This window comes from Patiria miniata, unplaced genomic scaffold (assembly GCF_015706575.1).
Source record: "Patiria miniata isolate m_02_andy unplaced genomic scaffold, ASM1570657v1 HiC_scaffold_3, whole genome shotgun sequence".
NCBI lineage: Eukaryota > Metazoa > Echinodermata > Asteroidea > Valvatida > Asterinidae > Patiria > Patiria miniata.
Window position 1 is genome coordinate 40661223 of NW_024037069.1, and position 71821 is coordinate 40733043.

General features: G+C 40.9%; 5 protein-coding genes across 6 annotated transcripts in view; 3 read left to right on the forward strand and 2 right to left on the reverse strand.

Annotated features, from left to right (window-relative positions):
* Positions 1-10987: 10987 nt before the first annotated feature.
* On the reverse strand, positions 10988-24280 carry LOC119738048 (E3 ubiquitin-protein ligase TRIM23-like). The gene is made up of 10 exons (XM_038212768.1): positions 24135-24280; positions 22364-22657; positions 21697-21975; positions 20852-21034; positions 20156-20371; positions 19362-19496; positions 18365-18494; positions 14071-14181; positions 13314-13438; positions 10988-12469 (listed from the first exon to the last, which is right to left on the reverse strand). Exons 1-10 carry the CDS (start codon positions 24180-24182, stop codon positions 12290-12292), a joined length of 1701 nt encoding a protein of 566 aa, XP_038068696.1. The 5' UTR covers positions 24183-24280; the 3' UTR covers positions 10988-12289.
* Positions 24281-27686: 3406 nt separating this feature from the next.
* LOC119738001 (uncharacterized protein C19orf44-like) lies at positions 27687-34035 on the forward strand. Of its 2 annotated transcripts, none has more exons than XM_038212704.1 (8): positions 27687-27841; positions 28497-28651; positions 29389-30375; positions 31242-31428; positions 31701-32447; positions 32564-32650; positions 32887-33050; positions 33490-34035. In XM_038212704.1, exons 2-8 carry the CDS (start codon positions 28508-28510, stop codon positions 33574-33576), a joined length of 2403 nt encoding a protein of 800 aa, XP_038068632.1. In that variant the 5' UTR covers positions 27687-27841; positions 28497-28507; the 3' UTR covers positions 33577-34035. The 2 variants fall into 2 exon arrangements, with proteins under 2 accessions (XP_038068632.1, XP_038068630.1); XM_038212702.1 differs by having other exon boundaries at positions 28500-28651.
* Positions 34036-36821: 2786 nt separating this feature from the next.
* LOC119737086 (CMP-N-acetylneuraminate-poly-alpha-2,8-sialyltransferase-like) lies at positions 36822-53304 on the forward strand. Its single transcript, XM_038211178.1, has 7 exons — positions 36822-37667; positions 45993-46115; positions 46355-46532; positions 47191-47303; positions 47659-47748; positions 48871-49115; positions 49969-53304. Exons 1-7 carry the CDS (start codon positions 37414-37416, stop codon positions 50232-50234), a joined length of 1269 nt encoding a protein of 422 aa, XP_038067106.1. The 5' UTR covers positions 36822-37413; the 3' UTR covers positions 50235-53304.
* A 5360-nt stretch (positions 53305-58664) lies between these two features.
* Positions 58665-59730, forward strand: LOC119736821 (adhesion G protein-coupled receptor E2-like). The gene is made up of 2 exons (XM_038210831.1): positions 58665-59198; positions 59449-59730. Exons 1-2 carry the CDS (start codon positions 58665-58667, stop codon positions 59728-59730), a joined length of 816 nt encoding a protein of 271 aa, XP_038066759.1.
* Positions 59731-61436: 1706 nt separating this feature from the next.
* Positions 61437-71821, reverse strand: part of LOC119736822 — a 13295-nt gene continuing 2910 nt past the window's right edge. Inside the window, exons 4-5 of the mRNA XM_038210832.1 lie at positions 63774-64228; positions 61437-63621 (exon numbers count right to left, since the gene is read on the reverse strand). Coding sequence (XP_038066760.1) covers positions 61437-63621; positions 63774-64228 — 2640 coding nt within the window. The remainder of the gene's footprint in view (positions 63622-63773; positions 64229-71821) is intronic.

A 71821-nucleotide genomic window follows, 5' to 3' on the forward strand; every position in this document is an offset into this window, starting at 1 on the left:
TTGCTATTGATCTTTTGTCTGGTTGTTTGGTTGTTTGGTTGTTTGGATGATCATGATTGTGGTGTATATGAGAAGTCAACGGGGTGATTACGTATCTTCATAGGGCAGTATATAGTCTGGTTGACTTGAGACGTTTGAGATTTGAAGGCTTTACCTGCATTTCACACCGAATTACGAGAGAATTACGATTTGGGCAAGTAAACAATTTTTCTGCATCTGATTTGTTTGAAATTTCCTGAACGTCTTCAAAAAAGATACGACGACTATTTCTCACTTCAATCAAAAGGTATCGGACTACGAAATGTGTCTTTTGAGGTCCCAATTTCTTTTTCTTTTATTTATTAAAATCAAAGTCACCGTCGGTAGATTGAAAAATCCCAAGATTAATGAGAGATATATGATGATATGAAAGTAACATCCATCGATCACAAGGTTCACCTTTTTGAGCGATTCCTCCAGGAGAACTTTTTTCTGTGGTAAATTTCTTTTCGTCAAGACGTGATTTGGACTTGGAGGCCTCGCGGCCGGCAGACAATCAAATCGTCAGCCTCTTCAGTTGGCGGAAATTTCACTTTGCCGTTTTCACTTTGCTGTTATACTCATTGGCTGCAGTCGTTTACCATTATTGCATTTGGAGAAAAGACAAAAAAGGTGAGCGAAGGAAATTAGTTTTTGTCAAAAGCAAGGAAGGCTCTAAAAAGCATTCTGATGTAATTGTCGCGGCCCGTAACTTAGTTTTTCAGTGTCGCAAAAACTCAAAGCCTACTTTCGTCAAAGTGCTCGTTAGCGCCGCCTCAGCTCACGCGTGCTCCCAATTCTCGCGGGAATTAAAGAGACTTGGTCACTCACGTAGGTTGCAGATACGAGTAGACGAGCATACTGTGCTACATGGTATATCAAGGGAAGTATGTACGGATTGGAAAACATGCAGCTGAAGCATTCACATCCTCAAACTTACATCATATAATAATTCAATTAAATATTAATACATTATTAATAATGTGGGGCAATATTTCCGAAATTAAGCGAGTATGGTGAGTCAATCAAATTTATATCGCGCTATAAAGCTTTTTTTTAAGTTTCCTTTCAAACTGAATAACCGCATGTAAACTATTCTACTCGTTACCTTATATTTTCCTTAGTGTCTTATTTAGTGCTATGAAATAATTAAGTTGATTATTTTTCAGACATTTTAATGTTATTTCTACCATCCCCTAAAACTAATGGAGGACCTGTTTAGAACCGCGACACCAGCAAATTCTTGACAACCATAGCTCCTTTCCTTACAGCCACCTGCTGAAGGAAGGAGACTTACGGTATCCTGTTAGCGTCCATTAAATAAGTATAAAGAGGCAAAGAATGTAACTCATAGTGTGACTGTCACAAAAGTTTACAAAATGGACCACCCTGAACCACCCCGTGATGAAGTCAGTCATGGGGGTACCAATGCATTGCATTAATTACAGTCGGAGGTGGGACGAAAACACTCAACGCAAGCCTGTATCATCCGCCGTCTCCGCTGGACAATGAGCAGGTACTTGAGATGGAGAATACGGTGGAGTCAACAGTCGTCTTTGCTGGTGGACGGGGGGCCAGGGGGGACCTTCCACTGGCGGCATTTTGCCCTTTCACAAGTTTCACAACCAGTAGGCACACTATATAGCGTATTTGCCAACAACCTTTTTTTATAACTATTTTCAAGGACGTAAAAGGAACATTTTGCCATTAAACCCCAAATTTTCCCTCCTATCCCACGGTCCAAGCCAGGCATAAACCGGGTTACAGCGCCGTTGGTTATCGGTGGGTATATATCTCAAATGACAAGATAGAGCACATAGGCCTACTAACGGATGCGTAACCCGGGTACTATGGTCACATTTAAGTGTGACCTTAAGACTCGTGGAGGGCGGGGACGTCTTACTACTCCCGTACAGGTCTATCAGATCAAAGAGACCTGTCCACTGCCCAAATGGTGTAGGCCTATGTAGATTACTGTGATTTGTACTGCATTATTTAAATCCTCACCTGATATAGATGACAAAGACAAATTTAACTTGTAGCTCAAGCTATAACTATATTCTTCATTTTCCCCACACGGGACAAACGATACCCATTTTGCCCAGTCCTTCATGCATGATTCGCAAGGAATGGGCCCGTGCATTCCCCATCAAAGAACCGTAAAGGACGGTCAGAAGTGGGGAGAAAGCTTTTTATTTGCCCGGGAATGCCTTTGCATACAAATGTCCCCCTGCCGTCCATAAAAGTCCGGAGGGATCATCTCGACCGCGTTTCACGGTCCCCTCCCTCTCCGGCACAACCCATCTGTCCCCACTGTCAGCTTGCCATGTCTGCGCTTATTCACCCCACTGTTTTCCATTTCAATCCCCATTTCTTTCATCTGAAGGATATTACATTCATTCAATAAAGTCAATGTGGTTTGTTTCCTTGTAAAAAATAAAGGAAAATAAAAGCGAAAGCAGGAGTCGCAGTTCACTCATGACAGCAGAGGGCGCCATTTCCAATATCACGGGCTGGGAGAAGGATCTCTGAGCAAACACTTAATTGTTATAATAATAATTATTACACGTTTTCTCACTGCTAAGCGCTGACGCATAGTCAATTGATCCCAAGAGATTCGAACTCACGGCTTCCCGCCGATATTTGAAGGCACTGGATCTTCCTAAGATAAGCTACTGGTGTAAGGAATCCCCCCTGCACTTTACACATGCCCAATGTGCACGAGTCGCAATAACATACATGCACATCCCAACCCATACTGTAAATAAATCAACATTACCGTCAACTGTATCCTCCCAAGGAAGTACAACATAAAATTTGAAGCCAACTTTCAACTGTTACCTTCAGTAGGCAACCCCCTCAAAAACCCATCCCGTTAGAGGCCAACTGTTCCCATTGTCCTCTCCGCGAAAACAGTATAAATTTGAAATGAGGGCCGAGGGCGATAGCTCAAAGAGGCCGGTGGAGCGTAGGATGCGATTAGCGTGAAGCTCGGTACAAGAGAAAAATAAAGTTTCCGTAGGTTTATACCCAGCCAGGCTGAATTGCTTGGTATCCCTGGGGCTAAAGCTAGGCAGCTTGTTCCCGGGCTATTTCGTTTGCTTCGTCTGTCACGTTTCTTCACTTGCATCCTGTCTGTGCCTGACAAAATGTCTACTTTTTGTCAAGACATTAACATGCAGTTTTTTGAAGTTCATAATTAAGTGAGTAATACCAGGCTGCCGGTATTTCGTAAAACCTGAAACCTAAATAGTTGGACATCCCCTGTGCTCTATGAGAGGTGTACCCTTAACTCATCAGCTCAACCAAAGAATAACCTTGACTAAGGGCAGGACTCGAGGGACAACTAAACATTTTGTGCCGATTCTCATAATAAAAAAGTCACTCAAGACAGAAAAGTATCCAAATAAGATCGGGTGGCCTCGGGTTGTGTGTATCACTGTATCCAAGGATCCCGCTCGTTTAATTTGGGTTAAAACAGGATCTCACAATGTGCGAATGAGCATATCGTGAAATATACAAACAATATCAAACATGAATAGCAGGCAGCAAATATTTTTTACGAACAAGCTCCTTTGAGGAATAAGGCCCTTTAAAAGAAAAACAACTCGACGTGTGTTAGTGTGACGAGGAAGGGTCGAGGAAGGGTCAATGCCGAGTTAATTTCGAATGCTTACATAATTATCACCTCCCCAGTTGTATGAAGAAAAAACATTGAAAGTGATTTAAAGAAGTTTAGATTTTTACAAAAACAGACTCAGCCTCAGCTCTAGTCCGTGGATCTGACATTCACGAGTGCAGAGCCACGGTCGAACGTCTGATATATCCTGTCATGCAAATTTTATGCGACCCCGCGCGCCAGCCAATCGGAGTCGAATTAAAAATCTGTGACGTCATTTCGATCAGAAATGTGGACTAAGCTGCATGTTCATTGGTCACTTTGAATGCCTTGTTTTTGTATACAACAACGGGTTACCGGAGACCCGATAGAAGGCGCCTGCTGAATGGTCAGAATCTCGAGGTCAAGACGCAGTCTTAATTGTTTTGCATAGGCCTAATTAATCGCTGAATCTGCTCGAATTGTCATAGACCATTGCTGTGCAAGGCGATATTCCACAGACTACCCAAGCCCCTAATCCAACAAAAATTATTTGGCAAAAAGACATTCAAAGTTCCGTAGATAATTTAAACCAACGTTTTTCAGCCCATCGGCTGACCTATAGGAGTCTCGGAGAGGAGCAACTTCCCGGCCGCCGTATATCGCCCCAAAGCTGTCGCCGGCACCTGGGCTTCACGTATCCCCGCGGCCCTCTAATCCTTGTATTTGCGTGTGATTTCAGGACCTACCAAATCCACGCCTATTGTGTTAGGTACGAGTACGAAAATGAAAAAAAAAGAGATAAAAAATATCAAAATACAGGCAAACGCAAGGAAACACAACAGTCAGCACAAAGGCCTAATCCGGTTAATAACGAACTTGAAAAGTGGATTTCATAACCGGATTAAAACCAACCACCAGACGTCAATGTACTTTCTGCACAAAAGATTCCCTTTCATTACAAAAATATTTTGAGCATATTGCACGATGTATGTTTACGTCAGTTCTTTTTTATAAATTGTAGTCAAAGGACCGCCAATAGAACCTCTAATAATTAACGATTACACATTTTTCATATATCTGAGGTTTCAGTCGACTTTTTTACATCCTTGATTGAATACCTTACAAGTGAGACGAGCTTTTCCTACATTTCCACATGGTTCACAGTTTTTATTTTGCTACGTTAGCAACATAATATAGGCATCATGATAGGACCCCTTCCCTGATCAAATTATAACAGAAAAAAATATAAAAATCGTTTTTGTTTGCCACCAAAGAAGATCGTAATCTCTGGCCTAGTCGTTCTTTTTATTTAAAAATTTCCCTTTTTACCTTTTGGTTTCATATTCTCGGGGTTTTCATTTGGGAATTTCCGTAAAATCGGTCTGCACGGGAGGATGGTTCTTTTGGAGTGTAACGCGGCGTGTTTAACACAGATACAAAAGGCCGAGTTTACATTGCAGTCACCCCCATGCACTTTATTCGGGAATATAGTCCCGTACCCGTCTGGTCACGTGACACAGGGCCTGACAAATCAGATCCATAACACTATGTTTGGAAATCAGTTGAATGTGCATTTGTTGGATTGATTTGCTTTTGCAAGAGTAACCGCATGCAAATACGAATAGGGTAAAAGAAAAGTATTGATATATTTTTCTGTATCTGCGAAATCATTCTCAGAGAAGTTCCCCTAATTCATTTTGGCAGTTGCCGTTTCTGTTTACCCTATAAGTCTAGTGTTTTCTACGGGTGCCCAGCAAAAGGGACGTCACGTTATGCTTTGTGGTTGTTCTAACATTAATTAAAAAAAAGAACCATTATGATCATGGTATCCGCGGTCGACTTCTAGGGAGAAGTATACGCGTTTTATCCTCTGTCGTAATAGGATACCACCCATTTTAATAGTGAGGCGATACCAACCGTAAGTAGCCGTATTTGCGATGAACAAAAAATTACATGTAGCTTAGTATGTTCGCAAAAAAACACAAATGTGCTAACTGTAACATTTTTTCAAAACCTAATCATGTTCAGAATAAATTATAGCTGGAATATATAGGCCTAGATACTTATTTAATTAAATTCTGTCCCTGGAGTCGGCATGGTTGCGTTGCGGTGCTAACTCTTTATACCGTCCCTGTCAGAAACTACAATGTGCTTAGCAGAGTTGTGAAATTACCGACTCCTCAACATGTTTACTGACTCCTGGGGCTTTGCAACTACGACACAGTTGCCCAGTGGCTATCAGCGACTGGGCAGCCTGGCCGGGGCTGGCCGGGCAGAGCAGATGAACCGCCGGTGGGTTCGTGACGGTCCATGGTGCGATGCCGGACCCAGGATATACACACACAACTTGTACACCCACCGTGTTAGTCTATCACGCACGGTTATAATGCTGTAGCTCAGACAAACACGTCTGACCTCAGGCTGCTGGCCGTACCTCGCCCACAAACTAAACTCGTGTTTTCGCCTCCGTTTTAATCCCCACTTCATTTTGTAGAAGAATAATTATGATTCGACTCGACCGCTAAAAGCCACAATAAAACCCCTGAAGCCTTCTTTCTTTTACAAAAAATGGTTTTTATTGTACGATCCGAATTAACGACCAAGTAGACAGATTTTCCCTCTTTTCTATCATGGGGGTTGCGATTAACATGATTAGTGGTCTGAAGTCGCTTGTGAACAACGCAAAAAACCGGAAACCAGGGGAAGTTGTGGTTGAATGGATTAACAAATCTTTGGGTCATTTTCGGATGTTATTGTCGATCGGGAAAGTCATATTTTGCTAACCTTAAAAGTGCAGCCGCTCTGTCCGAGTCACGTGTCGGTATTGTTCAGACGACGCTGCGGCACTTTGATGCGGGTCAACTTATAAGGCTTGACACTATGTAACAAACTAACAAACAACTCTGAATGGTGTTGAAAGAAAAATAACAGCAGTCGAGCAAGTTAGTCAACAATCTGCCGAAACAGTGCGTTTACACTTGGTAGTTTCAGTAATTATTTACAAACTGGAAATTTATTACTCCGTCTGGTAGGAACATAGAAGGTCGTCGTAAATCTGTACAGCAGTCTTCAAAGGTCTGAATAAGAAACTGAAAAAAACCCCCAGACATTTAGTAACACAATTTTCTAAATTGGATGACATAATTGCTCTTCCGTGCCAATCAGATATCGATATAAAAAAAATCCAAACGGCACGTACGGCATATTATTATCAGTCAAACGCATTTCAATGATTTTCAATCTCAAACCTGCAAAATTAAACATACATGATTCGTTAAACTGTCTGGGCAACGTTGATTTCGATGACTGATCATGCTATTTTGCTGTAAAATAAGGAAAAAACGAAGAGAGAACACTTTGTATCAGTCATTCTTTACTTTGTTCGTCTATAGAACCGCTCTTCGTGTATGATTAGTAACCATCTCGAAAATAAATCAGAATTTATGCGAAACAATGACATGCTTAAGCCAGATCTAGGCACATATAGTGGTTGTGAAGTAATTAAACACAATTAAGTCGTGCCAGGCGTTTTCTTTGCCAGTGTATGTATATTATGAAAACTAGGATATCCCCTACGTCAATAATTATTGAGGCAACACGGATACTCCTGTCAAAATATACGAACACTACATGAAAAATACACAAACGGACGAGCCAGCGAGTGCCGGATTACTGGCCGCGAGACACCCGTCGCTCCATCGAGTGTTTACCCGCTCGCTACTCCGCTCTTCCTCGGAACCTTGCGCGGTGTAACATCAGAACCTGCGGGAGTCGTGGCGTTGTTAGCCGGTACTCGCTCCGTTTTCACCCCTTGGCCATCCCAGCAGCGGATAAACACGCTACAAAACTAACATCTTTTGGAGGTTTCTTTACGGATTGGAGTAGGGGTACTTGGGTTTTGAAGGAGGGGTGGGTAGAAAATGTCTCAATGTTGGTGGTGAAAATGAGAAAGGTGATGGCGGCGACCTACACGGGCTGTACTTATGGCGATTGTGGTGATGGTAGCCTTGGTGGTGATGGATGTGGTGTTGATGGTGAGATTAAGGAAACTCGACAAAGATTTCAGCGATGGGGAGGCGATGATAATTATTGGTGACGTCTTAATGTTGTGGAAAACAATTTAACGGTGGACCGGATGTAGATATGTATACAAAATCATGTACACACAAAGTGTATATTTGCGTGCAACCGAGGATCCCCTATTGTCCCTCTTTTGTTGGTACAAACTTTTTAGGAAGACCTCCCATAAGTTTTGTACACGATCGCCAAATTGGGTATCTTCGGGAACTGGGGACCCTATTTTCCTCTATCGTTCAACGTCCCCTAATGAACGCAGAAAAAAACCTCATGTACATACACCAGTGGTTTAGTTTTTCTCCGATTGTTGACAGATCTCGTGACATCAATACCTTGACCCCCTTCCCCCAACCTACCGACGAGCTGGACAATACTCGACTGGGTGTCCAAACAAACTCAAACTGCAGAAGCCCTTCGGAAGGGACTGTTTGGTCTCGGGCATTGAGTAACGCCATGGAGATAAGAAGTGTAGTGTAGCTGAAGGTGTGTAAACCCAACGCATGCAGGATACTGTATCCGAGTAGGATGACAGTGGATTGTCGTATAAAGATGGAATCACAATGTGCAGGGTTGAACACCTCTCAAATGATTGAAGCCAAAGATAACTGGCAATTTTTTTGTAACGTTAATGAATTCCTCGGTCATTTTCGAAAGACCAAAAATATAAAAAGACCGTATTGTGATATTTATTTCCCTTTCAAATCTCAGCTAGTGACAGCCAAAGTTTTCAGACATTCCCCTTTAAGGCCTATAGTTCGACCGTTCTCTATACAGGTACAAGTGAACGTGAGACTTGTGCCAAACTTCCAATTTTCATGTTAATTTTTGCCCGAACGGTAATTTGCAACGGCGTTTGCCAAATGTAGACATTTTTTGGTTGGTACGACTTCCAACTGAGGTTTACCAAGGCACCTCCTCGGCCAAGAACCAGAAAGTTAAGAAACCTACGACTGTGACGTGGCAAAAGAAAAAGTCAAATGATTTAAAATGTCTAATTACATTGGAGGTGACACTGAGTCCACAACAGTGCAGGAATAATTATGGCTCCTTGAGTATCAGATCAACGACCAACTCCATTATTTTTCTATTACACTTTCCAACATTCCTTTAGACGACAAGCCGTTTTTCCAATCACGGGAAACTGTCAGCGATCGGCGGCCGAGACAGACCGTGAAAAGAACCAGTTACCCCCGCCCGTCGGAAGGGGGTGGGTATAGTGTAAATCGTTTAGCACCATGCGATAATATGTCTGGCGTTTATGAGGGTGTAGTATTTCACTAAAGGCCCCGTGGAGATAGGATGACGATCGTGGTCCCCCGTGCGGGGACGGTTTCATATCCGTTTTTGTTGTCAACAATTTTGTTTTTCTTCTGGTTACATGTGCAAAAGAACGAGTAGCCGTAGTTAAACGCGGTGGTCGTAAATGATCGAAAACACACAATAAACGAAAAAAATTCAAAATTCCTTTGAATGTAAAGATACGTTAGTTGTTGACAGGGATGTGACGTCAAAAATCGCAATACGTACATCGTACGAAGTAACCCAGTGTCGATGTCCAGCATAGTTACGTTCATCTGGCGCCACCAAGTGAAGAGGGTAAATTTCTTATATAGCCTCCATTAATATGTCGGGTATAGGCACGAAGCAGTACTTCTGAATCGTTATGGAAGAATGGTAATATGCAATAACGGATTCGTTATCTGTCGCATCATCATTTCGCAATTTCGTTTTAAGATTCTGTAATGAGGACCGTAGCTTTACGGGGTGTGGGGGTGAACCCCCCCCGTAATACTTTCTCTTAGTCGGCTTAGAGTCTCTCGGAAAATGAACCACCAAATCAAAATAACCGGATGTCAAGTGATTTAATGCCCGGCCACGCCGAACTTCCAACCCCTTGCCAGCCGCTTCCCTAGTCGTAAAAAATAAAATAAATTGACATGTAAAAGATATACGGCCGCAACACCTAGCATAGGTGAAACAGAGAAAATGTACACCAACGGATGACTTTTTCTCGCTCGGGTCAAGCCCCGAGTTTATCCCTCCCAACACCTTATCCTGTCCGTTTGCTTGACACGTCCTGCGGCCGGAGCCAACCGTGCAGTCTTCCCTAGCGGGTCGTAAAGCGGGCGAGGTGGCAAACATGTCGCACTGTTGCCGTTGCGTGTTTGCCGATATAACCCCTTTTCTTTTTGGGCGAGTTTATCGGACCTGACTGGTTGATGAGTTTTCCGGATAAAGTTGCCAAGGACAGTGTGTCGTTGAAGACATAAATCATAGGATGGTTAAGGAGGTAGACTTGCCGTTGACCTTTTGGTGGAACGGTGTTTGTAGTTTGGATGATCTTTACTCTCCCCGTTTCAACGTAACCTCGTTTTTATTTTATTTGTTCTGTAGCACTCACAGATCCACTTCTGTATGTAGTATCCGTGTTTCGACGGTATGTTTTTAGTTTTACTTAAGTCACTATGAGTGTTGTCTGTGTTGCACATTTTTGCTCTCTTTTTTGGGGGGGGGTCTATGATTACATTCCAATGATTACACATATACATTTTAAGGTAAATATCAAAATCAATTAAGGTCAATGCAAAATATATTTAAAATCAATTTTTAATGTGTATCATTTCAATGCCGATTGTCAATATTCGTCCGTGGGATAGTTCACCCCTTGGGCGATGGACAAGCGATGCATTTAGCGATGTTTTATGAGCTAACCTTACGAAGCACCTGGCAGTCGCCTCGATTTGGATTGCTCCCAGGGGCTGCTTCAACCCGCCCAACAGATCAGGAGACAGTTTCACACCTCATGAGCCGTGACAATTTAGAGCTCAGCGAACGCAGATGTCTTCCAAGTTCCTTGCTTTCGTCGGCAACAGTTTAACTTTCAAAGAAGGCCGTGAATTTATGAGGCGCGGACGGGATGGCCGGGAATTCTAAAGGAAGCCGTGCCGCGGTACTGGAGTGCCAGGCAGGTTAGCGTCTGGGGTGATCTTGCCGGATTTACATTATCCAGAAGTTTCTTATGTTTTCTCTATTTCACCGACAAATGTCGGTACTGCTACCAATTAGAAGCTATGACACATGTAGCCTCCATATACCTAAACCACTGTCGCTGAAACATGGAACCAACGTTTATCGGTTATTTTAACAGCTTGTTTGCGTTGGTACATCACTACTCAAATATATTAAAAGGAACATCGGCGTGCATTACATTTACACAAAATAGTAGCTCGCCACAAAAGTGCACAAAAAAGTCACGGGGCTGATGACAAGGAACACATTTGATGTCCGATATTTAGATTGGCTCAAACTTGTAAAAACAATATATTAAAACGATGACAACTTTGTACTCCTAACAGAGCAGATTATATTTTACGGCATTTGATAATAATAGCAGTAATGGGTATTTATAAAACGCACTTATCCACCATTATTGGTGCTCAAGGCGCTACATCATTTACATCCTTTTAAGCAGAAACAAATCTATTTTTGTCTTAACCTTCGTCGTATAAGAAATTGAACATTTTGTTGTTGTTGTTAAATCAAGTAGTTCGACGCTGCTGTGCCATTGCAATTTAATTACTTAGAGAAGCTTCGTTGTTTTCCGGAGAATATAATTATGATATACTTCAAATACCTATTCACAAATATGAATACTTTGCATATATATTACATAAACATGTATGCAATGATTACACGTAATACATATTAACCACACGATATAATACATAATTTATTTCATACTGCATGACTGTACTTCGTTGTCGAATGGCGTTTGCACATGTACGATGTTTTAGAATACTTTGCCAAATGCATAACAACATATTACGCATTTGAAAAACTGTACATAGCCAGATCCATATCAAGAGAACGGGCTGATTCAAGGTTAATGTAACAGGCTTTATTTATTAAACCTTGCTGAGCACATTGCTCAATATAATATGAGCAGAGAATTGAGCAAATACATTTCTTTCTGCTCAATATGACCAGAGAATTGAGCGCTCAGCCAAACTTACCTGCGTCTGCAAATCTGTCAATTATAGTGCTACAATGTAGTGTGTTCTCTATGTACTTTTATATTTACATAATGAAGTTTTATTTGTAATGCAACCTTTACAACGCACATACAGCTGATAGTCTAACACCGACGGTTATTGGACACTACTATAATTTAATGCAGATCAACAAAATATACAGAAAAGAAAAATCTGCTGTGAAAACAATCAATAAATAGTTACTTTCAGCAATTAAAAAGCATAATAAAATATCTAAAATAAAAAAAGAAATCATTGAAAAGATTTTTTTAAGAGATGACATAGGTGTCAGAGAAAGAGAGATATTTGGCTTTGCCGCATCACACTCTAGAATGCAGGAGGCTCCTGTACTCTGTATCCTTTGCAGTGGTACAAGTTTTTGTAAAGAGCTGATTTGAGTTTGAGATAGGTTGGCATTAAAGGGGAAGCTAAGTTATTACTCACCTTAACGTTTGGTTTTAACAGACCTCTGTGAAGAAACAAAATCATAAAAAAAGACTTATTGATGCTCACACAGCATCATGCATAGAGACATAAAATCTTACTGAGCAAAAAAACAAATTCAGGCAAGATCAACCACCCCTGCAGCAATCAGTTGCCGTGACAACCAGTCCAGCCCTTCCAGTAGTCCGGCTCCGGTCTGTGCATCGCTGGGTTGAATGCACCAGTTACGGCCACAGCAAAGCTTGTGTAGTCCGAGTCGTTCTGCAAGGGTGTCAACACTGAGGGCTTGTGGGCTATCCTGTAATGATTTGCAGATAATCATCCAATCAAGACCAATGTTTGATAAAAAACAACAATTTGCTTAGTAACATCAGCTTAACGGCCAAAAATGTCATGTGATGTACAATACTCAAGCTACCCATGAGTGGGACCTAGCTGACAGTTGCTTGACAAGGCAATGTGCTGAGTAATATTTTTAGCTAGGCAGCTTAATGAAATTGGACCCACATCGTGAACTGCGGGAGGCAAACACTACTCACTACTCTCAAGTCAACTCAAAAGCCCAAAATAAAATTATCCTCATCATTGCTCACCCCTTGATATAATATACCATACTTTCATTAAGTTTACTACTCTAGTTCAGTGTATTTCTATGTTAACTTGTAATTACAGGGTCCCAGGTCTTGTACAAGCCTTTGCTTTTTACCTGGATCCTATTTTTTTTTTTTGGGGGGGGGGGCCCTAATTATCCTTACTCTCAGCTGAGAAGCTCAAATGCGAAGGATGCTGCTGGATCATAGTCAAGCAGAAGGCATGTAAAGGCACCTTAGGCTGCCGACATACGACCAGAGAGGGGAAAACTGGAGAGCCTGGGAAAAAACCTTGTGGCACATAGGAGAGAATCAACGAACAACTCTGCTCACATGGTCTGAGCCGGGAATCAAACCCAGGCCACAGGAGAGGTGAGCACTTCACGCACTAGCCACCTATGCCACCCTTTTATCCTGTATTCTTGTAAATTACGTTTGATGATATGAAACTGCAATAAAACAACAAACCAATAATTGTGAAGTGACTTGTAACTGATTCAATCTCTGCCGGAAAGGGTTTAAGGAGAGGACCCAATCCTAAAACTATCTCACTTGTTTATTTGCGAAGATGAGTAGTAATGAGTCTTTCAGCTGTTTTTCTGACATGAGCACCGCCAATTCATCATAGACCTCATCCAGCCTGTCTGCATCAGTAGAGTCAATCACAAACAAGAGAGCTGAAATGAAGAGACATACATGTATACCCAATTAAATTAAAAACAAATGTTATGTAATATCTCCAACCTCAATTGAACCGGACTTATCAAACAAGGTTCACTTTGAATCACCCAACCTGAAACCTCTGGTATAGCATTCCAGTTCTGGAATATAATTGGGACATATCCAAAGCAGTTTAACAGACACCACCATAGTGGAATTGAGATATTTTTGTGTCCAGCTTTATTTTTCTTTTTCTATAAGGCCTGTGCTTAGACACCACCCATAAACACAACCAAAGAAAAACGTTTTTGAGTCTCCCTTTTTTTTTTTTTTATAAAAAAGAATATATATATCAAGAAGACTAGATGTAAAAAGCAAGATGCAATGATCACACTACTTGCAGCTCAACATTACCCTACATAAAACAATGTCATGCATTGTTTATCTGTATTGTCACTGTTAATTTCTTTGCTTTTCCTCTCAAATACCAATTTGTAAACAGAACATGATTTCTATATTGACAATACACATAGACTTAAAAAAATGTACAAGGGCTTGTGATGACAACACTGTTTCTTCTTTTGGTTTGGGTTGTAGTCCATAATTTTTCTTTTTTGAGGCTCAATAAAAAGGAATACAAATACTGTACCTTGGGTATTGAAGTAGTAATGTTTCCACAATGGTCTGAGCTTCGTGTCCCCTCCTACATCCCAAATAGTGAACTTTACATTCTTGTACTCTACGGTTTCCACATTGAAACCTGTCATTTAGATAAAAAGCTATCATCAGTAAGGTATCATTGCAAAAATTAACTGACAAATTTTGTTCAAGCCCAATATGACACAAGAAAGCCAGATGCTTCTACACAGCTATCATTATCTTTCTGCCTATTTGTGACAAAAATGATGGACAGAAAACCTTGTTAGCAATGACAAAAATATATAAAAAAGATATGTATACAACAACAATTATGAATCAGTATACATACACTTCACCCTGTAACTCAGTTAGAGGCCAATCCAAATTCTTTCCGAAAACACGAGCAGAATCTTTCCAGAAAGTCAACTTCCTCTGGGATTTGATTTGACACAATACTCTCAGTAGCAAACTTGATCAGTCTCGAGTAGAGATAATAAAAAAACTCTTTTCTTCCCTTTAGGTTCTTGATTTTTTCCTTCTTTTTCTTTTGATCTCCCAGCGGCAAAGGGAAAATGCAAAGTTATTTCAATTGTAATATAATTTTTTTTCTCCTTTCAGTAATTTGATTTGACATGCATGGCAATCACAGGCCGCAGGGAAACCTGACTGAGACTCTGCTTTTTCCCTCTTTTGCAATAATTTGTTTGGCCTTTTTTTATGAAACATTCCTAGGGGCTTTAGCAGTCTACAGATGAAGCAAAAATGACATGGTTGAACCATGACAGATTGAGTCTAAGAGGAAGATCAAAAGGCATGATAAAATGGCCCCCCCCCCCCAAAAAAAAAATGGGGGGGGGGGGGAACAGTAACACCAGGAGAGTTTTACCCAAAGTGCACTACTGTTATTTGCAAAATATGTGCACATTGTATTTATGGGGATATTGGTATTACACAGCCTCTGACGATAGTGCTTGATAAAAAAAACATGGACAGTATGTACTTATAGGAATTATGCTTAAATACAAACATAATGTGTAATTAGGCATTATTTTAGCTCATTATGACATTAAATGTGTTTGTGGTGTGATAACAAAAGGTCAGAATAGAGAAACTAATGGATATAACACAATGCACTTGCTGTGGCATACCTAGGAACACTGGATGGGGTAATCTTCATTTCTGGAGGGGGTACTCAGTGGATTTGGTCATATTTTGAAGAAATATTTAACACTTTTTTCTTATCCAAGTACCGGTACTGATGGGGGAGGGAGGGGAGAGGGACAGGGTCCAAGGGAAGGGGGACACAGGCCTCTGAGGGGGACCATGTCCCATCTATGCGTCATACAGATATATTCTTGTACATTTTGTAAAACAAAGCAAGCATGAGTTAAAAATATGAAAGTTTCTTTAACAAAGTGTGCAGCATGTCATGGATTCAGAAATGTGCAGTTTTGAAATGTACAAGTTTGTATTCAATACAGCGTTAAATTTTGACAAATTCAGAATACAAAATAAAAAACCCAAACAAAACAAACAAACAAACACCCCAACAAACCCCATCCCCCCAAAACAAGGAAGTTTAGGTTAAAGTGATTTTAAATCACTTTTCAAATCTACAATAAAATGTATGAAACAAACACACCAGAGCAACTTTTTTCCCCTGATATTAAGGAAACAAGTAACTTAGTTATTTACAAATCATTTCAGCAGAGTAACACTATTATTTGTACAGCAAAGTGCACACGTTGATGAAGTTACAATAAATAGAAATGCGTATCACTGCTCTTAGTCAAATAACAAAGTAAACCAAAGTACATGTGGACCTCCAACACTAAGGTGAATGTACAATTTACCATTCTGCCTCTTCCCCCCCCCCCCACATATTCCTGGCCGCACTGAACAAAGAATCCCCTTACAACCTATCAACAATAGGCACCATGCCAGTCCTGCTGGTACTCATTGTCTGAACTCATTAACAACTGTTTGCATTGGTTGCCATTATTATCTCTTAATGATTTGACTCACTATTACAAGGGGGGGGGGGGGTTGTAGCAAGACGATGTGTAGGACCGCTTAAAGCCATGAGGGAGAAACATAGAAGACATAACTGGACAGGCTCAAACTGTTTCCAAGTAAAATTTTTTGTTCACCTTAGCACTTTGTACAGCGTTTTTTTTTTGCATTGTGTTTACAATGATCACACAGTGTCCACCATTAACACCAGCACCCTTCATTAATGTGCACTCTCTCTTCCATTCAATCGCCCATGCAATGACAGTTCCCTCATTTAATTACACCCCCCCCCCCCCCCAGCCACACTCAAAGGAAACTACCGCTTGTTGTGCGAGCAAGTGATCCGACGCTGCTAATCAAATTGGACGTCTCCTTTCGTGAAATTGTAACTTAATTTCATTAGGGCCCCCATCATTTTACTCAAATTGATGATCAAGTGCATATAATAACAAGTTAATCATATGCAATCATTCTTTTTTTTTTTTTCCCCTGTGCGAGGGATGCTGGTTAACGATGCACTTTAGAGCGTCAAGTGAGCTAAAGTGTTGTGATAACACGTGCCTGGGATGACATCTAATTTGGCATGGGTCGGGCCAGCATAGACAAGCTCTATTCTCAGTCTCAGACACCAGGCCCCTGTGCATTTCTCTCTCCCCCCCCCCCCCCCCCCCCCATCAACAACAAAAATTGCCTTCCGGCATCCCAAGGGAAAGTGCACAAGCAAAACAAAGAAGTGCGGTCACCCGCCAAAATTTGCACGGTGTATTGTTGTTCACAAGAGTATTTCACACTTCAGCAAATTGAAAAGGCTTGTAATTGCAATTTAATTACAATGAGCCTTTACATTAGAGTCACAAGCACTCAAGACAGCTTGGCTTTCCTTCAATGCTGAATTATTCTCTTTTGTGTTCCTCTTTCTCCCTTTCAGTGAAGTTGTTTTCTTATTTATTTTTCTATTTTACTTTTTAATTTGTGGGGACTTGAAACTTAAAATATATATGTTCTGTTATTTCTATCATTAAAACTTAGCAATTGTCATCATTCACTTAACAAATTATATGAAAATAACACAAATATTTTCCGTAAAGTTGTTAATAGTAGAAGGCTGGGATTACAAATTTCAGGTGACTGTACCAATCCCAAACCAAAGACCTGTGACCACAAAAACAGAAATAAACAGAAGATACACTTCATCAACTCACTAAAAAAAGAAGCCACTTTCTGAAAATGTACAATGTACAAAAGTAAAACATTAATGAACAAAACTAAACTGTGACTCAGTGACTAAATGATTATAGAATTATCATGTTGTGTATCATCCATAATTACGGCATTTTAACGGAGGCTGATGAGCTGAGCCCCCTTGTTTGAGGGCTTTCTGGGTACATGTAACGACCGTGTTGGTGGCTCAACTGTGGATAGTGCGATGGGTCAAACGTGAACAATCAATGCTGCCCTCCTTTCCTAAATGTTTTAATACTTTAATAAGTTCTGTATCACTACACTATACAGAACACTTACTAACTATCCTTTATTTCAGCGGTGGGGGGGGGGGGGGGGGGGGGGGGTCCATCGGCAAACAAAATCTAAAATTTAGACACTTTTTTATCTTCGGACACTTGGCCTCCGTAAAATCCAAAAGGGAAGGGGGGGGGGGGGAAAGGCTCTTTCCATACTTTCAATGGGGGTGCTGTTCAAATACGACGATTATTAAAACTGTATCACAGATACCCCCTAAACAACCTGGCTCTGTACGTATTTTGTGCAAGGCGGACATTAATACTAGCACAACATTTTGGGGTGTCGGAGCTGGGGGGGGGGGGTCCACATTTTGTTTTCACAAAAAAATTTTTTTGGACAGAGCTGGGGGGGGGGGGTGGACACCAAAACCCCCCCTCTGGATCTGCGCCTGTACGCATAACCTTGAATGCAACTTTAAAACATGACACATTTGTGTATATGGAAAAAAAAACAGAGTTGTTCTTTTTCTCCTTTAAACCAAGCAATGGTCTACTTATAAGTAAAGGAAATGGTATTTTGCCAGCTAATGTTTACTGACAGTATATTTATATCCGTTTAGTCTATCTGGCACATTAAATCAATCTCGGACATCCCCATTGCACAAGAGCATACTGATAACATACCGTCAAGATAACACCACAAACCACAGCACTCTGATGGTGAGCATACTGTTAACATTGAAATCCAATACCGGCTAAGGTAAGTCATGGGTAAATGTTTGGGAAAGCAGTGTTTGCTGCATACTTAAATCGTTAGATTGGTGGACTTACCGATTGTTGGTATGGTCTGGATAAACTCATTCTGCTTGAGTTTGAAGAGAATGGTTGTTTTTCCCGCATTGTCAAGTCCTAGGACCACTACTCTCATTTCCATCTTGGGACCAATGTGTACTCGGTTGTCCTGTGGTGATAGGACACACAAATCAAGGTGAGACACTGGCAAAATACATGACGAGAAACTGCCTATAACAGCCTGTTGTTTTTATTACTGGGTTTTACCCTTCACTGATAAAACTGTTGCCCCAAATTTCTTCACTAAACACAATTCCATCAAAAGACAATAATAGCACAACAGTGACCTCAAATTGGCAGTTAGGTTTGGGCAGTTCTGTAAAATCCAATGTACGTCTGACCACATGTAGTACATGCGCAAAGGCGTTAATTGTGGTGTTACCTTTTATTTGGTCCCAATGTTTTTTAGATGTCACATGTCAGTGATGTATCACATTCACTTTTCCAACAGTAGCTCATGTAAGTGTCTGACATGTACATCCAAATTGACAGAGCTGCTCGTTAGTAATATATGTATTTGTCTTATTCCTTGCAATTGATATAAAGAGTGGACAGGCACCGTGTCCCACCCTTGGTTCCAGTGAGTTGTCATACAGTAGTATCTCCTCTCCTACATTGAGTCCATAGTATATTGGATACAGGTACATGTCAAGAATTATGGTTCACAATTTCTACTGCGCAAGATTTCTTGAGATGGACAAACAATATTTTCTGACTTGGCATTCCAGAGTCACATAAAACTAAACCATTCCTAAGATTAGAATGAATTCCAACGTTTGAAGAGCAACAACATGCGAGAGAATGACTATTGGAGTCATTGGAAATGACCCCCGAGTCCAGTCAATGGAAATTTGTACATAAAGTTTACATAAAGTCATAAAGTCTGAAACCAAATTCTATTTTCATTGACTTGACTCGGTCTAAATACATTTTGCTTTGGTGTGTTTCTGGGATGCCAGTCTGCAAATCACTTTACCTTAGTGAACGTGACTGGGATGCTTGCGTCTAGCTGTAGGTGTTCCTGCATGTCAGTAAACTGCAGCTGTTGGCTCTGTAGTGTCTCCTGTAAGGCAGTCACCTGCTGTTTGGCACCAATCACTCTGGCGTCATCCTGGGGTAACATAACACAATAAGCGAGGTTAGTAAGTGGAATCTTGCTTTGAAGACCTTACGATTTTCCAACCCAAAAATTGTCAAAAGAACCATTTTCCTTTTTATTAAATTCTTAACATACTGTCAATTTTTTTTTTAAAGTGAAAAGTAAAGTTCTGTTCATACTTCCTTTGAATACAAAGTGAAATGGACACCACAAACGGTAAAATTTGCCAGACTTTCAGTGTTTTTTTTAACTATTGCTCATTAGCAGGGCAAAATTGCTGTGATGATTATCACCAGATTTGAGCAAGTGTGGTTGGCAAAATAAATAAAATTATAAGTGACCAAATAGACATCAAACCAACACAGACATAAAAAACTGCTGCACACAACGCTCACACTCCATACACATGTTGGCTGCTTTATAATTAATTAAGGGATGGTATTAATTCTCACTCGCATTTGCAACGATGGCTTTCATTATGAGAGACCACACAGACATGGAGACCGACAGACATGCCTATCTGCTGCAGTAAGCACTCACACTCCAAGCACATGCTGTTGATAGTAGTCAGCTCCTGTTATGATTGGTATGTGTACTTCTCCCTAACATGGGAGATGACTATGTTCATTTTGAGTGACCACACAGACATACAGACCAACAGACAGATTTACCTGCTGCACACAGCGCTCACACTCCACACACATGCTGTTGATTGTGGTCAGCATGACAGCCAAATTCTCCTGCTGCTGTCGTAGTAGGTATAACTTCTCCCTCACATGGGCATCGACTACGTTCATCGCCACCTCCTCTTGATGCTGAAGGGTTTCATGGAGTTCCTGGAAATAATGGTGAACCTTGGCTCGCGACATCTGGGCTGTGCCAGGAATCTGAAAGATTTAGGTTATGTTCCTGTAAACTTTCTTGCTTGTGTTTTCTTTTGCTACAAAGATGAAGAAAAGGAAATCAGTATAAAATTAGTATTTTGTCAGTAAATGCAAAATCCAATATTAAATTTCATTGTGAATTTTCAGAGATACTGCTCACACAAGGAGGTGGTACTTTGTGCCCTATGCACGCATGTATACACTCCCCGTGCACTTTTTCAAGAGTATATGGCGGAAATTAAATGGTCCTCTTACTGTGTTCAAATCCCTGGCATCTTCCCAGAGGAATGCATGTGAGTATGGGTAGACAGAGGTAAAGGTGCTCATGGTTCACTGTTCGGTGGTAATCGTGTATACAGTCCATAGTAGTGAAGGTAAATTTGTCAGTATATTACAACCAATCAGTTTCAGAGGTTTTGAGGGTGTTGCTGGTCCGCATAATAGTATCAAGTCTTCAGTCAACTTATGCTTACAACTTCTTACATGTCTTGGTTCAGCAATGCCATCCAAATCTTCAACCACTTGTACGCCTCCTTCTATTTGCTGGATGACCTCTGATAGTCGTCCAGCCACCTCTGATACCTCTTCTGTGAAGGGACGTACCCGCTGGGCTACGTCAATGATGGAGCTACGTCGCCCCTCTGCCTCTTGTTGCAGTAATGTGTGCTGCACATAATGGCACAGGTAGATGATATCACAAAATGAACAAGTCATAAAGATGAGAGTAAGGCTGAAGGATCTGCTGTTTGGATGTGACACTTGCATGCTTAAACGGTAAAATCAGAATCCATTTATTTTATTAATGGGACCTTGCATTCATACAATTTGCCAAGTAGTTGCTAGTCTGCACAGCAAAGGTCTATGATATGCGAGAAGATTCGACGATTAATTATGCAATCCTCGACCTCGAGATTCTGATCATTCAGCGGGTACCTTCTTTATCCCTTCATCGGTAACCTGTTCTGCATCCAAATTGACCAATCAACAGCTTAGTCCACATTATTTTCTGATCAAATTGACGTCACAGTTCTGAAGATGACTCCGATTGACTGGCGCGCGGTCGTATAAAATTTGCATGTGAAGAAATATAAGACATTCAACTATGGCTCTGCACACGTGAATGTCTAGGTAGTTGCTAGGATGTTTGTAAACTTAGTTTATATATAAACAAAACTTAGAACTTAGTTTATATATAAACCAATACCAATGGATCTACCACAAATCAACCCATTAGTCAACTATAGTCCTATATGTAGATTGTGCACTTGTTGCCAAATCATGCATTTTCCCTGAACCAAAGGAAACGAGAAACATAAATTCATGATTACCTTATGGCCCCTGTGGGTACCATACTCCTTGCACACAAAACACATTAAGGGGTTGGCCTGGCACCCCGTCTCCATACACACAAACTCTACCAGGTGGGGCTGGTGGTGTGGACAGCTGGGTCGCTCTCGTGGTTTCTCTGATAGTGGGATGCGTTTGTGTTTGATCAGGGTGCGAGTGGAGTGTGTGGCGTGGGAACACTCAGCACATAGGTGGGTGCTGCACACAGTACAGTAGATTGAAGCGATGTGGTCCTCATTCTCATCGCAGGGGATACAGCTCTGTGGAATTCAATAGGATGAATTAGTTCAAGTGGACTTCTATGACTTGATTGACTGGGCATACTGCGGTGATATGAAGAGTTAGGTGCCTCCATGCATTTCAGCACTGTTGCTGAGTTTGCTTCTGTTTGCATTCTGTCACACCTGTTTAGAAAATTGGTTTAGTAGTCATGTGATATAAACCTCTGTAAATCTTTTTATTATGTAGTGCACGTGTAACACTTGAAATAATGGTGGTCCATAGGTGTACGTGTTGAAATTTATTGTCTAGGAAAATAACATGCATAAGATGCTTTGGGATTTGTATGGCCTGTTGGCATGGCTTCATAGGTGACAAGGTCTTTACTAAAAATGAAAACATAAAACTTAAATGCTCCGTTGGGGATACCTTCAATCCTGTGGACTGCCTGTTATCTGGCCACGCACCAGCACTGTTAACACCCTCCCTAGCCAGCTGAAGCCTCTCAAGTAGCTCCAAAAGGGCAAAGTTCTTCTTCAGTCCCCACACTCCAGAGTCCCCCAACTCAGTAGGCTGTCTGTCAAATGGACAGAGCAGGGTTCGACCATGTGGGGACAGGCGTGTCAGACACTCATGGCAGAGGGTGTGGCCACACAGGAGAAGGCGTGGCACCTTCTCACCTTGGAAACTAAAGACATCCTCACACACGCTGCATTCCAAAACCTACCAGGCAAGAATTGAACTTTGAATTAATAGTGTATCACAGTTTGTACGCATGTCCAGCAAGGAAGTCGGTTTTAAGGTGCAAATTATCCAATATCAAGTTTGGTGTACACATAGTAAACAGCAATGTATTGTGGCAATACAGGTAGCTTAGTTAAACAAGGCCCAACGTTAGACACCTGCTTTATCACGGTTTGGACCAGTTTACAATCACCTTACTTAATGTTGGAGCTAACCCACAGAACCCCCTCCCCTCTTTTTTAGATTGCAGTGCCATATAACAAGTTACAACACATTCTTCAATGGCTGCATTTATCAGATTGCAACACATTACAAATCTATATGATGTTTGAAATTCCTACAGCGAAAAACACATGACTGCAGATTTATGTGGTACACAAAAATTGATTTTGTAATGCTATGGTCATGATGGTAGTTTACTACATGCATACAAATGGCAGTGCTCATTTAAAAAATTGTTTGCAGAAACTCCCTAATACATGGTTGATCTTGTAAAGCCTTTAACTCCACCTTTGAAACAGGTATGAGGCCATCTCATACGCAGTATAGAGAGTCCCAAATGTTCAGACTAGTATGAGGCTAATAAAAAGAACTGTATCTGTACAATGTACCGTAGTTCCTGCTTTGTCTGTTGATACAATATATCTTTAGTACTGGTAAATTTCTTTCATAATGCAGAATAAATAAATGCTTTGTAAACAATTGGGAGTCAAAGTGAAAAAAGATGAAAGAAATCTACCCCCCACCTAAAAATTGGCATTAAATTTATTTGCCATGACCCCTCACCAGAAGAAGCTACGAACTAATAGCACTGTTGTACTCCTTTGGTTATAGTGTTCCCATGATGCCAAACTTGTCTGTGCAATGTACAAAAATGCAAAAAAAGACCCGACCCCCAAGTGAACGTAACTCCCTTGACGCGAAATGTACGAGTTTGTTGATTAGTGACTAATCGAAAACTCGTCGTACATTTCGCGTTCAAAAAACCAACTTTGTAAATAATGTTAACTTTATTTCAGATGTTGAATCACTGTGAATGTGTTCTTTGTCACTAAGCCCCTACATGTATTTCTACCATAAAAAAACGTCTTTTGATGTTCCAAAACTTGTAGGCCTAGTTTGTACAAAATTTGTTGATGCTGGGTAGACGACCGTTAACCCTTGTTGATGCCAGTTGATGCTTGTTGACGCATTTTAGTCATGTTAGTAGGACCCCCATTGGGCTGTTTCAGTACGATGTGTCCCTTTAAGTTTAAAAGGTCAGTCTGTCAGTGTCATGTCTGTCAACAGTGTCATGTCAGTGTCACTCAGTCATCAGTCATTCCAAAAAAGTCGATAAAAGATGTGAATCTGGAACAGAAACATGTTCAATTTGTTATTAATTATGTTACACAACAGCTGAAGTGGCATCAGGATGCAACATAATTTCCAATATTTGCAATAAATCAAGTCATACATTCGTGTTCCCAGGTCGTCTTTTCTTCACTACTTTTGCGCTCGCCATGTTATTGTTGTACCGCTATCACGAATAATAATAATACCATTTCGCCCCATAATAAGCAATGAGATTGTGGGTCGAAGTGACAAACAGCAAAAAGATAGCAAGGGGAAGATAGGACAGTCTGCTTAAAAAGTGAAACGCGAACTGTATACTAGAGCACTTTTATAAAGAGGTTCTGCTTAGAGAGCAAATTCGGAGTTCCCAAATGTCAGGTTCTCTATGTGTTTCTTTGTTTCGCTGTCCTTTTATAACAACATTCCTGTTATAAAGAGGTAATTTGGCTAGTGCCATCGACCTTGTTATAACGAGAGTCGACTGTATTTGCTCAAAAGTCACGATGGGGAAGTGCGCCTCGCACGTCAGGTAGGTAAAAACCAGTATCGCCAGTTATCCACGGAGCCAAATCCTATGTGTAACTAAATAAAATGAAAGGTTTGCGGAAACACCGTGTGAATAATTTCTCAACTAAGAGAATGGTTCTAAAAAGAACCAGAGGTATAAACTCGACGTTCCGGTCAGTATGCTCTGACCGTCTAAAACATTAAAAAATAATATACAGTCAAACAATTTAATGATTAAATTGTTAATGATTTTTATTTTTTATTTTTTAAAGAATATATGCATTTTATTTTAGTGAACAGTGCTTGTAATATTATGGAAGCATTATTAAATAATGAATTATTATTATGACGTCAAAACTTGAGAACTTGAAAGTTATGGGCAACGGGTATAGGAAATGATTTATTTAATACTGCAAATAAATGCTAATTTGTTCAAGGCAAAAAAAAAAAAACCCAGAGCTGGCCTCCATATTTGAACAACTTCAGGAAAGTTGAATACTTTTTAAGTAATCGCCGCCAGAGTCGTTAGTGATTTTTTGCTTACCCGGTCTGGTCCCCCCAATTACTATAAACATTATTCATTCTCAACGTTACTATTGTCATTGACTTTAATTCCCTTTGTATTCATTTATTCGTTCATTCATTTATTCCTTTTATTTTTAAATTCGTTTCTCCGTGTATTTGTCTTTTTTAAAGGTTTTTCTTCTTCAATGTAAATCCCGCTCGCATTACACCCGATGTCCTATAATTCAATTCGCTCGCACCTATAGCCCCGCCCTGCAAACAGGACGCTGGGGAGGGCTAGGCTCAGGGGAAGGGATGATCACGCTCCGATTGGATAGATTTTGCGTGACCTGTGACCTGCAAGTCATCACGGCCACGACCCTGTAAGGTTTTAAACGGCTGTTAAGACGAGTCATCACTCTTTCATGCCCATTCATATATGCATTTTTTGATGAAAAGCGTAATGATGTATGGGTAAAGCTGTAAAATTATCGGGGGGGGGGTACGAGCGAACAACATTTGCTTTTGGTCCAATTTTCAGAAATAAATTAATATGGAGGATTAGTATGTTAAAGCAAATATTGTTAAAATGATTTATTTCACGTTTTGGGCTCGTAGATGCTGGTAAAACCAAGAAAACCATTTATGTTCTTGTAGTCTGTTTCACTGACCACACAATAACTATTTGAGGGGTTAGTATTATAGATCAATATATATATATATATTATAGATGCCGGAAAATTGTAAGATAAGGGAACCAGTTGTAGCTGGCCAGCACCCGTTCAAGAACATGTAACCAATAGCAAACAAAATTTGGACTGAAAACATTGTAAATTTGGAGCAGTAGTTGAAAAATAGTTAGGTTTTTCCAACGGTGGTCGGCCGACCATTGTTGGAAATGTATACAAAAATACAATTTTCTTGAAAATGACTTCACACCAGGTGCCATAATTTTACAGGATGCTTTAGACTGTCATTTACCAACATCCAAAGGTATTTCGTAAAAACTTGGTAGTTTTATTTTTCGATGTTTGCAAATGTTGTATATTCCCTTTAAGATGAAACGGAGAATTTATAGACTATGGGGAATTGTAAGGTCAGAGAATCAGTCTAGCAGGCTTGTACCCCTTCACAGTTGTGTAACCAATTGCAAAGAGTTTTGCAGTTTTTTGCAGCAAAGATTTTGCAAGCAGTTTCTTAAAAAAGCCTGTTTTCTCCAACGCTGGGCGGCCGACCAGCGTTGGAAAAATACCATTCTTCTTGAAAATGTCAGCACACCAGGAGCCACGATTTACAGGATGCTTTAGATTGTCATTCAATAACAATCCAATAAGATATTCCGTGATAATTTGATCATTTCGTTTTGTGATGGTTGCAAATGTTGTATCTTCCCTTTAAAGGGAATATACATCATTTGCTTTTGCTGTAGTTTTCAGAAATGGATGGAATTGGGGGGTTGGAAATATAATAGTAAATATAGTTACACTGACTTTTTTGAGGTTTTGGGTTCGAAAATGCTATAAAAACCAAGAAAAACAATCATTTTCTTGTAGTCTGGTTCCCTGACTCCATATAAGAAGAAACAGAGCAGTTTATATACATTGGGGAATTGTAAGGTCGGGGAACCAGTCTAGCTGGCTCGTACTTTTTCATAGGTTTGTAATCGATTGCAAACAAGTGCGATGGTCAATTGGGGCCAGTATTTGAAAAAAAGCCAGTTTTTTTCCAACGCTGATCGGCCGATCAGCGTTGGAAATTGATACAAAAATACCACTTTTCTTGAAAATGACGGTATACCAGGTGCCATGATTTTACAGGATGCTTTACACTGTCATTTACTAACAGTCCAGCAAGGTATTTCAAAATGATTTGGTAGTTTTATTTTTTGATGTTTGCAAATGTTGTATTTTCCCTTCATGAGTGCATTGGCTTAAATCCATCCGCCGAGCTCATGTTTAAAAGTTATACCCTCAAAATATTCTATATTGAGAGAGTTCTGAGAGCCATACAATTGGGGAATCGAAGAGATATGGCAATGAACGTCTGGCCCGGTCTTGGGGCTTCCAAATCTGAGCATTTTGGATGCAATTAGACTCGAAAGTGGCACTAACAATTTTGCCATGCTGTGGAGGGATCGTTTTCCAAGATGGCTACTTTTCCGCTTTGGGAAAAATAGGGGTCATCTGCTTTGAGTGAGAATTCCTCGAAAAGTCAATGGTCAACCCTCTAAATAACGAAAAGAAAATGAAAGATGTCATGTTGATCATAATTTTTTTGTGCAGCTTAAATACCTGTGAGAGTTCTGGGTATTTTAAAAAGAATTTTGAAGCATAGGCATTTAGCACTAGTGTCTATGGGAATTTTATTGCAGGGTTACACCGTCATGCACATTTACCTACCTGCCGTAAGCGGAGCCCTTCCCCATGCTACGGCTGGGTCAATGTGATGACGTCTCGTGTTTCACAGGTCACCATACAAATTGATACCCAGTGTCCTGTCTAGATATCTTTCCCCGGGGCAACCTCGTCCCAGTGCTTACTTTATTTCCAACCTGGTTTTCTATAGTAAGAGAGCTGGTAGTAGTGGACGCGTACTGCTCAATACCCTGGGGACGAGGTTGCTTCGGGGGCGAATCGCCGATCGTAACATTAAAACACGACCAAGAGAGGGCGCACTTATCTTCTTACGTACGTACGTGAAAATCAAAGGTTCAGTTGTTAGTAGGCTGGGCCTAAAGTTTAATGCTCCAAATAATTTAAACTAGATTTCTCGTGAACCCGAAAGCCTGCAGACATGAATGATGAAAATGTAATTAAGGTGAGTTTTATGCAGACCTTATTCAGGTTTTCCTGATGGCTGGAAATAAAGTAAGCACTGGGGACGAATCCAGCAATGGCATGGACAAGGATAGCCCGACTGCGTCTGGCCGTACAGTACTATCGCAAGCTCTGTAGTAGTACTACAGAGCTTGCGATAGTACTGTACGGCCAGACGCAGTCGGGCTAGGACAAGGACAACGCTAAATGAACAAAACGAAATGAGATATTTGTTGAGCAAGCAAAATGTATAACGTGTAGCGGCGCAATTCCATCGTAGTAGAATACTGCTGGCTGGAACATATTTTTGCGCCCAGCAGAAGTAGGGGGTGCTGAAGTATATTCCAGCACCACCATCCAAAAAGTTGGGGGTGCTGCAGTCATGGCAGTACCAACAGCACCCCCGTTTCCGCAGGCTTGTTGAGTTTTCAAACTTTGTTAGTGAAATACTGATTCTGAGGACCTTTTCTTTGCCCATCCAGGCCAATGCAACTTTTGGAGAATTTTACTGACAGTGGCATTCAGTTTGAAAAATATAATTACAGTATATAGTAAGGTAATGTTATTGTTAAAACATATGTAGTTGCCATACCATCTGGTATTATTATAACACGTTTGTTAATTATTTGAAATGTATTGAACTTTTGTTGTTAAAGCAGTTGCCATAATGCAAAGGAGATTTTCCAGTCAGTCATCAGTGCTTCAGAGAGCGCAGCAGCAACTACAAGGCAAGAGGATTTCCACAGGATCCTCCCGAGGAAGGAATGGCGCAGAGGAAAGAAAGAGGGATGACAGTGATCTTAATGTACATGTAAGTGCCTGAAGTGAGAAGTAAACCTATCCAACATCACAATTTTCATACACAGAGTGAATGGGAAGTTGTTACTGCTGCACATTCATGTATTTCTTTTTTATATATTACTTGTTACTGCGTAGCCCATTCAGTGGAATCCACTGGTCTCCCATGGAGCACAGTAAAGAGAAGACAATGTGAAGAAATTACAGCTTTAGATGTGGGAAAAAAACCCCAGAAGAATATTCTGAAGAAAACCACAGAATCAAGTAGGGGCTGAAATTACCTAATCATCATATTGGCCCAGGTGGGAATTGAACCTGGTTCACAAGGCAAGGAAAGGAACCGCAACGCCAACCTGACTCCCACATCAGTTGCACTGTGGAAGTTCTTGTAGACTTTGTTAGTACTATAATTATGCTTATAAATGTATTTCTTATTTCATCATCAAATGAAAATACTAGACAATCTAACCTGTTAGGGTTATTTATTTGTGCTCAGTCTTATGCACAAACTTACACAACTTCACTTAAAACAAACCCCCCCCCCCAAAAAAAAAACTCATCAAAGAGCACTTGCCTTAATTAATTGACTTCTTTTTGTTAAAAATAATTATTTGTACGTAGACAAGTGATTTAATGTATTAGATTGGCTAGGAACCTACATGTAGATACCAAGGCAAACAAGAGACAATGAAATTGGATGTGCTTTCGTTATACAATGTAACAAGCTATATAGCGTTTTCCCCCTGACAGGCCTATCTGAGTAAACTCAACCAGAAAGTCTCCCAGGCTGGTGGCAAGCAGATAAAAACCACCACCGGCGATGATCTGAGTGACCTCGACCTTTCAGATGACAACGATGAACATGGAGGCCGTGAGGGGTGGACTGGTCTGTCAGCCAGTCGCTTTGTCAAGAAAAGCCACAGTCAGACATTGGTGGACAGTGACAGTGTGCGACGGAGGAGTGAGACACTATCAGGGGGCTCCACCTTGAAGAAGTCGGCTACTACACCCAGTTTCCTGAACAAATCTGCACCTGTTTATGCCTCGGCTGCCTTACAAAAGGCTGCACAGCTGGGGGCCAAGTTTGCTAAGCAGAAGCGGAGTGCAGACAACTTGCCGGACTCAGAGAGTGATTTTGACATTTCACTGAGTGACGAAAGCGGTAGCAACGTCCAGCAAAAAAAAAGCATCAGTGGGTTTAAGGGGAAGGTACTTTCTGGCAAAGTCAACCTACAAAGCAACAGTAGCGATGAACCCAAGAACGACGCCAGTAAATTCTTGAAGAAGTCTACCAAGCCGTCATTCTATGTTGGTGGGAGTGATGACGAAGATGGCAGTGACTTTGGCAGAGACGGAAACAAATTCCTCAAGAAATCAGCTGTTTCCAAAAAGCCTGGCATCTCTCAATCAAAGACGGACTCAGAAGAGGAGAGTGGGAGTGGATTCTTGAAGAAACCCATAAAAAAGCCCCAGGCAGACGATGCAAAATCCAGCAAAATTAAGACAAATAATGAGAAATTTGTAGCCACCCACCATGGCTATTTGACGTCAACACCAAAGAAAGATCCAGATGGCAATTCAAAGCTGTCACGAAAAGCCCCCTCAGGAGCCAAATTTGGACTGGACAGTGACGAAGAAGATCTGGAGGACTTCATCAAGAATCTTACACCTACTAGCTCACCGGAAATCCCTCCAGTCAGGGATCACAAGCCAACAGGAAAGGCTACAGTTATTTGGGTAAGATAATCCTGTCCTTTGGAATCAAATCAATTTAAAACAATATAGCAATGTAAAAATGCTTTTACACCAACATTTACCTTGCAAAAATCATTTACAGGTTGTAAGATGTACAGGATCATGAGTAAGAAAAAAAAATTCCTTAAGTTGGATACGTTCTTGTCTCAATCAAAAATGGGAAAGGTTATTAGGTTACCAAATGTTTCTCTATTTGGCCAACATTTAATTTGGTGATTGACCACAATCTGTAAAAGTTTCACTGATTTTCAGCCATGCACGACAAGGATACTGGCCTTTCTAGGTGACTACCCCAAAACACTACCAACACAATGTTCAGAATAATAGCAACAGTGGGCCTCTGGATGATGAAGTAAATAAAAAGAAAAATAACAGAACAGGACACCGATTAAATGGAATTACATTTATTGAACTTGAAACTGAATTTATAAATAAGGTTTACATTTTCACTGTCCTGTTTAGGTTCATGCTTGTTGCCTTTTTGTTTGTATTTTACAACATTTCTGCGCACTGTCCGAGCATTAGGCTGCTGTACCGGTACCTCCAGAAGGTGTTTTCCAAATTGACCTACATGTATTGTGTCTTGTACCGTACCTGTTTCATAAAACGTTCTGACCGTCAAGGCCCTTTGGACAACAGTAAACTGTGGCCTTGCCATGGCTACTTTGAAACGTTATTTTGTTTATGTATATATTTATTTATGCTCCGTCTTCAATGTGCTGGCCATAAAAAATAAAGTTAAATTTCTCCTTAAAATATTTGAAAAACCTTGTGTACAATGTAGGTAGTTTTTTGGGTAATCACAGATGAGAAAGGCTAGTGAATTTAAATTTGTCAACAAATTGCAGGAGAGTCAAGAACCCTCAGCTGTAAAATCTACACCTGTGAAAAGGCCGGCTACTCCTGCTACTAAGAAGACAGTATTTGTGCCAAGAGATGTGGACTCTTCATCCATGGGCAGTCCTGTAGCTGACGAGTCAGCTCAATCTATTGCTGACAGTGTGAATGATGAAGATGATGGAAACTTATTCAGTGGTGAGTCTGCTTCAGTTAGACGATCCATAGTGAGCAATACAAATGTCCCAAACTTGGCTAGCACGTCCAAAGTTTTTTATGTATTGCTTGTGAACATGACACAAGATTTATTTGGTTAATTACCAGTTTATTTTATGATCGAGTTGGTGTTGATTTAAAGTATCAAATGTGATGATTGGTGAAAATAACTTCTTTATGCATGTAATATGTATCATTTCAAAGTAAAAGACTTTTGCTTTTGGATGACAAGTAAAAATTATTAATTTATGCAGGAATACACACCAACATTATGCAACTGGAGGATTTGGAGCCTTTTGGAGTCATAACAATCGAAGCCAGTGGTCCTTTGTCGAAACCAAATGCTTTAGCTAAAGAAAACTATAATGACAATTCTGATCATATATCCGAGCACGACTCAATAAAGAAGGATGTTTTTGTCGGCTTACAAACAGTCGACGACCTGCTAGTGAAAAAGACAGTCCAAAAACATGACAGAAAACGCTCTGTAAGGAAAGAAAGTGTGATTGACAGTGCTGATGAGATAGGCACAGAAGTTGAACATTCCATCTCAGAGGTGCTGTCCGAGGGAACATTAAAAAGAACTGGGAGCAAGACCCCGGGAGAGGTTTACGCAGACGATACATTCGTCTCACAGACAGAATCTCCATCTGAGACTAGGACAAGTACGAAAACAGTGCCTGATACCAACTCTGAATTTACCAGTGAGGAATATACCAGACGGCGGTACGACTCCAAGAGCCAGAGCTACAGCGATGATTTTCACTCCCATGGTACAGACTCGGATGTTGAAGATTTCTCCTCAGATGATAACAGCAGGACACGGACAGACTCAGTGACCCACAGTAGGAGCTTTACATCTTACACAGAGAGCAGGACAGTGACAAGAAGTGAGAAGACACCTAGAAAAGAACGGAGGAAAGAAAGACGGAAAGAGATGACTAAGGATGCAGCGGTGCAGGCAGATGGAGCGACTTCCGCTACACATCAGTGGCTTAGAGGTACATTGCACATGTGTTAACTCTGTGCCTGGGAAGGTAATACTTACACATAAAAGTATAATACACATGGAATATTTCTGTTTTAATTGTGATAATTTTGTTTGGCCTATATTCAGATCTAGATTTGAGCGCTCTAGGCACAGTGACTGGTGTCGATCCCTTGCCAGTAGCCATGCATGTCATCAACCCCCAGGCTCTTGAAGGTAAGATAAGATTATCAGGATTGATAAAAAAAAAATAAAGAAATGAAATATTACAAAAGAAACGGAGACAAGTGGCTGTATTTACTGCCCTTACTGCAGACCTGTTCAAATATACTAAGCATACACTGCTGAATATAAAGGGTTAATTAAGGGCAAATTCAAATTTGTAATGATCTGTCATCTTAATAGTTTAGGTATCTTAGCCATGTGTTCCTTTTCATGTCTTTCTTTTGCAGCTCTAACATCTTACAGTCCAAGTATCTTAGCCATGAATCAGACGTTACTCTCTCAGCTGAGACATACTCAGGAGTCCATCAAGTCGTCACTCAGACTCCATCAATCATTCATGGAGAACATCGAGACTGACTTTAGCTATACAACTCTGGAAGACACCAAAGAGGTGGGTGTAAAACTTCTGGCAATGTGTGTCTCAAGTTATCAAGAGCACAATTCAAGCTAGTCGGTGTTCAGGTTTCACTGTTCAAGCAGTAGTTCTAACTTGTCATTGTTTTGAGTTTCTGTGGTCATAATAGTGGTAACACTCCTTAGACATTTCTATAGACAGAAACAAAAATTTTGAAATAAATAGCTTTTCCTTTTGATATTCATTGCAAGAGTGTAAACTACCTTAGCGAGTACTACATGATGATAAACGCTGATTGAGATTGCAAAGAAATGTTGAAGTTGAAGGAAGTTTGGCTACAGTCATTGTATACTATTCAAGTATTTAACCAAGTGTAACACCCTAGTATGAGGATCATAAGTCAAAATAAAAAAGGACTCAAGAAAAGTTTAATGTTAACTTGTGCTTTAATTTGACCTTTTTCATGTTTTTGCAGTTTATTCATCGTCACAGACGACCAAAGCTGACCATGGAGCAAGCCTTGGCAGAAGTCAGGCAAGAGATGGAGGAGGGATACAGGTAACAGGAGTTACTGATGGAGGAAGTACGAATTGTCATCTGGGCCTGTCAACCAATAAATCTATTATTTTGAGTCTCACCGAATGTGTATGAGGAAAAAGGGTGTTTTAGATCACCTGGGAGATGGTGGTAATCTAAGGACAAAGATGTTGAGGAATGCAGATAACAAGAGCTATGATGTCGGGAAAGAGTTAAAGGAGGGATACGAGTTTCTGAGAGATGGAAACAGTTTGATATATAAAGAGGAAACAAATGAAGAGTGTCAGGAGGAATACTAGTGTCCAAGAGATGAAGCCAATCCGGTAAATCCAGAGGACATATACTCCACGAGATGCAGATAACAGGAATTAGGTAGTCGGGCTAGAGATGGAGGAGGGAGGTTTGCCTGTCAAATCTGGAGGACAAAGAATTAGAAGGCCATAGATAACTTCTTTTTGAAATGCTGTCAATCTGACAAATCTCCAGGTTTAGACAAGAAGTGAAGGAGGTTGTTTTGAGGATGAGACCTGTAGGGAGTTTTTTGAAGACATTACAATAAACATGTATTAAGAGAAAGGAAACTCATCTGACAGATCCTGTCAATAAGATATACAATATCTAGAAACATGGCAAGAGATAAAGGAGGGGTGGAAGATGAGAGCAATCTTATATATCTGTAGGAAGTCTGGAGGACATGGATTATACATGGAACTGAAACTAAGCATGTGAATGATGTAAATCTGATACACTTGCAGGGGCGGATCCAGGAATTTTTGCGGGGGGAGGGGGAGGTGTTGTTATCAGCAAATAAATGCTGAAATGTAGACATGTTTGTTTCTCCGGACACTTGGCCTCCGTAAAATCAATAGGTGGGGTGGGGGGGGGGGGGGGGGGTTGTACCATTCTTTTAATGGGGGCACTGTTCACATCCAACAATCATCGTAACCCAGCAGGCTCTGACCGAATTCTGTGCACAGGCGGATATTATTACCAGTATAATTGTTATAATTTGTTGGGTGGCAGAAGGAGGGGGGGGGGGGTTCACATTATATTTAATGTACTTGTACAAAATATAAAAAATTGAGACAGAGCTGGGTTTTAATTTGATCTTCCCGGTACTGCACCTGACTTGGCAGTCAAATTGATTAAGGATGTAACATTTTGACGTTTTAAGTTAAAGACAGATGGTAGAGAATAGATTGATAAACCTGGAGTCAGTCAGACAACATGGAGGGATGCTGGAGGTTACAGTCGGGAGACGGGGGAGAGATACTGTTTGAAAATATTTTCAATAGAATAGCAAAGAAAGCTACTAGAAGATAATACCCTGAGCACTTTACATGTGGCAGAAGTCAGTTCAGAAAGGACAATGGTTATCACCAGAGATTGTCACCATGATTGCTGTAGAGGACGTCCATGGTGGTTGGAGGCAGGTGGTTGGGGCAATCTAGAAGACTGACTGCATACTGCATGGGTACGTGAGATTAATAGAACATCTTGTAAGATGTCAGCATCATCCAAGAGGAGGATAAGGATCACTTTGCACAAAGCCGAGTCTTGCTTGAGTGTTAACAACTCTTGTCTCTTGTGAGGTGAAGTTACTAGGGGTACACCTTACGTTTGTTTTGTGTTTTACATCTGTTGTACAATGAACAGCTTTTGCATGTTTGCCTAAGAAGTCCTGCCCGTAATAAACTGTAAGCTCATACAGGGTGAATAAATAAAACGGAACCCAACTCCCATAAATGTATTTCATATTCAAAAAATTATGTAGCACCAAAAAATAATAAACAGGAAAGCCAATTATATAAACTACTTTTAGATAAAAAAAAAATTACTGAAATTGTTTAATCCGTTCAAAGAATATCACCATTTAAACGCAATGACCGTAAAACCTGTTTGGTCCAAAACAAAAAGCAGTTGATTGTGTGTTCTGACTGGAACAACAAAGAAAATGACACATAATACATGTTTCAACAACTGTCAACAACTGTAGTACACAATGTATTTAATAACAACCCTGCTAAGGCAAACAGTATCATTTATTTAAAAAAACGGGCCTTCACAAGGACTTTCTTTAACTTTTAATCTGAGAGGTTTTATCGCTGGTGATGTTTGAAGACAATTGTGAAGACGATTCTTGAAATTGCATTTTTGGACGAAAGAGGTTATAGGGTCATTGTGTTTAAATGGTGATATAGTTTGAACATATTATGCAATTTATGACAAATGGTACCGAAAAAAGTTGCACTTTTGTATACGTGCAAGGTGAGTGTGAACCACAACTTGCACGTAAACAAGAGTGCAACTGTTTTTGGTATCATTTGTCATAAATTGCATAAATTCGAACACATTATAACTGTTTTGGGCCAAACAAAAAGTATGGCTGGATTGCTAAGGAATGTCTGTACTGATTAGTCCTTATTTGAGCGAGAGGTGCTCCGTAGTTTTTGAGTTAGACAAACAGTATTGGAAGGGGGATTTTCTTTTTTTGGTTCAGTGTAGTTAGAAGTAAAAATGAAGTCACAATAAATATTAATGAGAGTTACTCTATTTGGAATACAAGAACTGTTTGCATTTTTCTTTCAATGGTCTGCAGTTATATGGGCTAAACTTTAAAGACACATTTGACTTTTTTGTTTTAAAACTCATGAACGTTTAAACAATGGATTAATCAAATTTTCTCGACCGGTTGGAAAAACGTGAGCTCAAGATAATGTTTAAAACATGTCAAAAAGTATATCTGTTTTGCTTTTTTTTGATACAAGTATCAATTTCTTTAACGGAGACGACAATTATGTAACAGTTCATGAAACTATTTTCATGTACAGTGAATTTTCAAACAGATTTCATGAACAAGCGCTCATTATACGCCCGGAATGGATAGATTTCCTTCGATAAAAATAACTTACTAAAATGTATTGCAAGATAAGTTCCTGCTATCCAGTTGTTCCTATTTGTAGATGTGATTTGTTTATATCTCCGTTCATGTTGTGTCTTTAAAGGGGTTTCCGCTAGCCTCTACTCCGCTGTGTCTAACTTGGGCACAACAATGAATCATTAAAATTGAGAATCGCTAATGGCCAAACCCGTTATTTAGCTGGGCTTACATTTCGTGCAGTACACGAGACCGATTCAACATAATTATGAATAATTCTAGCATAGCCGGGGATAAATACACAGTTCAAGCTATTGATTCTACATGACCCCGGATGCACAAACCGATCATTCGTCAGACGGATGACCCTGTATATGAACAAATACAGGTATAGCATTGTGAATGACCTCTGCGGATCATATCCTGGTCTGATGGTAAGGAAACCTAAACTGATGAGTTTCCGTTTGCATGCGTGACGTGTGAGCGTCCGCACGGCTACATTGACGTCGTACATTGTATTAGGGATGTCCTGACCAACCCGAAATTCGAACCACCGAGAAGCAAGTTCATTTTTTAAGGTCGCGTCCCAGTAATCAGGACGCAACGCCATTTTTCTTTTTTATTCACCTCTCTAACCCCGTCTACAACAGCTGGAAGCCCGCTTTTTCGAACGGCGGCATCTGCCATCATGAACTGATGGCCCACAGTTTATGTTCGCAACCGCACAGTACAACAAAAGACGACTACAGTGCAGAACGAAACACGCACTCGCGTACAATAGCTCGGCGGGTTTTTGATATTTGTACAGGCTTGGGACGTACCAGCACGTTGACAACACACCCTGGCTGCATGCACGGAGTATTACTGAGAGGCCGTACGTACACACGAAGCAACGTTGACAACTTACACCGAACCCGAAATTCATGATAGGAGTGGAATACCATTCTCCCCATCCCACGTAGACTCTACTGGGTCAGCCAAATCATGATTGTGGGGAAAAGAAGGACTTTCCTGTATTTTGTGTCCTGCTTTTTGATCTTGATGGTCATAGTCACACTGCGAGGAGGGAATCATCATGGTGGACCGCGGACTTCACCGCGTAGTCGGACTCGAGATGCCAAACGCTCGGCTGATGCCCATGCCAAAAATGCTCCTAATCCGTACAAATACAAAGTGTTTGATAACTACAACGAAGCTAATGAAGAATACGACGCGTATAAGGACCAAGGACCGAATGGGTATGTATAGTATTAGTAGGATAATTTCTCGACACAATCCCCCCGCCATTTCCACCTTTCATTGGCGACCACTCTCTCCCCACCCTGCCTTTCTCCCCATCTTTATTCTTATCTTTCCATATCTACATTATAAATTCCCCATCAATTTCTACAACTGTTCTTTTCGTTAGTGTAGCCTTAATGGGTAATACATGTACACTGCACGAAAAGACGACGCAAGCCGGTCATTTTTACTAGTTTCGTTTCTTATTCCTCCATAATAAATGCATAATTTACTGGTGAATCATAGCGACATCGCGACACCATGCATCCATTCTTGAAATACGTGCGCATGCATGACTAAACCTAAAAAGCAGAGAGCTCAATGTGCTTCACGAACCACGGGTATCCGCCTAAATAGCCTTTTGAAAGCTTTGTCTGAAATGACCCACACGCTAAAAAACTGCTATGCTCCCAAGTTGCAAAAGCATCTGACTAGGTTTGGCTGAAAACGGCAAAATTCGAAAAGTTCTGGCATTTTGTAAATTTTCGCAAATTGACCCCTACTTACCAGTTGGTGACATTTGAACCCAAAATGTGAATACCGTCCGAAGGAGCTTGGGCTAGGGATGCATATTTCACCAAGCTTGGCTAAAATTGACCTAAGTGTCTAGGAGAAGAAGCATATTTGTTTGAGTGTTGCACATTTTCCTAAAATAACCACTGAGTGACCATTACCTGAAATCTTCTAAAATGCTGTATATGGGCTAAGTATGTAATTGACGAAAAATTGTTCAAATCAGGTGAAGAATATGTTGGCAAAAAAAATTAGTGACCACTGGGTGACCATTGACCAAACATGCTGGTCACTTAAGATAGGACTCAGTTCAAGGAAGATCCTGTCAAAATTTTGTTGAAATCGGCCATGAAATTTGGCAGATATGACAAAATGACCAGTAAGTCACCACTACCTGAAATGGAGTCCTGAAATCTACTAAAATACTGTATGGGGTATGGGCTTAGAATGTCGTGGGCCTTGTGCACGAGTTGGCAATTTTTGTCGAGTTCCCAGAATGTATTTCATTTATTGTAACCGTTGAATGGGATGGCGCCAGACTATTTATGCAGGTATAATGCATCCTTATTTTACTGTCATTTTTTGGTTAATTGACATTAGGGAATGTTTTATTACAAATTTTAAATTATTATTTGAAGCAGACTGAAATCGCTTACTCCTTTCTTCGCAAGTTCCAAAATTCAGATTTTACCTCACTTTCAATTCAATGTGGCCGACTCGTGCATAAGGCCCATTGACGAAAATTGGGTCAAACCAGGTAAAGAATTTTGGCAAAAAGGCGTTGTACCTGTGTCAGTAAAATTACTCTATACTGGCCATTAGGTGATAACTCGGGTCTAGGAAAATCCTGTCCGAATTTGGCTGAAATCGGCCAGGAAATTTGGCAGATATAGCATTTTATTTGTGAGCGTTTGCCCGAAGAAAGAAAGAAAGAAACGCGACGATCACAATAAGTGCTTTTATGTGATACGTCACTAGTGTGCCGTTTATTTTTTTTAAAACGGTCTTTACGGCCCCCCGCATTTTTCACGTATCCATTGTCAAGTGATATAGCATTCCCCCTGATTTTCGTCACTACAAGCATGCATGAAACCTTTTCTTCGCAAATTGTGTTGAATCCAATTGATCTTGAGCAGCTGCGGTCCCAAGCGCGACGTAGCCATGGTTGAGTTAATTATCGATAATTCGTGTATAATGATGCTTCGCTTGGATTAGTCATAGCATTGTTTCGTCACTGCAGTGCTCTTGTTCTCAGTGCGATGAAACCGAAATTGTCCTTGAATATTTGTCATTTCCATTTTTTTGCTATGGGACTCAATTAAATTTATGCTTGGTATACCAATTACACGTACCAGGGTACGTGCGCATGCCTCTTCTGCATAATCATTGCGGTGCACAATTCAGTACATTTAGTAAATTTATGCACCAGCCTTCCATGTATTGATTATTTTATTGAACATCCTAAAATTGCGTTCGAGGAAGCATTTTGTTTTTACAGTTCCTCTTTACTTAGTAGTTTTCTTATACCAAATAAAAAACACAGTTAATTTTGAAATTGTGACACGGATTATTGCATATCAGCTAGCAGGGCTATCGTCCAAGGTTTTGACCAGTGTTATGTAAATTCGTGTGTGTCATGCATGATGCATCGATCGCGAGTCTGCATTGAAATGTAAATATTCCACAGCCGAGTTTAAGCCCATTGTTGCCATGGTGTGTTGTGGTCTGTTGGGCGTGTAAAGCTGATAACGAAAACACAACAAGGGCCCCGCAACTTCCAAACATCATTGAATTTGAATACCACCATAAGCGGCACATGTTGGCTTTGGTTCACGTATATATACATGTACATGTACATAGAGATGGGTGTGTAATTAAAGCCCGTAGGCATACATAATTATGCGTTGCGGGAGTCTCAGAGGGCATCCTTTGTTATTTTAGTTTATCAAATGTATTTATTAACATTTAATGCACTATTCAAGAGATGTAAGAACATTGCCCTCTAGCTCCGCCTTAACGAAACAAGTCTATTCTGACGTAGGACATATATAAGGGCCTACGATATTGAGGTCCTTTAAATTCAGTTCGGACGTTCAATTTGGTTTTAATTTCCTGCTTAAATCTGAGTTAGCCTATATGTTGGTCGTGTAAAATCCTAGATTTATTCCCTTGAGAAAATATATTTTTCGTTCTTGCGAGAAAGTTATCAGCCTTTGTTTTATACGAGTTAATTTCAAAGGCGGTAATCTATTCGGTCGTGATACTCAAATGTGCCAGTTCGCCAATTAAGATACCCCAGTCAATGTCTGCACTCGCAACGTGCACTTTATAACAAATAAACATGTTACTTTCTTTCACGCATGTTTATAGGATGTTTTACAAGTAATGGTCTTTTGTATTCGGCCCATTAAGACACGTAATTTGCACATGATGTCGTTTATGTATATAAATGTCACTAAAATAAAACCGATTTCTTTGAAAATTAATTTTCAGTGTTCTACAAAATATACTCTTGTTTACTTAAATCAACAAAGATATCAACAACCTTGACGTCGTTATGGTTATGCCCACTTCCATGTGGTAAATGCCACTGAAGTACGACGAAAAAAACAATCTCACCGATTGACGTCATTTTGGTGTTTACGTATTGACATGGCCTTGCATGTTTGCTTTTCATCGGTGACTTTTATTATTTTGGTAATGATGAGCTGTAGGAGATAGGTCTGCGTAAATCTAATGTATGAATTCTCATTTCGAAAGGGAAAGAAAATCCTGCTTCGTATAATAATAACTCCCCTTAACATTCGGTTTGTGTGACCTGTTGGGTGCTGTAATAATTGTCATAGTTTTGTGTGGTCGTAACTACGTACGTGCAAATTAGAAACCAAACAGAATACACAATTTGTACATTCTGTTTGGTTTTTAATAAAATGTATTATAATGTTACTTTGGCCCAGATGGTCTTAATATTATGCGTAACTCGTCCATTTCGAGCCTAGGATATTACATTCATGATTAACATGCACATACTTTCGTTTGTTAATGATTGCATGGGTAATAATTTTCTACGTAGAACCGTATAATTTTATCGTATATACGGATCATAAATATCAGAAAGAACAGCTTTCACTTGTCATGTTCTTTTCAGTAAGGGACATATATTCAATACTGTACAGTTTGGTTTTAAACAGTTTACAAGACCTATAGTGTCGTTGACACAGGAACTTTTTGCGCGTCATATGTTTTTGCTAGTCTGGTTTATAATCTATGGACGGCCGTAAAGGGGGGGGGGGGGGGCGGGCAACGTCTCTATAGTCCGAAGTGCCATTGGTCCGACGTCCCATTGGTCCGACGTCCCATTGTTCCGACGTTCCATTGGTCCGACGTCCCATAGAATTAGGGTTAGGGTTAGGGTCAGTCAACCTGAACCAGTGGAACTACACAGTATTATGTTTCATCGGACCAATGGGACGTCGGACCAATGGGACGTCGGACCAATGGGACTTCGGACCAATGGGACGTCGGACCAATGGGACGTCGTACCAATGGGACGTCGGACCAATGGGACGTCGGACCAATGGGACGTCGGACCAATGGGACGTCGGACCAATGGGACGTCGGACCAATGGGACGTCGGACCAATGGGACGTGGGACCAATGGGACGTGGGACCAATGGGACGTCGGACCAATGGGACGTCGGACCAATGGGACGTCGGACCAATGGTACTTCGGACTATTGTGACTCAACCGTAAAGGGTGGGGGAAATTTACAGTTTTTATATGTAACCCTCAAAATCACTGAATTCTCGACAGAAATAACCTTAACTGAATAAACATATTTCCCTTTCTGTTTGGGGCAAAAATTATCTCCGTTATATTGACGCCAACTGAAGGTCATCCATACAAAACGGCGCTCCTTATTTTTATAACGAAATCTAATTTGCAGAAATGCAAATTCTGAAAAAGTAATTAACACCCGGGTAATTAAAGCCAGACGTTGTAAGAGACTAGTAAGGGGCTGGGGTATATAAAACAAAGCACACACTGCGCGATGTAGACAAGAATGAATGGATAGATGCCATTATAAACTGCATGGACCAATCCCCAGATAGTGGCCTAATGGACAACAAGTCTAATGGCCTGTTGCGACGTCGTGTGGTTGATGATGTGATTGAGAAACGGCATAATGGACAAACTCTGAAATACAGTGTGCAAACAGACACCTATGTAATTATAATGGTGCAGGGCTTTTGGTATAGGCAAACATGACCTACATTCTTGAGGTCAAACGGAAGACAACTTTTCTTGAAGATTTTGTGACTTCTCTACACCCAAGACATCAATTTCAATATCAAGTCTTTTATTTTAGGGAGTTGCCAATTTTACCAAAATTTTTATCATCCATGTGCATTTGTCGTTGAATGATTGAAGCTGTGATTTTAATATTTTTTCTGTTAGAAGGATCCCGCTTTGAGGGACATAGTTTTTTTCCGGACCAATTTCATCAAAAAATCGTTCAATTTGAACCGAGGCCCATTCAAATTCGGTTTAAGTGAATGCTCCCTTAAATGAGCATTCGAGCATCAAAACGAGTCGTTCTATTTCGTTTTTTTTGATAAATATGTCAAATTTATATAGTCGTTGCGTACATTCAAATTCGTTAAAGGCCTCAGAAAGAGGTTGAAAGAGAATTCGATTGAATGAACTAGCAAATAGTTTTCACATATCTGGACTCCAATTTCTGGATTCCTTTTTCTGCTGATTCGCATTTGCCTATAATTGTAATGGACAGAAGAGCCTATTTTGTTTTCAGGTTATGACGTTGATCTCACCCTTGTTTCTACAAAGCTTTGTTAACATGTAATCGTGTTTAGAAATAGTCCACAAAATTACAAACATAAATAAAGTTAAATGAAAAGCACCAATCGAGTCTTTTAAGCCTTCCTCAAGTCGAGTCGAGTCATTCTGATGAGGGACTCGAGTCGAGTCGAGTCATTTGCTCGCAGTGACTCGAGTCGAGCCGAGGTTACGCCACTGATTAAGTGGAATCAGTTGATTTAAAAGATTAAACTGATCCCCAATCAATTAATTTTGCCAAATATAAGACTCAAAAAAGTGATTTAAATCAGCGATTGAAAATAAAATCGTTTGATTTAAATCGCGATTTTTCATAGTTTAACAAAACCTCCATAATAGGAGAGGATGATCCAAAGATCGGTGAAAGTCCACGAAACTGATTTCTTGCGCGTTAATCAACACAATTTTCTGAAAAAGACGCAAAGTTATACCAATATTGGGGACGCCTTTATTAAAGGAACACAGTACGTGTATCTTTCTTCAGAGAATGACAACATTTACATAAAATAAAACTGATGTTGCGGAGATGCGCCTGACATCAGGAGGCATGTTTTGCACCAGCCTCGACTCCATGGGCGCGTGCGCGTTCCTTCACTAACCTCGTACGTACATTTAATACAAATCCTTGCTAAATAACTCGACGTCGAAATTTTATGCTTCAAAAACACAACTTGTAACGTTTTAAACATGACGTCGCGCGTTAGATATCGACTGCAGTCCTAATTCAAATGTGTCATATTCTGACACATTTAAATTAGACCAATCCAGGGGTTTAGATCGCGCAAGGCATGATGGGAAACAACATGGCGCAGCAAGATCATACCCATGGAAACGAGGTTGGTTTTGCACATGTTATTGCGATGGTGTACCACGTTTAAGGTTGGATAGCTCAGTTGGAAGACCCCCCCCCCCGCTATTTTTGCCTTAGAATATAGAATGTGAATTTTGATTATGACATATTTATGTATCCAAATTTTACATGCATGAAAATTTATTTGTCACACTGCAGGTTTTCAAGTTTCACATTGTAAACAAATCATATTCTGCCGTGAATGTTTGACTCAGCAGCTTAATGTTTTGCGAAATTTATCGTGATTCTCTCGAGCTTGGGTGGACGTTAGTGTGCGTCGCCATTAGATGGTGATCTTATTGGTTTGATTAATTTAGTTATCTAATCTTGGGATGAGTAATAATGGTCGTCCTGGCAAATGCCTCATCATATGTTGTCTGTTGATATAGCCTAGCCTCTTATTAACGCATTCGTTCGTATTTATATGTTTGCATGGCGTTGCCGTTTGTACATGTACATTACGTAAGATTTTACACCATCATTAAATGCCGTTGGATCCATGTACGTAAACCCGGTCAGCGGATGTTTTCTCCGGAACATTAATTTATGTCTCTGACATCAACATTTTAATAACCGACCCACCCATGTTAATCAAGACACAGACAATCTTAATTTAGTTATTTGACCTGCCAGTGAAAAGACAAACATTTTCAAACGATTTTTGCTGTCGTCATGATGTCTCATCTAGCGTTGTCAGTGCACAGATTGTTACCATGAACTTTATAAAGGGGCTTGTTCCACAAATATACACGAGTATCATTATTTATTTATTTCTAAACACCTTATTCATAAAAAGGTTGGGTGTGTATTAGCCACTACATGTACATGTTTTAAATTCTTATGTTAATTTTTTTCCCTGTCGATAGCTTAATGATGCGTCAGATCGTGGCTGGATTGTGTAATCATTTCGTAGGGGATTTATTTGTTTGTTTTCAAGTTAATTTGATGAGTGGCGTGTTTTCTGGATTGGCGTTTTGTCATTTTACTTCGTCATTTTACTTCGTAAGTGGGGAGGGGATGCGGGCAAACCCAATCAAGGCCTGGATCCAAACCCGTTAACACCCCCCCCCGCTCAAAAACCCTTGGATAACTGAATTGGCCTTATTTAAGTATAGGCTCCCTATAGTGGGTAATCTGTATTGTTTTTACTCAGATGTGTAACCACTTCAAATAGCGCCTGCTTTTGTGTCCTCCGTAACATTACGATTTTTAGTTTAAAAAAGCGGAACCCAAACCCCAAAAATACATTTCATATGTAAAAAAATATGAGGCACACAAACACAATAATGACTGGAAAGTCAATTTCATAAGCTACTTTAAGATAAAAAAAAATACTGAAATTGCTCGATTCGTTCAAAGAATATCACCAATTAAACGCAATGACCCTAACACCTGTTTCGTCCAAGCAATTCCAGTATTTTTTTCTTTCTAAAAGTAGCTTAATAAATTTGCTTAATTTCAGTCATTATAATGTTTGGTGACATATTGTTTTAAATATTTAATATAAAGTTTTGGGGGTTTGGGTTCCGCTTTTTCTTGACCCACCCTTTATTATGCTCAGTTCACAAATGTAATTAGGAATAGTTTCTGCCTGCTCCATACAATTTAGACCGCGTAGTTTTCGTTCTGCTGAATATCTTCATTAAAACAACAAATGCAATTATCTGTACAAAAAACTCGTTAACAAATTTTTCTCGCTTGCTTAAATCCTCCCCGAGTCAAATTTGCCGGTTGATATCCGTGCGTTCAGCCAAAAAGCTTAAGCGCTACTTACACACAGTGGTGAAAGTGGGGTCTACTTTCATAAGGGGCACTGTGTTTGTGCGGGGGGGGGGGGGGGGGGGGTAAAAAGGCACCTCTTTTTGCACCTTTTTGAATTCAGTGTTGACAATGCACAACTAACGAAAAATGATGCCATATGGGTCCGTGTATTTGGTACTACATTTGTATTGGTTATACATGACATTTGTAGCTAACGAGGCCTCTCTATTTTGAATCACACATAATTATTGGACTCGCTTAAGTTCATCCTTATTAATATGTTTTTTCTTACTTTTATAGGGACAGTACAGATCCCTTGGACATTCGGACATTCTCGAGTACCGACGACCAGCTATTGTATTTATATAACAAGGTATTATCAGCGCCATGGATGCCAAATCGCAAGAATTTAGCCTCATTCAGGTGAGAGATCTTTTTGGAAACAATAGAGGGCGGTGTGCAGTTCCAATGATGCATACTGATGTGTACCTTAATGCCACTTTACAAATCGCACTTCATCTCAAATGTGTGCTTTACTTTGTATAAGTCCTTGACTTGAGTAATAGAAATCAAGTTTTTAGCACGCCCCCTTCAAAGATAATTCAATGTCATTGAACATTTTTGTACGAACTGAAATCGTTTCACCTGTTTATGTTTTCCAGAGATGTGTTTTATAGGCAAACAAGAAATATGACCGCACAAGATGAGGTGATTTTAAACCATCAAAACGTCAAGCTTGGCGATAGTCTGCCGTACGCATTCACCAACACTTTGGGTGCAAAGGATGGAGTCAAGTATTACTTCAACATTACGCAGGAAATTCTCGACGAAATTCCAGTGGTAGGCTAACGGTGCACTGAAAAATTGCCTGGGTTAATTTTACCAAAGAAATGGTGAAAACTGCAACTACCCAAATTGTGTTTTTATTCAATTTTGCTTCAATTCAGAAACCTTGGGACATTTATCAGTTAAGGCCACACTTTTGCAGTATTTTTGTATCATATCCAACTTCCGTTTAATAACAGGTTCCATTTCTGCCAATACACACTGAAAATTGCATGGGTTAACTTCACCCAAGACAGGGTGAAAACTGCAACTACCCAAAATTGGGGAGTTCTATAAGCAACGGTTTGGGTTAGAATTTCTGTTAAATTCAACCAAAACTTGTGGTCATACAAGACCAAATTTAATTTGCAATTTAGCTAACAATTAACAGACAAACTGTTAATTTTGTCTAGCTAAAATTTAATTCAGCTAAAATCGTTATGTAGGCAGCTCTTTGAAATCGAGTTATGGCCTTTGGTTGCATGATGGTATTTTCGCGTCGGGAAGATTTATATATTTCAATGTGGGCCCTTCATTTTTGTGGCCTTGGCGACAATAATAACAGAACTTAGGGACTCAAAAGGACTTGTCAGTCAAGCGAGATCCCACCAATTAACTACAGACTAGTGATTCGACTGCTCAGATACTTACTCGGTTCACTTTTGCACTGTAGGCCTCTCCTTTCCATGGGAAGACGTTCAAGCGGTGTAGCGTCGTTGGAAACAGTGGAATTCTCTGGAACAGCAAATGCGGGAAAGACATCGACAAGGCAGACTTTGTGTTCAGGTATCGTGTGTTTTTTTTTTTAAAGCCAATTCCTAATCGGCATTTGGTTTCTGCGCAATGAAGAAGTTTATGTCAAGATCATAAGGGATGATAAGTATGACAATGTAGAAGTATAAAATGTTGCTGCTAAGATTAACATTTGTTGAATGCACACTAAACCAACCAATTGCAGATTGCAGAAAGACCAAATAAGGCTCCTTTGTTTATTTTGTTTATCCCGAATGACCAGTTGGCACACCGAATTTGCATATTTTGATTGTTGACCATCACGGTTGATGTTTTTTAAAGATAAATAACCTATAGGTTCCTTATTTTACAAATGAAATAACAATTAACAAACAATGTAATCCAACAGATCCAACGTGCCACCTCTTCGTCCTTTTGTTGTGGACGCCGGACGGAAATCCAACCTATCCACCATGAACCCAAGCATCATCAATAACAGGTATGCCCAACCTGCTATGAGCTTGCCATCGCGCCAACGTATTGTTTCACAGCATGCCTAGCCGGTGTCACGGTCTCACTTCTCCGGCGTGCTGGATTCTCCGGGTGAATGCGGCGGATAATGGAGCACGTTACAGTGCACGTTACATGAGCACGATACATGCTCATGTGTCCGCTGTACTTACTTTTCCTCGGGCGGTGCTATGGGGTCTACCCAGTCCACCCAAGGATGTGTTATGTAACACTTCCTGTGGATGAAGCTTAGAGCATGTAGAGAGGACCATTGCCTGGGTCATTCCATGGTCTTGCAACAGCGTGGGTGTGTACGTGTGTGTATGGAAGAATAATTAAGAACGAACTCCTTGGTCTGTGCATGGCTCCTTGGTCTGTGAAAGGTCTGTGTTCCATGCTCGTTCGTGGTTGTCTTTATTTTTGCAACCATGTGTATCCTTCACATCTTTACATGTACAGTGTATTGGGAGTTCCGCGCGCCACGAAAATTCTGGATTCGACTGGTACCTTGTAACGTATACATTTGTACATACAAATATCCAAAGATTACACGTGCACCCGTACAACCCCAAAGGACTCAGCACACAATAAAGTTGGCGAAATGTACACTACTGCGCAACTTGCGCATGCGTGTTTAGGCGAAATTTCCCTCTGCGGAGAAGCTAGCACGCCGGAGAAGTGAGACCGTGACACCGGATGTATGTGCGCGCAGGTCATGGATGACATCAGAGCATATCGACCGAGAGGTGTAAACGCAAAATTCTCATAGGTTGAATCAATGTCAGTCTGTAATTTTTTTTTTTAAAGTTTCAACTCTATTGCCTTACACTCGCTGTTTGATTTTGTGATATCGAAAAAGTCAGGTATCAATTTAAGGTTTGCTCAGAAAATGCATCCCTTTTCTATAGTTTACGTGAAATTGATAATGCATCGCAACAAGGACATCGACCCAATTCCAGCAAGACGTTCTTTTTTAATGCGCATTTTCTGGCGAAATATTTTATATTTTCTGTATGTTGATATATTAAATAAAAGGAAATGTCAAGCAATAACATGGTACAAGTAGTTTTATGTCATTGCAGTTTTTATGTTATATCATTTTACGCTACAGATTTCGACGCCTTAAAGACATTGCAGACCACGAGAAATTCGCAAAGGAAATTGGCGAGTATAACGGCATGCTGTGGCTTCCGTGCATTGGATCGGTCAAGATGGTGGAGGTTTGTCTCCAGGCAAAACGGTCACTTGATTTCCACGGGGGAGGTAACCCTAGGACAGCTATCGCCAACCCGTATCATTATATCGCCGTCCAGTACTTTTGGAGTCACAGGAATTTGACGCAGTTTATGTCCACAGGTTAGTATACAATCTCTCCGATTACAGACCAACCCGGGCTCACTTCTACCACGAATCCCCCTTCTATGGCAAAAGGATTTTGCTAACAACTTTTGTTCAGATAATCATAGGCAGTTGCTTTGCAAAATGCTTTCGCCATTGGAGTGGGGCTCGTGCACGTGTACTGTGATGAAGTGCCCCGTCGCTATTCTGATTGACTTCTGCATGGCCGTGGTGTGAACTATTTGAAGTTTAACAAGCGTACATTTGACACCTGATTCGTATGTGTACAAGTCATCTACTCGAAAACTAGCACAAAGATGTGAAGGTTTGCATGTCCTCTCATTGTATGAGGCTTTTATCAAGTATAAATAATATATTCAATATTGGGTTTTGCCTTTCACAAGCACACGAGACAACACTGAGTATTCAATGTTATACAATGATGAAATTAAAAATCATCCTGGCGCAAATTCAACCTCATGAATTGTGCTTAGTAAAATAGGCTACAAGCCTGACTAATTTGCAGTGTGCATTACTGTGCAATCTATTCACAGCAGATTTTTGCTCAGAACTTAAAAAGTTATAATAGCTTGGGCATTATTTTGTGCTTAGCAGCTAAAAATTGAGCCTTGTCTCTTGTCTATAGAAAAGTGGACTCCAGCGCCCTCTGTTGTCACAATCACTATTGCAAATACGTGTGATGCTCTTAATGACTACAGGTTGTCGTTTGGTTCAAAAGAAATTCTTGATCGAACCTTTGAATTCTGTGTGAGTCATTACATTGCGACAAACTATTTCACAAAGATGTTAGTGGGACTGCATTTATTTTGTTTACCGCCTTTTAACTGATTTTCCACCTGATCCTTGGTAGGTTTTTACGTGACCCACTTGTCGTTAGCCATGTGTGACGAGACGCACTTGTACGGCTTTTGGCCTTTCGGAACTACGGTAGAAGACAGCCCTACAGACCCTGACAACAACACGGTGTCATTCAGGCAAAGGAAAGTCCGATACCACTACTTTGACAATCTACCAGGACCAAACGGCGCTCACTCAATGCAGGACGAGTTTGGAGTGCTGGTACAGATGCACAAACTAGGAATGCTGAAAATGCACGCCAGTAGTTGTCAAGAATGAAACTCTTCCACCCTTCTACCTCCCGTTCCCCCTTTTTAAAAATTAAATATCTCCCTCTTATGGAACAACACCACATCGATTTCCAAAGCTTCCAACTGCAAGCTGGCGTAGCTTGGCTAAAACGCCCTCTGTCGTTGAAAACCCAGGCTGGTAGTAGTCATGACTGCAGTGCGCATGATTGAACAAATGACGGGGTTCGTCTTTCGAGCTTGCCTAATCCTGGGGCCAGATTTCAATGCTCATTGAACAGAGACATTATGTTTCATCAGCAAAGATGAACTGCTGAATGTGTGCAGGGTACATGGATAACTTCCAATGTTTTGTGAATATTTTTATTATATGAAGCACATATCGCTTACCTACAATTTCAGGTGTTCTATGCTCACAAGGCCATAAAGTCAAGATGGACAAACACTGAATAATTATTAGCCGAAAAAAGAGAGCTTTTCTATATGACGACTAGGACCAGCGTTTTATTTCCGCGGGTACTCTGTCCGATGGAAAGAATAATGTCCCGTCGATATTTATTATCATAATTGCCATTCCTGATTCTTATTACCTGTACATAAAGTTTTGGGTCTGAGCCATCCGTGTATTTTTTTAGCGACATTATTGCCATAGCCTTCTCTTTGATGCGGTCATGTACATGTACTCGGTGTGTGAGCCTGTTTTGCACCAATGCAATGCCTGAAGGTGCAACACTGGGAAGTGCTTTGGTAACGGCAGACAATCAGCCTAAACCGAAGCCGATGTTTCAGTTTGTCTTCTTCCACGTTGTTGCCACTCCTAAACTTCTGATGTGTTTTAATAATTGCCAATGCTTGATTGATATTTATTATTACCATTAAATTTAAATAAGTTTTTGTTTATGTGTCTAGGTAAAATTATAAAGCTGCAGCACTGCATTACGTGAAAACATTTCTTAGAATGCTGACGAAAAAGAATGTTCGATGGTGCAGCGCTAAGTGCTTTTAAATGGTTCATGTTGTATAAAGACATTAAGGCCTATCAATAGCATTCTACATTGTGAATGTGTTCCTCGGACACGATCAATGCTTATTTGTTTGATGTAAAACAAACGGAGAAGGGCCTACAATATATGTTGGTCAAATCAAAATTGTTTGATTTGATTGTGTCCCTTGTGTTCTGGAATACTGGGTGAGTAAACAAAAAAGAAATCCAAATAGAAGGACCAATTTTTAACATAAATTTTGCCCGTAGCACTTTCGAAATCTAGGATATGAAATCCAAGTTATAAGCTTTCTTTTAGAACAAGAATCATTCGAATCACTTTTGTACTTTTCCAGTTAACGGAATTTTTAACACAGACATCGTTTTAAAATTCTGTCCACGGATCTCGAAAAGTGCCGTTTGTGTTTCGTTTTTTTTTTTACTCACCCAGTATATTATAACACATGTGTAGCGTTGTTTTAATCCGAGATCGGTGCACTCACGAAATAAAACCAATACTAAAGAGGTTTGACTAAAGAGGTTTGACTAAAGAGGTATTTAAGTTAACTTTATAGTCGAACTTCGCGTTCCTGGAACGTTCTTCTATTGATGAGGTTGCCATATAGCCAGAAATTAGAACGAAATCAAATTACATGTCATAATATAAGCCACTGGCGACGAGTATCATGGCTACGATTTTGATGTGTTATACAGAGGTACTAGTGTACATATTGCCTTTATTGCATTTGCCTTATGAATAGTACGGTATACAAGAAAATATTATAATACTTTGTTTACTCTGCATAATAATGGCGCTAAGCAGTATCTAACAACAATCAGTATTTTGCATTGTTACAGTACATGTATTTATATTTTGTATTGTTGAAACAGGGGATATGACCTACGTTCACCCCAGGGAAAATGATCAATGAAAAACCCTTTTCAGAAACAGTACTTGTAACACGTTGAGTTGTGCTATTGACATACTTTGGAGATATTCTCTCGGGGGCTTTGAAACTCTCTGCGATTATATTTTTTTTAATACTTCTGTAATGATTGGCTATGCGTTAGGTAGGGCAGGCAGATATGAGGCTTTTGATACTAACATTCTACAGATGAAGCCTGTTAGTCGTATTTATAGCTAAATCCAGAGGCTGTGGTATTTTTTCTTTAAAGCACTTACGAACGAATTCTTAAAAAAACCGCACATATGTTGCATGAAACCACGCGTAAGTTAGAACACTTTGTTCTCTGGACATATGCACGTGCACCAGCGTAATTGTTTATAACTTGGAAAACATTATTAAACTTTGCAAAATGGGTTGCCAGCCTTTTGGCTATCGTGATGAATATGGTTCGCCAGTGGGACGGGTACCAGTAGGACTGGCACGTGAACTTCACATTGTTAAGCAATGCCGTGTATATGGACAAACTTTATAATGCTATCCATTGAATGAGTGTTATCGTAATGTGTACAGTTGTTGGTGCAATATTTTTTTTCTCTTTAATATTTCCAAGGCGAAGGCAACAGCTAGACAAAATGACCACTATTTAAGAAGTAAATACATGTATTTTGAGAAGAGGTGAAGTAATTTACATGTACATGTATACTCCTTTTTCTTTTAAAAGATGCAAATAGTGGATCGGAATATTGGCAGGAAGGGAAGAAACCGCGTAGGTTTCTTCCTTTTACGGAGGAAATTTAGAATGACACCATCAACTCCGTCCATTCCTATAATTTTCCGTTCGAGATTGTAAGTCACAAATTGAAAAACACCAAGTGTCTTCCCGCGAAAGATGCTAAAAATATAGCTGCTATGGATTGTTGATTGTATATAATGGTTCTGCTCTTGTAACAAAAGTTTTCATGCCATATGTGTTTATAAATGGAACGTCTTAATGTTTATGTGTATTTTTTTCTCCAAACTGTTAAATGTAAGATACTCTGTAAACTATTGTTAAAAGACTTTTTTGCGACAGTATTTGTTTAGTTGCATTTAGGGTTTCCCTGTCTTATTATGATCAACGTTATGTTTTTATAAACTATAACTTTCTCTTGAGGTTATTATTATTTGGGTACAATTATTTGTTTGTATTAAAGTACTTATATGGTAACAAATCGTTTTGAATTGGTCTTTTATGAAGTCGTTAGATTTCCCCCCTGCCTCCAAATATAAATGATTTAATTAGAACAAATATTTATCTCAGCAAGCGCTCATACATTTCCACATAACTGAAAATATTTCACAATAGTACTGTAACAGCTCCTATGGATTGTCGGTCGTTCACTACCAATTTTACGCAATTGCAGCAGCTCATACCGGGCCGCGATATTTTTTTCCGCATGCCTTTTTTTTCTGTACGAATGCATATGGGCGTATTTCGAAGTAGGCGTTGAGTTGCAAGTCAGGTTCTCGGACTTTTTTTTCCCTTGAAAAAAAAAATCCAAACCACACATTGGTAAAAGAAAAGTGTTAAAAATGACTAACAGACCTTTTTAAGAGAAAAAAAGAAGTAAAGAAGAAGAAATTAAAAAAACATTCAATGGAAATCGAACTCACACCATCGGATTTGTAATCCAATGTAGTATCCAAGCCACTACAGCAGCGACTCGATCGATGTGGTAGTTTTAAACTTTATATTATTGCATATACATGTATAGCGCCCAACAGCATAATTCTATATACATGTATATACTAGCGAGCGTGTGGTATGGGAAAAAAAAATCGCTACCGGGCCTATAGTGGCCTAAAACGTCGATGTACATGTACATCTTATATTTTACAAAATAACGGTCAAAACCGACACAATGTCACAGTTGCCAAGTTAAAACATTTCTCGCTTCATCAATGACTGAAGTTATTTCCCATCTCCTGGTAATTAGCTGAAAATGCAATGTTTTCCTGCTGTTTTGGATAGGCTGCATAATGTTTCTATCAAACACACCCGCCCATGTTATTGCCAAGACAGTGGTGTTAACATGACATCAATTTCTCGCACGATTTAGCAGACAGAGAATATCCTATGCTATCTGGGGGGGGGGGGGGAACAAATTGGAAAAAAGGTCCCTTGAGCCAGTTCTCACCCGTTGGATGCAAATTGGACATGTAGGAAAACCGGTATCCTCACGCCGAAACAGACTCGCCCCCTCACAATGTCATTTCGAGACAATATAATCAAGAGACCGTTTTTCTGAAAGTCGCATCTCATACTTCACCTGTTTTAGTTAAATAGATCAGCCGTCGGTATAGCGAAATTGGTGTTTAAACTTGATGGAAGCATTGAGGGCAGAAAGGATTGATCTACGCTGCAAAGTTCATTACTTACGCCTGGCAAACATCAAAGACGCTATTTGCATGTAGGGCGCATCTAGATTTCTCACCACCGTGCTTTTAATGAAGAACACCCACACCCAGACAGCTCCCGTGGATGCACGAGGCGAGAGGTAAACCAATGTTTTCCTTGCCTGCCTAACGGGTTGATGACTAAGGAATTATAAATACTTATACGTTGTGCTCGCAAGTGCATTATCTATCATAGACGACCAAGCGTATGGTCATTACATTTCTCGCTGGCATCAGATACTTGAAGAAACGCGTACACACGGACGAGTAGACATTCTTTGATTGTGCGGCGGAATGGATCCATATCTGGCCTTGATGATTGTTGTAGGATATTATCCAATCGTGGGAGGTACTGGTGTGATCTGTAAGTGCCAATTCAAATTGTGTTTTTGTTCTTTAGTTGCTTACTAAACGGCCCTTATTTTTTTTTTTATCAACGGTTCTAGATTCGGCCATTGTTTGACAATCATAGGTGCCAACCTTATGGCACAGAGAATTCAACGTCCGAAAAAATGGCCGACTAAATGTAGAACATCCGAACTTTATGGAAATGTGCCTGAAATAGTAGTACACGAGGAGGAAACCTTGACAGATGAGGTGTGTGCAAAGAACAGTGTGTGGTTAAAAAGAGCTAGACGAGTGAGAGTTAAATTCGACAGCCACTCCTCTGATTATCCATATGGTATTAAGAATAGCCCTGATTCCAAGTAGGCCTATAAGTCAGTGTGTTGAAACGACGCGTGAGACTGGGATTAAAATCTATCACTAATCTCTGTCCAAAAAATTCGGAAAATAATATTTAGATATGAATACCAATTGCGTGAGTGGGATGTTGCCAATGAAGTCAACCATTGAGTGTTTCGTATTCAGCTACCAATAAGCCTATTCAACATTTCACTCACGCATGTGCAAACTCTCGTGAACGATGCAGTTTCTTATATAAACAAAACACGTCACGCGGTCCTTGTTGAATATTTGCTTTTTTTGTATCCAACAGTTAATAATTGCTCACACGAGATGTTGACAGGGGCGGCGGAACGGGGGGCCGGGGGACACTTCCACCCCCCCCCCCGATTTATCCAAGAGCCCCTCTTGCGGATATAAATGTGCCCCCTCGAGATGAAAACAAAACTGGCCTTAACATTTCGGATAATTGTTTTCATTTCTGATATGAACGAGGAAGATAAAAACCAAGCCCGAAAACCATTACAATTCGCCCTGAAAATGGGCACATAATGCGTAGTTTGCATGATGGCCGGTTTTGAAGAGCGCCCCTACTTTGGAAGATGCATGGTACCACGGCCCAGGCTATTTGATTTACGGAGACCAAGACAGTGTCCAGTAAAAAAGAACGTAATTTCAGCACGGGTGTGCCAAAAAACCCACAAAAAAATGCTGAGTACGCTGCTGCACCGACGGAATATGCCTTTTATACTGAGCAAGTGCCCCTTTTGATGCCCCCCCCCGGCCCAGTTTGAAAACAGCTCCGCCGCCGCTGGATGTCGAATTGGCTATAATTATAGCCACACCACCGAAGAGTGAAAAAAAACCTTCAAAATATCCTGCTGAACATAATGTAAACGCGAGTACACATGCACATGAACCATTAGAAATGGTACGCGTACGGGATACGTATGTGGCTCAGAAAAAGTAGCTGTTATATCGCCATTTTGTGTGGTTATTTCACCAAACTACACATGGAGCGCCAGATGAAATATATGGAAATGGTGATTTAATTTAAGACAAAGACAAGTTCAAAGCAGCCGCCAACAAGCACTACAACCAGTAACCAATCATCAAAAAGCAACCAAGAAACCCAGTGCACCTCTCTACTCGTTTTGCTCCTTTTTAGGGGCGTTGAGTAGTATCCTACCAGAACCAGAATTGAAACCTTTTGCGGAGCCACCCCTTTAATCCACACATATTAGAACTTGGCGGGATCACTTTCACACCACAATGTTATTTGAGCCACCCTGCCTTCAAACACGAACCATTCAAACCCCAAATTATTAAAACCACAGAATTGCCCTGTGAAGATCAAGACTCCTTAATTTTGTCAGCAGGGGCGATCCATGGCAATCCACAATGATCTTAAATGTGCACAAGTTCAGTAGGTTTTCCCGCCAATTTTAAGCCACCCACTAGGGCCAGGCAAGTGACACCCCCTCTGGTGGATGTACCATGGTCCAAACTGGGATCTAATAATAGATGACCTAGGGCATGTCTGCTGTGTGGCTTGGACAATATTAAACAGAGAATTGTGAGTAGTCTTTATTCCCTGGTGGGCGGCTCCATACAGAAAATTAGGCTAGCAACTTTTATCGAGCCACATCCCACACGCGCACCATTTATAATCGTCCCTATGTACAGTAACAAGCACGTCCAACCACTGGAAAGTCCAACTACTGAAATACTATTTTGTAAGAGCTAACGTGTTCCAAGTAGTCACATCAAACTTCGTGTTTTTGTTGCTTCAACATAAAGTCTTTAAATTCTTTACTTAATTCCAGTGGTGACACCAACGTATGGATCTGTTACAATTCCAGAGAGCGCACTCTGCTGTTCAGTGGCGTGTCAAACTGGTTGTGATCCTGAAAGTAAAAACGTCGATAGGATTACAACATACGAGAATCTGATTTGTAAATGCGATTCTTTCTGTATCGATTATGACGACTGTTGTCCCCATTATTCGGATCGATGCATGAACAGAAGCCATTCGTCACATCACGATGACCGTCAAAAGAGGTTGGAATGTGTTTGGACGTCGAATGCTCAGACGAACTTGTACAAGGAGAAATACGGTTTCTTCATGGTGTCGAGTTGTTTGGAAACCAAAGATTGGGGAGCATTTGGCGAGCTCTGTCAAACACTTCAGCCCAATTTTACCAAGATTTCTCTGCAAAAGCTCACTGCAACAATCAAGATGTTACCAGTTGCCAGTAATCTAACTGGACTGCATTACAAAAACATTTATTGCGCTCTGTGTAACGGGGTTCCAGTTGATAGTCTAGTTCCTTGGGTTGCCCGCTCCTCACTACCTGCTGACAGTAATGAAGTGTACTCTCGGTATTGGTTCGAACCCCCTAGTGCGCCCTCTATTCTCAATATAACGCAGCCTCGAGGGTGCATCACCGACGTTGAAGTTTCAGACCCGGATACACAAAACACCTCGATAGCCAACAAATGTTCCAGTCTATCGAATGTTTTAGAATCTGGTAGTTGCCTCGTATGCACGCAGCACCTCGATACACCCTGGTGTTATTTACCAAACTTGCCTATGGAGGCTCTGAATTTCAAAATTCCATTCAACTTTCCTTCATTTGTTCAAACTGAATTTGTCCCTTGCCCTGGCCAATTTATCTACGATTTTAACCTGTGGAAGTGTGTTCATGTCCTTGGCCCACCGGACATCACAATCCCATCTCCATCGACCGAGACTTTGCTTTGCTTGTCACGACATGCTGAGCCTCACATTATATTGGTGCGTCTACAGATGTCACCTCTGATGAAGTCAGTTGCTAAGGATGCAGTACGCCAAGACTTCATGTTAGCTTTCCGCGAAGCCATCGGAATCACAGACGCTAACGTTGAAGTTGTTTCGTGGCCAAATCACGATTGGGAACCAATTATTCAACTCGAAGAGAGCAGAGCAATCGCCTTTAAGGTTCAACTCCCTTTGAATTCATCTATTGAACATGTACTTAGCGCCATAGCCAAAGATCTCTTGTTAAATGGGCAAGCTAATCGGTCATACATCGTGTCCATGGTGGAATTCATGTTGCCATGTGGAGACTACACCATTGACCAATGCGTGGCTGACTCCAGCATAATTGAGGTACAAGATGAACATGTCACTGTGAGAAATAATACTTTGATATTTAATATGAGCAACGACGATATCAAATCTAGCAAAGTTTTGAGGAGAGTTCGCTATCGATTCAGGGACACAGAGAATGGAAACATGTCTGAGAGGTCTCAACTGTTCATCTGTAACATCAAGGAACATTCCAAGTCTGAACAGGTACAGTATTTGTTGTACGTAATTGGTACCGCGGTTTCATTGGTGGGACTTCTGTTGACATTTATGACGTACATGATTTTACCTGGTTTGCGTACGGTGCCCGGGGTAGGCACTATGAATCTAATAGCAGCGACTTTCACGGCTCAGCTGGGACTCCTCATAGCCGGCCAAACAGCGAGCACTGTCACTACTGCTCTGTGCACAGCCTTGGCGGCGATCTTACACTACGTCTGGCTGGCTTCATTCTCGTGGACCTCGTGCCTCGCTCTGGGCCTCAGTCGCACATTGGGTAACCCTACTGGCAAGCAGCGACAACTGCAAAGCAAGATGCAGACGGCTAAGCTGAACGCCCTCTATGGCTGGGGAGGGCCAGGGCTAATCGTGGCTGCATGCTTGATCGTTCACTTCGCCGGTCACCAGAACCGGGATGTCTTAGTCTACGGAGGGGAAAGCGCGTGCTGGATTCAACCCAAGGAAGCAAACCTGGTTGTTTTTGGGGTACCAGTGATATTGTCTCTCCTCGCCAATGTTGGTATGTTTGCGAAGTCTGTGCTAGGTTTACGGGCGTCTAAGAAGGCTACGAGACGTCTAAATGCACATGTCTCCTTTATCCAACGTGCCAGACTGGAACTCACCATTTACGTTAAGGTGAGAAAATCAATGTGTTCAGTAAACCCTTCCTTTATCCAAGCTACATACACAGCAAATTCCACTGATATCGGTTAACCGTGTTCGGGGTATATCGTTCATAATTCACCATTAATTATACAAAAGAAATTTATGATTTGCAACAATCTATTGTGGCTTCTTGGAGGGGTCGTACTAGTCCAGAATTTATGGACGATATTTTGGCATTATTAATAAATGTATATATGTTAACAATAATCCGCTTTCATAGGTCTCATTGCTGATGGGGTTTTCGTGGTCCTGGGCTCTCATCGGTGCCTTTACCAGAATCGACGCCTTCTGGTTCGTTTTCATCATCTTCAACTCCTTCCAGGGTGCCTATGTGTTCATAGCATTCGTCTGCAACGCGAGGGTGCTGCGCATGCTCCAGATGAGGCTGGGGCTACCGGGTAGAAGTAACCAATCACAAGCTGCCTATCATACAACGCGGGCAACACGGATGATGCAGGTGACATCAGCGTCTAATAAGAACATTAGTTCCACTACTCAGTGAACTTCAAATTGTTGAGGATGCAAAAGAATGTGGTTTTACATGATTCAGTCTGGGCCTGTTGGAATACTAAACCCTTTGTGTTCCACAATTGTTTTGGCGTATGTTCCAATTTTAATCTTGAATCTGTAAAATCCGAGACAAGTTACTGAAGGCAAAAGTTAATTAATTATTTACCATTATAATATCATATTAATGATTTCTGAAGCTAATGATGAACACCCGCCTTTCAATCTGTTTGGCCTGACAAGTCACTATAAAGCTTTCGATGTTTTCCGCCCAAAGTCTGATGCAAACAACTTGAGTACTCTGCAAAAAAATCTGCTGTGCGTTGCTTTCTGCTGTCCGTTGCAAGCATGTATGCTAAAAACTATACAATTTCATTCTTTTTATTATAATTAATATTTTAATATTAGACTGTAAGTGCAATACTGTATAATATAATAAGATCAGGCGACTCCATGTTTCAATCTACGTACCGTTTTGAAGACACGGACAACATTTCACAAAAGGACATTTCCAGTCATAGACGCGCAGTCAAGTTGCATTGTTATACCAGGGCGGATTCAGGAGTTTTTTCCGGGGGGGGGGGAGTTAATCAGCAAATAAATGCTGAAATGTAGACAGATTTTTTGTTCTTCGGTCACTTGGCCTCCGTAAAATCAATGGGTGGTGAGGGTGGGGGGGGGGGGGGAGGGGGGAGGGACTCATACTTTCAATGGGAGCGCGGTTCAACTCCGACGATCAATAGTAACACTATTACGGCACAAATACCACGTAACCCAGCTGGCTCTGCCGAATTTTGTGCACAGGCAGATTTTATTTGTAGAATTTTTTTTGGGTTTGAACCCCCAACCCACCCCCCTCCTCCTCTGGGTCCTTGCCTGTGTACAATGATATGATAATACGATGTTGCAATGGGATTAAATTTACGGCTGTAGGCCTACCGTGTAACAAATCTCATGAAAAGAAACGGGAAACTCGGTTGCATTATGGTGCAACCGTAAAAGTAATATTATTTATTTATTTATTTCTTATTTATCCTGGGAAATCTATTCAGTGAAAACAACTCACTGATCTCCCATGGATCCCGGCTCACACAAAACTACAATTAAAATACAATTAAAATATTAAGAGTACAGTGTAAGAATGTTAACAAATTCATTTAAATAAACTGAAATAAAATATGAATCACACAGATGATAAACAGACATTTACAATACAATACAAAACATCACTGCAAGATGACATCCCCCACCCCTGGATTTTTTCTTTTTTCCCCCGCTTTTTTAATTTTTTTTTTTTAAGTGAGCTGTTTGAGTTGACTGACGAAGTGATTAAGACTTGTTGATTGCGGAGATTTTAAATGTTGCGGTAAGTTATTCCAAGCCTGGGACCCCTGAAGTTAAAAGTTCTTCCATTTTCTGTTCTAGGGTGTGGAAGAGCCACATTACCAACAGTGCTACTCCTAGTTCGATGACAATGTAGTTCACTGACTGGAGCAAAAACTTCGCTGAGATAATTAGGAACATTGCCTGATAAACACTGAAAAACACGCATACTGTAATTTGTATCCTTGTGGAGACATTCCTTTGTTCCATGAATCTGATACACCGTACCTTCTGGAGACGTGTGTACAATAGGGAACAAAAGATTGTATACGTCTCCACAGGGCAGTTTCTATAGATGAATACGTCTCCACAAGGTTTTTACGAAATAGATATTTTGCCACTAGCCAGTTCACCATACAGCAGGACCTTTGGGATCCTCCCTTCTGGCATGCGGTAGACATGTCCAAGCCAGCGGAGTCTGCGTTGTTGGAGAAGGGTGACCAGGCTCTGAATGCCAGCCTGGGCAAGGACCTCAGTGTTCGTCACATGGTCGGACCACTTGATGCCAAGAATGCGCCGCAGATTTCGCAGATGGAATGTGTTGAGCCTCTTTTCCTGTCTTGAGTATAGGGCCCAGGACTCACTGCCATAAAGGAGGGTACTGAGAACGCAGGTTCTGTAGACGGCTGTCTTGGTGTGGATGGTCAACTTGCCGTTTTCCCAGACCCTTTCGGTAAGCCTGGCAAAGGTAGAGGCCGCTCGTCCAATGCGCCTATTTATCTCAATGTCCAGGGAGAGGTCGTCTGACACTGTTGAGCCTAGATAGGTGAATTCGTGCACAACCTCCAGCTTGCTGTTATTGGCTGAGATGACCGGTGGCTGTTCAACGCCCTGGCCCAACACTTCAGTCTTTTTTATGCTGATGTTCATGCCGAAGTCCAGGCAGGCGCATGAGAAACTGTCCATGAGACTTTGTAGCTGCTGCTCTGTATGGGTGGCTAAAGCTGCATCGTCTGCAAAGAGCATATCCCTGATAACCGCTTTACGAACTTTGGTCTTCGCTTTGAGCCGGGAGAGGTTGAACAGCCTCCCATCCGATCGAGTGTGGAGGTACACGCCCTCTGTAGATGAGCCAAAGGCATGCTTCAGCATGACAGCAAAGAAGATGCCAAACAGGGTTGGAGCAAGCACACACCCCTGCTTAACGCCATTGCATATGCTGAAAGCCTTTGAGGAAGCGCCGTCGAACTGCACGACACCTTTCATGTCAGTGTGGAACGCCTGTATCACACTGAGTAGCTTGGGTGGGCATCCGATCTTGGCTAGGATCCGGAACAGGCCATCGCGACTCACAAGGTCGAAGGCCTTTGTGAGGTCAATGAAGGCAATGTACAGTGGCTGTCTCTGCTCTCTGCACCTCTCCTGTAGCTGGCGTAGGGAGAAGACCATGTCTATCGTTGAGCGCCTTGACCTGAAGCCACACTGAGACTCGGGATAGACTCTGTCGGCCAGTTTTTGCAATCTGTTCAGGATGACACGTGCATAGACCTTGCCGACGATATTCAGTAGAGAGATGCCCCTGTAATTATTACAATCACTCCTGTCCCCTTTATTCTTGTAGAGGGTGACGATGTTGCTATCTCTCATATCCTGAGGTACTTGTCCCTCCGTCCAGCACTGGCAGAGTAATTCAAACAGGTGGCTCAGCAAGACTCCTTTCGCACACTTGATGGCCTCAGGTGGAATGCCATCAAGTCCAGGAGCCTTTCCAGTGGGCAGGTTGTCTATTGCTTTTCTCAACTCCATCACCGTGGGCGGCACGTCCAGCTCCATCATGCAAGGCAAGCTGTCAATGGCATCAAAGGCATCATCGGAGACGATGTTTTCTCTGGAGTACAGCTCCGAGTAATGCTCAACCCATCTGTCCATTTGCTTGGCTTTATCCTTGATGACTTCACCTGTTGAGGATTTAAGAGGCGCCACCTTGGTTTGTGTGGGTCCCATGGCTCTCTTTATCCCATCATAGACCCCTCGGATGTTGCCGGTGTCAGCTGATGTCTGAATATCTTTACAGAGCTGCAACCAATAGTCATTGGCACATCTTCTGGCTCTTTTCTGAACTTTGCTTCGAGCTGACTTCAGAGCTTGCTGTGTTGCTTGGCTGGGGTTGCGTTTGTGTTCTAGTAGTGCAGCATGTTTTTCTTCAATGACGGGGTTGAGCTCACTGGAATTGGCTTCAAACCAGTCTTGAGTCTTCTTTTGCTTCTTCCCGAAGGCTTGTAAAGCGCTGTTATAGATGATTTGCCTCAACTGGCTCCATCTCTGTTGAGCGTCTCCCTCTGGGGGGTCTGTGAAGAGAGCTTCTTCCGGACTCTTGGTGAAGGATTCCACCCTCTTTGGATGTGAGGTCTTGATGACGTCTATGCGTGGTTTGCCAAGAGGTTTGGCTTGGTGCATCTTCTTTGGCTGGAGCCTGATCTTGCAGCACACAAGGGAATGATCAGTGTCGCAATCGGCGCTCTGATAGGAACGGGTGGTGAGCACGTTCCTCAGATGGTCTCGCCTGGTAATGATTAGGTCCAGTTGGTGCCAGTGTTTAGATCTGGGATGTCTCCAAGATACCTTGTGTTGTGGCTTGGTCTGAAAAAAATGTTGTGCAATGTACACAGCTCCAGTAGACGTTGCCCGTTCTTGTTTATTTTCCCAATTCCGTGCCTTCCCAAGCAGGTGGGCCAGGAGTCACGATCAGCACCCACTCTGGCATTGACGTCGCCGAGCAGCAGCAGTAGTTCCCGACTGGGGATCCCCTGTATAACAGTCTGCAACTGGTCGTAAAACTCATCCTTGGCTTCTTGCGAGGAGTAGAGGGTAGGAGCGTAGGCACTAACGAGGTTGACTGGTCCATCAGTTGTATGTAAGCGTAGTGTGAGAATTCTCTCTGTTCCTCTCTCGCATGGTTCGGTCATCCCTATAAGTGTGCTTCGGACAGCGAAGCCGACACCATGCTCTCTGATCTCCTCTGGCCCCTTTCCCTGCCAGAAGAAAGTAAAATCCCTCTCGCGCAGGGTGCCTGAGCCCAATAGGCGAGTTTCTTGAACTGCAGCAATGTCGACCTGCAGTCTCAGTAGCTCATTGTTGATCACCGCTGTCTTGCGCGAGTCACTGATCTCCTGCAGGTTTCAGTCAGTCCAATGGTCATTGTCCGTACATTCCAGCACCCAATCTTGAGTGCCGGCTTTTTACTTGGTTTTCTTTTTTTGTTGTCTGGTACATGGGTTTTACAGTCCGCTTGTCAGGCTAGTTAAAACCCTGAGCCCCACGCACCCAGTGAGGCAGGCGAACTGTGGCGGGACAGCACCTAACTGGCTGGGGGCTGCCCAGCTTAAGGCGGGCGGTAGCTGCAGCTGTCCATTGAGACGCGATGATCTCTCCCACCGTCGGAAGCAACCCCTAGCGCCTTACTCTACGCCAATTGAGTTAGACTTATTACTGGTAGACTATTACTTCCCGTGTTTTATCCACACCATGTGGCGAGGCTGGAGTGTCCTCTCCAGGGCGCAGGCCTGGGCTGATTTCTATGGAGGAAAGGCTGTAGCCCATTCAGCGGATCCCCCCTCTCCGCGTCAGTGATGGGTCCAAAGGAAAGGCAGAGGCCATTACAATTTGGGATCAGAGACGCCGCAGGAGTTGCCAGTAGGGTGTTGAGTCAACATCAGACTGCCTTCGGGACTCCGGCTCTGGATTTTTAAAAGATGAACTGCCTTACGGGGCTGAAGAGCTCCATCTACCCTGCTATTTACCCATAGCTGGGGCAGTGGTTGACATGGCGCCAGGGCGTATCCACACGCCGGTGGGCCTGCACACCATGTCTCTGGGGCCCACTGCTGCTCCGAGACCCCCTACAGTTCAGCCTGGGGTCGCAAGATGCCCAGTTACCATGTGTTGCCACGAGGAGGCACTGTAGGAGTCTTGGTGAGGGAGAGGCTATGTACTGGCAGGGGAGACTTACGCACTCGGCTCCCTTTTCGCCCCAAAACGGGGCTAGCCAGCGGCAGCAGCTGAAGGTAGAGAGCGGGGTGTGCAATACTAACTACAACTACGCTACTGCACTAGACGCATCACACCACCCTGTGGTAAACCACTAACACACTGGTTTAAATAAGAGCATTTTTAAACTGCACTTTCAAACTCGAAAACTTTAGTACACGAGTATTAATATGAATGTCTCTTCTTTCATGTAGAGTTTTCCAACAGCTGATGCTGATGTTCTAGATGGGACCTTAAGAATTGTCCTTCCTGCTCTATTCAAAAGTACATCAAGCCGTTGTATCAAGGTTTAGGAAGCACTACTCCATTTAAAATCACAATAATCAAACTGAGGTAAAATACGGCTTTTTACAATAAGGTTAAGGGTTTGTGTAGGCCAAACATTTTAAGTCTATTCAAAATACCTAGAGACAGAAGATGCTGCATGGTCAATCTGTTCCATCCATTTCATTTTACAATCAACGTGAACACCGAGATAATTTTAAGTGGTTACTTGTTCCAGGCAATTGTCATTTACAAAAATATTAACATTGGAATGTTCACATCTGGCAAGTTTTTAGGCTAAATCAATCAATATGCTTTTTGACTTGGTGGTATTCAGTCACTGACGTGATATCATTAATAAAGTTAGAAAATAATAATGGGCCCAGGATAGTTCCTTGTTGGACTCCAAAATTGATAGCATTCGATTTGTTCGATAAGACATTCCCAATTTTGTTTACCTGTGTCCTTCCATAAAGGTAAGACCGGAACCAGTCGAGCTCCAGACCTCTTACGCCTATATTGTGTAATTTGTTAAGACAAATTGTGTAATTGACAGTGTCAAAAGCTTTACGAAGTTCTAAAAACACTGCTCCAATAAATTTACCACCGTCCATCTGCTTGAGTAAAAAGTCTGAGACATCAAGGAGTGCTCTTTGTTTGAAATGAAGAGGTCTGAAGCCCGACTGTTCCTGTGCTAAGCAGTCATTTACTGTAAGAAAATGAGAAACTGATTATGAACAATACGCTCAATTTTTTTTTATATCAGTTGATATAAATGAAATAGGTGCCTATATTGATTAAGGTCATGAATTACACCACCTTTGTGGATAGTAGTAACTTTGTACAATTTCCATTCATCGGGAACAATACCACTCTGCAAACTTTATTGAAATATTACAGCAAGTGGTTTGGCAGGAACATAAGCGCCAGATAAAAAAAAAAAACCAGCCGTTAATCCCATCCATACCAAAGGCTTTCCCAGCAGGTTTTTTCCTAAGAAGATTCAATACTTCGCCAGTAGAAACTGGGCAAAATTTAAAGTTTTGTTGATCTTTAATCGCGTTGTTCTCATTTAATTCTGTATCTATTTCTAAAATAGTGTCAAACTGGCTGTCCTGAATTTGGCCCACAGCAAAATGGTCATTAAAGAAATTTGCAACGTCATGATTCTTTTCTTTTTCTTCGGTGTCGGTGTAAGTATGAGTTGATTTCTTACTCGGAAGCAGGCTTTTCAGAGTGGTCCACAATTTGTTTTAGTATTTCCGTTATTGTCATAAATAATTTTGTTGTAGTACTGTCTCATAAGTTAACACCCAGATTATTCAATCTATTTCGAAGAACCTTTGCTGTTCCATAAAGCTCATCATTGTTGGATATGTTAGCAAGATTTTTGGCCCTCATATATTTTCGTCCGAGTTCCAAATAATTGCCATTGATTCATTTTGCTTTGTTTGTGCAAACTCTGAGACTTTTCACTGGGCTATAAATATCACAAACACTCATTAGCATATCTCCTTAAAAATATTCCATGCTGTATTTGGTTCTATAAATAATTCCAGTATATCCCATGGTTGATGTTTAAGATCATGATTAAAAGCTTCTTCCTTAAAATTTCGAAATGACCGAGCACGAATATATTTATGACCTGTGGAAATTTTCACAGACTTTTGAACAGCATCAATCAATCAATAAATGGTTGCTAAGATTAACCTCTTTTGTTCCTGAATTAGTGTACATAGATGGTTGATTGGTCCAGACATGATCTATACAAGTAGAACTTTGCAGTGTTATTCTTGTCGGACAGGTAATTAATTGATTCAGTTAATAAGTATCGAATTGTTGTTTCAATTTTGTCCAATGACTTGAACTTGAAGGCAAATGATCAGTATTAAAAGCGCCCAAGCAGGTCATTTCCGGTGGAGTTCTTGAGTTATACATATTCGTGACATCATCAAGAATAGCTGGAAAATCCTCGAAGAATGCCTCATTGTCTGGTGGTCGATAAACACAGCTGATAATCAGTGGTCTTGTTGAAGGCAGGTGCGGTTGGATCTCCAACCTTAAAAATCTTTAAAAAATTATCTTAAAAAGTATTTCTGCATAATTTGAAGAAAAGTCATTTTTTGGCCAAATTTCATAAAAAAGTAATAAAAAGTAAGGCTAACCCCTTGTGTATTTTTCAATCTTGGCCAAAAAATGAAATTGCTCAAAATTAGCTGGAAAGATGCCTAAAGGACCCTAGAACACATTCCGATTCGATATCCGGACAGATCAGCTTTTAAACAGGATATTTTGACAAAAGATTGCGGTATCTAAAATATTTTTTTTTTCACCAAAAATTGATGATTTTGGCCAAAATCTTTAAAATATTGGGTGTTTGAATGCTGATTGATGCTCCTCTCACATTTAAAGGTATTTCTGCATAGTTTGAAAAAGAAGTCATTTTTTGGCCAAATTTCATAAAAAAGTAAGGCTAACCCCTTGTGTATTTTTCAATTTTGGCCAAAAAATGAAATTGCTCGAAATTAGCTGGAAAGATGCCTAAAGGACCCTAGAACACATTCCGATTCGATATCCGGACAGATCAGCTTTTAAACAGGATAGTTTGACAAAGTTTGCGGCAAAACAGTCTAAAATATTTTTTTTTTCACCAAAAATTGATGATTTTGGCCAAAATCTTTAAAATATTGGGTGTTTGAATGCTGATTGATGCTCCTCTCACATTTAAAGGTATTTCTGCATAGTTTGAAAAAGAAGTCATTTTTTGGCCAAATTTCATAAAAAAAGTAAGGCTAACCCGTTGTGTTTTTTTCAATTTTGGTCAAAAAATGAAATCGCTTGAAATTTGCTGGTAAGATGCCTTAAAGACCCTAGAACACATTCCGATTCGATTTCAGGACAGATCAGCTTTTAAAAAGGATATTTTGACAAAAGTTTGCGATAAAAACAGTCTAAAATAATATTTTGTTTCACCAAAAATTGATGATTTTGGCCAAAATCTTTAAAATATTGGGTGTTTGAATGCTGATTGATGTTTCTCGCACCTTTAACAGTATTTCTGCATAGTTTGAAGAAGTCATTTTTGGCCAAATTTCATATAAAAAGTCCCTTAGCGTGACCAGGTTTGAAGTTTGCTTACGACTGCGGTACCACGTTTCTATATTATTACAAACTAACAATAGGGGGCGCTCAGGAGTTAAGTGTTAACATTGTAAGGAATAGCCTTTAGTACTACCGCCCGAACATCGGGTGCGTAATTGCTCCCTATTGTTGGCTTGTGGCTATAAAAAAAAATACGAAGTAAAGAACACAGCAAATCACAAAACAAACGGCTCTTTTCAGAGCCACCACAACTTCCAAAAAGAGATAATTCAGTCTGTCTTCAAAAAACAAAGTTTAAAACATACCGTGGTTCCCACCCCCGAAAAATAAAAATCTTAAACAAATTAAGAACCCCTCCGGCCCCGCCTAAAAAACAATCCCAATGAAAACAGGTTTCCAAGATCTTCAAACGCCCCACCACATATACATTGAACAAATTTTAATCCAAAATTATTACTTTTGTTTATTTATTATTATTATCTTAAAAGAATCCCTCCCGACAAACAATAATCACTAATTGCTGCGAAATTACACATGGAGACACTTAAACCCGGAAGTAATATTAGCGCCCTCTCTTGCCCGATTCCAGCAAATGCAAAACGAAAGCAAAATGTCACTTGGCACGAATGTGCGCTATAGTTAACCAAAATAATTACAATTTCAAAGAATCCCTTCAGAAACAATAATACCCAACTGTTCCACAAAGTCAACAACCAAAAGGCATCTAAGGATCAGGAGTCATTAAAACCCGGAAGTAATGCAGGTATTGGCGCCCTCTCTTGCCCGATTCCAGCAAATGCAAAATGAAAGCAAAATGTCACTCGGCACGATTTGTGCGAGTGACCTACTTGCCTGATTCTTCTCAGCGATGATGCCTTTTCCTCCGGATTCAGGTCCTCAAATATTGAACAATGTTCCCTCAAAGGTATTTTTTTTATTTCATTTATTCATCACCATCAGTTAAATATTTAATATACATTATTAACAGACGTACATACCAACAAATGACCTTCTTTTCATGTCTTCGGACGTGCGTAACACGATTAAAACACGCACGCACCGTACCTTGTGCACAACGAATGGGGAAAACTGCGCTCCGGTTTTAGCGAGGTTCCGGCTATAACGACAGTATTGTGAAAGTCCATCGGACCTCGTTATAACGGGAGCCGACTGTAGCGCAGTATTAACAAGACGGATGTTGTCGAGTTATAAGCCTAAAAAGGGTAAGAATAGCTAGGGACTTGTTGATGAAAGTGGGAGTTGAAATTGAAATAGGTAATGAATATTTACAGTGTCACCAAGCATGCGCAGTTGCAGAATGAAAGCTAGTGTTGATTGTAAAAAAATGGCGAATAGTGATTTGGGAACATGAAAAAAAGGGGTATATATATAAAAACTTTACATGGGGTGGGTGGGGCGAAAGAGGAGGGGGATGACGCGATGGAGTTAAGTAACACGACCGTAGGGTTAGGGTTAGGGTTAGGGTTAGGGGTTAGGGTTAGGGTTAGGGTTAGGGTTAGGGGTTAGGGGTTAGGGTTAGGGTTAGGGTTAGGGGTTAGGGTTAGGGTTAGGGGTTAGGGTTAGGGTTAGGGTTAGGTTAGGGTTAGGGTTAGGGGTTAGGGTTAGGGTTAGGGTTAGGTTAGGGTTAGGGGTTAGGGTTAGGGTTAGGGATCTTCTGTAGGCCGACCTCGGAGTATAAGGTCGGTGACCCCTGAGGTCAAAGGTCATGACCCCCCGCAACTGTTGGTGGGGTCACAAGGTTATGCTCCCTAGGGGTCAAAGGTCACGGGGTCAAAGGTTACTGCACAAAGTATAGGAAAAAAACTTTGAGAGGTCATAACCTTTGACCCCTGGGGAGCATAACATTGTGACTAGGTCAAAATCTTTCGGGGGAGGTCATGACCTCTGACCCCAAAGGTCAAGGTCATAGGTCATTGGGGTCAGGAGTTATGGCCAAAAGTTGTCTATTTCCGACACCCCAAAATAAAGAAAAACATAAGAAATTCTAAAATGGTCTGAAACGTGTAAAAAACATATAAGTCAATATGGGTCAAATATAAGGGAATGGGTTAGTACGTCGTTTTTTCAAGTGTGTGTATGCGTTAACGCATAGGGCAAGGGCTTGTGCACAAATCCTATGGCAATTCAACTTTGTACACATATCAATGGAAGTACTGGATGCACGCCAGTATTTGGGATGTATTAGAGCATTAGGGACGAGTTGGCACCCTGGTCCCGAGTTATTCGTTTTGGGCGGTCTGCAGGACCGTACCTAGGCACGGATACCCAGTTTTTGACCCTATTTGACCCTATGATAGTGTTATTGGACCGTGAAAAGACTACCCTAACCCCTTTAACCCTGATTCGACCGTATTTACCCTATTCGAGACGGTTTAACAATATTTCGGGCGATTTTACCCTACATCACAGTGTATAACCCTACCCCTATAGCTAATCCCTCTATTTCCGACACCCTAGCCCTACCCCTTTGTAATATCCGTCTATTTGCGACAGCTAGCCCCATCCCCATGCCAAATCCCTCTATTTCCGACACCCTAGCCCTACCCTTATGTAATATCCGTCTATTTCCGACAGCTAGCCCTATACCTATGCCAAATCCCTCTATTTCCGACACCCAAAATAAAGAAAAACATAAGAAATTCAAAAATATCAGGAAAAACATCAGATATTCAAAAATATCAGGAAAAACATAAAAAATTCATAAAACAAAGAAAAACTAACCCAAACCCTAATAACAAAGAAAAACATAAGAACCCTAAGAACAAAGAAAAACATTAGAAATAGGGTTTGATGTAGGGTTAGGGTTAGGGTTAGGGGGTTAGGGTTAGGGTTAGGGTTAGGGGTTAGGGTTAGGGTTAGGGTTAGGGTTAGGGTTAGGGTTAGGGTTAGGGTTAGGGGTTAGGGTTAGGGTTAGGGTTAGGGTTAGGGTTAGGGTTAGGGTTAGGGTTAGGGTTAGGGTTAGGGTTAGGGTTAGGGTTAGGGTTAGGGTTAGGGTTAGGGTTAGGGTTAGGGTTAGGGTTAGGGTTAGGGTTAGGGTTAGGGTTAGGGTTAGGGTTAGGGTTAGGGTTAGGGTTAGGGTTAGGGTTAGGGTTAGGGTTAGGGTTAGGGTTAGGGTTAGGGTTAGGGTTAGGGTTAGGGTTAGGGTTAGGGTTAGGGTTAGGGTTAGGGTTAGGGTTAGGGTTAGGGTTAGGGTTAGGGTTAGGGTTAGGGTTAGGGTTAGGGTTAGGGTTAGGGTTAGGGTTAGGGTTAGGGTTAGGGTTAGGGTTAGGGTTAGGGTTAGGGTTAGGGTTAGGGTTAGGGTTAGGGTTAGGGTTAGGGTTAGGGTTAGG

Bases quoted from the DNA above. Each gene is read 5' to 3' on its own strand.
- LOC119738048 (XM_038212768.1), bottom strand. From the start codon at position 24,182: ATGGCGAGCGCAAAAGTAGTGAAGAAAAGACGACCTGGGAACACGAAT. The intron at 20,372-20,851 runs GTAAGAAGTTGT...TAAATCTTTCAG, and splicing joins GCATTGCTGAACCAAGACAT to ATTCCTGGCACAGCCCAGAT. The intron at 12,470-13,313 runs GTGAGATAGTTT...AAATCATTACAG, and splicing joins TCATCTTCGCAAATAAACAA to GATAGCCCACAAGCCCTCAG.
- LOC119738001 (XM_038212704.1), top strand. From the start codon at position 28,508: ATGCAAAGGAGATTTTCCAGTCAGTCATCAGTGCTTCAGAGAGCGCAG. The intron at 31,429-31,700 runs GTGAGTCTGCTT...TAATTTATGCAG, and splicing joins TGATGGAAACTTATTCAGTG to GAATACACACCAACATTATG. The intron at 33,051-33,489 runs GTGGGTGTAAAA...ATGTTTTTGCAG, and splicing joins CTCTGGAAGACACCAAAGAG to TTTATTCATCGTCACAGACG.
- LOC119737086 (XM_038211178.1), top strand. From the start codon at position 37,414: ATGATTGTGGGGAAAAGAAGGACTTTCCTGTATTTTGTGTCCTGCTTT. The intron at 46,533-47,190 runs GTAGGCTAACGG...TTTGCACTGTAG, and splicing joins TTCTCGACGAAATTCCAGTG to GCCTCTCCTTTCCATGGGAA. The intron at 47,749-48,870 runs GTATGCCCAACC...TTTACGCTACAG, and splicing joins CCAAGCATCATCAATAACAG to ATTTCGACGCCTTAAAGACA.
- LOC119736821 (XM_038210831.1), top strand. From the start codon at position 58,665: ATGAATCTAATAGCAGCGACTTTCACGGCTCAGCTGGGACTCCTCATA. The intron at 59,199-59,448 runs GTGAGAAAATCA...CCGCTTTCATAG, and splicing joins AACTCACCATTTACGTTAAG to GTCTCATTGCTGATGGGGTT.